This window comes from Aptenodytes patagonicus, chromosome 6, assembly GCF_965638725.1.
Source record: "Aptenodytes patagonicus chromosome 6, bAptPat1.pri.cur, whole genome shotgun sequence".
Classification (NCBI taxonomy): domain Eukaryota; kingdom Metazoa; phylum Chordata; class Aves; order Sphenisciformes; family Spheniscidae; genus Aptenodytes; species Aptenodytes patagonicus.
In genome coordinates, this window is record NC_134954.1 from 53,054,892 (window position 1) to 53,114,917 (window position 60,026).

Consider the following 60,026-nt stretch of genomic DNA (forward strand, 5'->3'; position numbering starts at 1 on the left):
ACAGTCCCAAGTAAAGGCCATTTGTTTGTTGAAGCTCTTTTAATTAATTGTTTTTGCTAAAAGATGAAAAGGGAAGAGGCATTCCTGTTGTAAATTCAAGTCATGTACATTTTTCTGAGTATCCAACCAAGTCTCTATGGTGTAATCCAGTGATTTCAGTTCCTTCTTTTGACCACTTTGGCAGCTTAATGGAAACAGCTCTGGACTAAGCTACAGAGTAAACGAAAGAGTCTCCAAATTCCCCAGAGACCCTCCATTCCACCTCTGGACTGCTTCCAGAACACCAGTAATTGTACAGTTATAGCAGCATTATATGTAGAAAATCAACATGAGTTCTGAAGTCATTCAACAATAGTAAGCATAATTATTTACGTTACAGTCACAGAATTTCTGGGAGAAAAAAAACCCACCACAACCTAAAATTAGGCTTTTGGGGAAGGCAAATTGTAGCAATTACTGGCCTAGTAGCTCTTTTTAAAGTAATGTTGATGTATTCAAAAGGAAGAAATTTTGTTGGGTTTTCTTTCAGCTGCAACGCTAGCTCTAATGGTGCAATCAGTCTGTGTGTACTCACTTAAGAAAGCAGAGGGAGCTGTCTGATGGCAATTACAATTCTCACTGCTAGGGAGCCAGGTCACAAATTAGCAATCTGTGACTTCTCATCATATCTTGCAAAAAGACAGGCCTCATATCCTTGGGAAGACAAGAGAATATGCATTGCATTATACTGTAAGATAGAGCTGGTAATTAATTTATACCTACAGAATAATTACGTTTCACTAGGACTGAGTAAAAACAATAAAAACTACTCACTGATATGGGGTATTTACAGCAAGGAAACTAAACCTGGTTCTTTTGTAGGGGGGAAAAAAACCCCTCTCCTTGAAAAATATGTAGAAAAATTGAAGAACCATGATGATGCAAAACAGTATGAAGAAATATAATAGCCCTGAAATGTAACATAATCAAGTACAAGTAATCCACTTAAAAAGTATGACTGAGATAAGTGAATGCACCAAATTACTGCAGCAGCATACCTACCGACAAATTAAAACAATGGGTTATTAAAAGTCGTAGTTACAATGAGTTAGTAAAAGTCATATTTTCCACAAATAGGAAATCCTGCTGTAATCAAAACCACTATGGTTCTTTGGTTTAGCACTGTCAAACCCAGCACGTAGAGATCTCACCCCATTGCCCAGTGAAGCTGTACTCTGTGGGATAACCAAGAGCCATGCTAGTGCGTTTAGTGATTGCCAATGCCTCGTGTGCGGCGGAAGAGTGAATTAGCCGAAAGAGACAGTCAGTAAGGGCCTTTTCTTCAAAGGATGCTCATAGCCAGACAATGCAACAAGGAACCATAAAAAACTCAAAGTAATGGAAATAAAGAGTTCATCATGTACAGTCTAGTGGTCAGTCTGCCCCTATGCCCACAAGCACAAATGTCAGTCTTACCCTGCAGGCGGCCCTCCCGAAAGTAAAGGAAGACGCTTAATTGAGATTAATGGCCTTTTTTGCTGGGGCCCAGAGAAAGTCCTAATTAATAAGGCAATACGTTGAATAGTGAACATAATTTATAATACGTGCAATCTTTAGAAGACATAAAAAAGCACTGATCAGCATGACACTGAGTGAGAAATGTCTTATGCCTTTCTCACCTTGCTTTTCAGAGACACTTTTACCTGTCCGGTTTAAAGTTAGCATTCAAGTTTTTAATTTTTTGAAGGCCAATGTGCTTGCTTTATACACCGGCATTATCCAAACTCTTGCTGATGTCACACCAAGCAGATACGACTTCAAATCAGCTTACATTGTGGTCACAGATGATAGGCTTCTGTAAATCTAAGTTAAAGTAATTGCATTTACATTTGTTGATTTTGCTCGTGGTGACATTTTTCTAGGCTTTCTTGAAACGTTAAACTTAGTTTTTCTCCATTTCCTATCACCTGCAATGATCTTACATATTTTTGCTCACACTGTTGTGGGACAACACCTTTCCACATAAAACAAGGCCAAAATTTTCACACAGTAATTCCTGCCTCAAACCAACTGTTCTCAGAGGAATTAGACTGGTATCCTGTTAAAAGGTATATAATTTAAGAATTTCACATGACAGAGATTTAATCATTCATATACATACACAACACACACACATACTTTCAAAGGTAAGAGAAAATAATTTACTATTTCCTTCATTACATACTTGTTTAATGTTATACTTCAAGAATCTTTGCAGATGTCCTGAAAAGTCCTACACAAAACAGTCAACATCATGCAAGACTTCATTTTTTCTGATACACACTGAGTATGTACATGCATGTGTCCTTGTGTCTTATATCAAGAAATATAAATACACTCACAAATACACATATAAAGTATACTTATCCAGTCTGAAATAATTATATTCAGATGCTGAACAGATTACCTAATAAATAGCAAAAATAAATCAAGGTATGTAATATTTTATCTTCAAATTTTTCTGTTATCATCATTACTAAACAATGTTCCAGATAAATAGATCCATGCTCAGTAGATAGATCTATTAAAACAAAGAACCAGATTTTTTTTCTTTCTTTACCAGGTCTACTTAAAAACTTCTCCTTGCATCTTATCTTTTATTCTAACCATAATTTTAATTCTGCTTTGTCCAGAAGTCTGATTCCTCCAAACGCTCTAATGAAACCCAAATCCTTCCATGTTGTGCAGCCATCCTTCCTTTTAACTTTTGCTTTCAGTCAACACTTGCGTCTTCTCATTTCCTCTTCACTAGCTTAGTTGCAGTTCTTGAGCGAGTAGTACTCCCGATTCATGTATCATCACCCTAAGCATACCTGCCACAACTTGCAAATTATAAAACACTAAAGAAGAAATTCAGGCAGATGTAATTCTGTTGACCGCAGCGAGCTGTACCTAACTACAAACAGTCTCATTGTGGTCCTAACATTTTTTTGAACAGTCTGTATGTAAGCTGAACATTCCTTAATACTCACACATGATACAATCATCTTCCATAATTTTTAGTGCTTTACATTATGGCATTTGCATGCTACACTAATGGACTTAAGTTTCTTTGCAGCACGTATTTTCCTCACGCCTAGTTTGCTGCATAAAATTCTTTAACTTGGAAAGAAATCTGTTCTTAAGAAAACCCATCCTACTTGAAGGATGCTCATCCTACCCTAAAGCAATCAAAATCAAATTTGTTACATACTGTTAAAATCAATGACAGTTCTATGGATAATGCATAAAGCAATAATTAATCAGAAATTGTCTATATCATGAAAAAATAATTTTGTACTTTTATGAATTCAAAATGTACTCTTATTTTTCAATATATTTGGTATACAAAAAAAAGAATTAAAAATATTCTAACTCCCATAATAGAATGGCAGGATGCCCCAAAATACGGTCTAGAATCCAAAATTTTTAATCACCTTTTTCATGTTATACAAGACATATATCAAGTATATATCATGCATAGATAGGTAAAGACATATCGTGTGCCAAAAACTGTGCCAGAAAAGCTTTAATTCATACTATATTTACAGAGGGAAGGACTTGTATTCTGTAATTATTATGCTTCACTCAAGTCCAATTAGGAAAAAAAAGAATTTTCCTGAAGTTATGGCATTCTTATAAATTTTACATTTCAACTATTTTATGCTCAAACTCAGTTTCTGGCTTATTTTAAAACATCTATGCTTCCATATGAAATACATTGAATTTGTTTGATGTTACTGCATTATGCATAGACTTTTTTTAGAGAATATAAGAATTTCAGTATTTTTTCCTACCTCAGACTTAGGGTCTCATTCTGTTGTTTTATTAGGAAATGGCCTGTCATTTCTGAGAATGGGAAAGATTGATTCGTGCAATCAGCAACAATTCTCCCGTTGACTTCTGTGGTGGCAAGACTAGGCTTCCCTTGTACACCTTTACAAAATTATTCTTACAAAACATATTTACTTTACTCACAAAATAGAGCTGCCAATCTCTCATTTATTTGTGTTTCAAGGAAACATTTTTACTGTAAAAGACTGTGCATTATACTGCTTAATACAAAGTGGCTGAACAAAGAAACCCGGTTCTAACTGACTTTGTTAAGAATACCCACAGAGTTTCTGCTATGCAAACTTTAAATGCTTTTGCAGTCAGGCACCCGGTACCCTGTAGTACTGATTCCACAGTGGCTCCTCTTGCCACCTCTGTATCATTTTTTGCCAGACAAGCACAGAAGTGCTGAAACATAACACTGTCCAAAACACCTTTAGGCCTGGTCCTGTCCTGCATTTTTCCTGCAACTTTACATACAGAAAAGTACTTTTTCAGTCAAGTAGATTTTTGACTGCATAAAAATATCCTAGTTCTGACTGCGTGCAGATTTAAATGTGCTTAATAAACAAACACTGAGATCAACCAGTGGCATTGCAAAGTGTGCAAAGTTAGGTATGTATTCAAGTCTCCCTGGGAGTAAGACCTGTGTTACAAGAAATAAGTTTCATAAATATATCCACAGATTAAATAGCAGGGCTTTTACCGCAAGGGCTTGATCTTACTCTTTTTACCTATTCCAAAGTTCCTGTTTACTTTCTTGGGTCCTCTGTGTAAGTTGGATGAGGATTTCAGAAACCACACAAAACACCACACAGAAAGATTTTTAGATTCTCTATTTTTTAGCATTTCTACACAGTACTAATGTCTCGCCAACCCTATTCAAACTGATCAAGGTTCAGAGCTTGGGGTTCTTCCTCAGTCTGTGCTGGTACAAGCTCACATTCAATTCACGATTAAAACTAAATAGTAGCCTTAGCATTTACCTTACTGTTTTTAATGTGAGGGATAATGTTGTATGGCTTTTGTCTCATATTCTTAAGGAAACAAAAGAGCTCACAAAAATTATATGAGACAAATTAGAGAGTTTTAAGATTGACTTTTATTGAAAAATTAAAACTGCATTGCATATCTTCTTTATAACTTTGACATTTCTTAAACCACAAAACAGAGATTCTGTTTAAAAAATCTCTTCATATTTATCACCATTCAAAAAACAGGTTATGAACTAAGTCAATAATGATTTTAAAATCCTGGGTTATTCCCAAGGCCCGGGTTCCGTCCGTCTGTCGTGAATGGTATAATCTATCTTCTCTAAAAGTACCTTTAATAATACAATCAGAATTTTTCTCATTCAAAATCAACAGCTGATGTTGATTTTTATCCAATGGTCAGTCTTTTCCAAATAAATTACCTCAGTTAATAAACACCGCAGCTACGTGTTCAGCTAAGATCTTGCCTATTGTTCATTTGATCTGATTTCACCCACACAAAATTACAGTGATTGTTCATATGATTTTAAAGGCAAAATTGCTACCTTAGACTATATTTTAAACCTCAGAAAAGCAAAGTTACTCACCTGGAATTGCAATGCTTTGAATTAGTCAACACTTCTGTATAGCCATACTTCCTGATCTCTCACAGTCAATAGTGTATGGATTAAAAAGCAGGAAAATTCCAGGTAAGCTTTTGTCTGAGAAGCTGTAACATATTACTCAGATGAAAATTACCTACTGAGAAGAAAACACAGATGAGTTTTCTCACTGATGACCATAACTGCTCTGTTAAAATCAGCTAACCAAGTCAGAAATTAATATGAGCCCTGTGCCTGTGGAAGCAGTACATGTAATAGGGAAACACTCCAGAGTCTGATATTAGAATTAAAAGCTTTGCAAAAATCTAATTGTGGGTATCATCTGTGTCAAGACACAACACTGCAGAAAGGCAAGATAAAATGCAGAGGGTAGGAAGATAAATTTAAACCCCCGGACTTTAAACACCTCTGTGATAACTGTCTCGCTTTGAAACAGGCAAGAGGAGCTCTGTTATTCCCACCTAGCTGCAAACCATCAATGGCAATAGGTAGAACCTCTGATGCTTTTGACCTCCAAAACACAAGACACTATTAAATGAAGAAGCAGAAATTTTAGTGAGCAAAACATTGTATATATGCTGAAGAGATCTAGATCTATTTCTGACTACACCACAGGACTGTCCAAGGTTTGCTGTATGAATGCCAGTAAGCCATATTATGGTCTTTCCTATAGTTTCATGATCAGTTACATCAGGATGATTCTCTGTAACTAGTTTATACGCTTCTAGGAGATATAACGTTTCAAATACAATAAATTATTATTAGAATATTGAGATGATGATCTGGATACAAGATCCATGAGGTTAAAATATTAAGGTTAGAGGATTAAGGGTAAAGTTGGGATCTTTAGTAATACTGTTGCTGAAATATCTCGACTAGGGAGGTGGAGGAAGTCAGTAATTCCCACCTAAGAACTGGTTGAAGAAATCACAAGGACCATGGTGCTGCTTGTGTGCAAGATATAAAATCCCCTAGTGAAGCTAGGTCAGCAGTTATATGACTTTGCACTGATTATACTAGTTCATATTGTTTCTCATAAACAAGAAGGACTGAGGGAAATCTTTCAATCTTCTGTAGCTGCCCTTTGAATAAAGTAAAACAGTGACAGAGACCAGATTTCAGGCAGAAGCCTGTAAATCGAAATGTGACATGTACTTCCTCTTCAAAACAAACTTCTTTCTGTACTCTAAAAAGAGCTCTCAATGAGATGCCCTCTAGTTTTGATGAATAGCTGATATCTACAAAGAATGGCATTTAATATTATGGAAGTTGGTACCGAAGTCAACGTTCACACTGACTACTTCTATTGCAGGCCACAGATCATACAGCATGGATGTTTACATCAAGAAATGTTAAGTATTGAAGACATGGTAAGATAACAGGGTTACAGTTAACGAAGATTGAGGTTTAAGACCAAGAAGGCAAGAAACCAACTACACTGTCTTGAGGAAAATAACCTAATGAAAGAAATACTGTGCTGGTGAGATTACTGGGGGGTTTCATGGCATAAAAGTAACGTCGTAGATAATCTTTTGAAAGTCATACTCATAAATCTAAGACACAGTGACAAATTTACAATAATTTTTAGATTCAACTCAAATAATTTCAAGAAAAAGTTTTACAGAAGGTTACAGAAGAGGGATAAGCAATAGTCCTACGAAAAGCTGGAAAGGCTGTGCTATATGATGTGGCATTTACCATGACAGCTTCTTCCTTCTCCCTGCTCTGACCCAGCCAAAGGTGTGAGACGGTATCCTCAGAAGACAACCAGTGGGACCTGCAGGATGGAAACCTCTCCTGGCTGTAGCTGTCCTTCCACAGGACTGGAGGGGGCCAGAGAGGCTGCGAAAACTGCATAGCATGACTGCATTTCACTGAATGTTTCTAAAATAATTTAATTTTATTACTGATTTGGGGGAAAAAAAAACCAAGAAGAAAAACCAATTAATTACTGACTTGCATAGAAGACAGCCATAGAAGCATGTATGAAAAGATTTGAAATTAGCATATTCCATTTATCACCATGACAGTAACTCAGCAGACAGAGGATTATTGAATCTTCATTTTGTTCCACTACTCTGCTGCCAGTATGGAGTTTTCCACTCGGTAGTATTGATTATCTAGTGATTAAAACTGAACAAGCTACAGATGACTCTGGTGTCTATACTCAGAAAAGTCTAGCCAGTTTAAACTGTTGTGACAAGCCAGCTGTATTTAAAGATTCTGAGTTTACTTTTGTTTTTGTTTATTTTATAAGCTCCAAACACATAGTGAATTCCATTTCACTAAAAGAATGATGCTGGTTAGAACTCCCACAGAAACGCTATACACCTTCAGGAATCTTCCCACAGAGTTTAGTTAAAATGGTCATAGAGATTAGTCCTGAAATACAACTCAAAAACAGGGGCCTTGGTTAGCAAACCAATATTCACTAGGAAAGCATTCAGAACACTGAACAGACAGTCTGACATTACAATAAATAAAACTGAAAATTCTAATAGATTAAAGGGATCTCATCATTTGCCAGTCTATACACAATGTTAGAATTCCTTATATTCAGTAAAATTATCTATAAGTTATTCTTTTAAGGGCACTAGAATTTAAATAAAAGTGTCAACTAATATTTTTGTATTTTTTTCTTTGGCTCACAAAGACACTAAAATACCATAAACATTATTTAGAACTTCAATAATATATAAATAGGATACATTACAAATGGAAGAAAATACAAGACAACTCTTCAGCATGGTAAATTTCTGCATATAAATAAGCAAATATTTCATATACCTACAATTCAACAGTTATCTTGCTGTAAAACTAGTACATTTAAATCCTCTTACACAAAGTCATTTAACAATAATATACACAATCTACACAAATTAACCTCTAAAAATACAGCAATAATATACCTGTTACAATGACTCTGCTACTATTATCCCCTGATGTGACACTAAAGGGGAAATACAACTATTTTACTCGAAGGTGCTGTTAGAGATTGCTGTTTTGTATGTGAGAGAAGCACCAACAATAAGATTTAATACTGTTACACATTTTCTTTAGCTCCTAAGAACCTACATTTTAGAAATGTTTCTATATGTCTATTTTTACCTGGCAGAAAAATCTGTAGCACATTATCCACATCATTAGTTGTTGAAGGAAAAGTTAATTCTCTTAAAGTGAAAAACATGCTGTGGCTTAGATCTAAGTTTATAACCACTTTATTTTTTTTTTATATATATATGTATGTATATATATATAATTATATATTTATTTATACTGTACATATATACTGTGCAGAGTTCTTAATTTGCTATTTTAGTACTTATTAATTTCCTGCTGACTACAATAAACAAGACCAATGTAAGAGTCAAGTACTTCAACTTCAAGATAATACATTTTCCCTCAGTAATATGATCTACCAATACATATATGTTTCAGTAGCCTATAGTTGTTTTGTTTAAGGATGTCTTAGGAGATTGGAACTTACAGAAGGAGAATTTCCTTAAAACATGTTCTGCAGAACTGGGTTAAAAAAATAGCCAGTGCTGGAAAACAGTGAATTAGAGAAATAAATAATTCAACCGCTGTACTACAGCTCCTGCCCCAATCTCTCTATTTCCTCAATGAGGAAGTCAATGTCAGACTTAGTTGCTGCTGGGTTTGAGATGACCATTCGGAAGAAGTTGACTTTATCACCCTGAGGCTGATATCCAACCATGGTAGTACCTGACTCCATCATCAGTGCTTTGATTTTCGGTGCCACCTTTATAATTTAAAAAAAAAAAAAAAAAAAAGAAAAGAGATGAGTAATTAAAAAATTTTATCCTTTCTTTGTATGTCACAACATTTCTTAATTTGGAAAAGTAAATGGACAGATCAGAAAGGCACTAGTTTTTCTAAAAAGATCTGTAAGTGAAAAAGCTTGAAAAACTAAATATGTAGGATTGGATATTTAAAGGAAAATTGACAACAATAATATCCACCTTTTTGATTAATAGACTAATAGCATCCTACAGTATTCATGATGTAATAATTTTATATATTAAATGTACATGTCACTTCTCTGTGCTGAAGATTTTGTTATGAAGAAATATTTTCAGTCTTTTTATGAAAACCTATTCCAGAACCACCTTTCTGAGGGTAACGGATGTTTTCCATGAGAATATTATGTATTCTCAAAGTCATTTTCCCGGGGGCGGGGGGGGGTGGGGGGTGGGACGGAGGCGGGACGGGGAACAATGATGGAAATTTTTCAACAAGATCTGTGTCAAAGAATATTTTCTGTTAGCATAAGCCATGGAAACCTTTCAGAAGTTTTGCAGTACTGTGCATTTACTGCAATCTCACTTCCTCACTTTAATTTACAAGGAATAATGTTCTGACAATCCTAATATCTGGTATTGACTGAGCCCAGTTTTGCCATTTCTTTCTCCTGCTCTACTCTCTGCCAGCCAAGGTCAGATGTCTGGCTCTTTTACTGTTTTCTAGGATGCTTTATAATGTCCTCTATCATTTAACAGGGTCAAGTCAAACATTTAATCCTTCTTCCTAGTCTTATCTATCTTCCTCTTTTCTCTCTTTTTTGGCAATTTCTTTACCTAACATGTCACTGGGTTGACCCAAGAATTCCTATCCTCTTTTGTTCTCTTTCCCCAGTGTGATGCAGACATAAAATCCTCTACAAAACCTCCCAAGTTTGCCCATTCTTCTCCCTTCCCAAACATAAAAAAATTGCAATTCATTTTGACAACTATAAAATCATTCTTTTGTCTCCTGAATGTATTTCATACCACTTCTGTCTGTCTAAAATGCTACTACAAAATTAATGTATTTCACTTCCCTCAAGTCCTAAGTAACACAGTACTTTTCCTGGTGGTGCCTCTATGATGCCTTCACTTTCCTCTATCATTTCTTCAAATAAGTTTATCCCAAAGTTCTCCAAAGGGTATTCATTTTCACTGAAATGCATTAATGCATGGCTAACCAAGCACATTTAAAATCAAAATAAAGACCTGAGAAGGACTTACAAGTTTCCATGTCCTTTACCTGTCCCAGCATTTTCAAATAATTACCCTTCCGTTTCTCTCGCTGATATGCTGTCCTACTCAAATAGGACTGGGACGTCTTTGTGCCTAGCTACCTTTTAAAGGTTCATAACACTTTTGGGAGCACAGAAGTGATACAAAACAAAGAACAACTGAGTATGTTCTGTTAACTAGTTCTACAGGGGAAACGTGACTTCAGCCCCAGTATAAATAGGAGACAAAGGTGAACAAATATCAAGGTCATAATAAGCAATTGGAGAACTGACATCCCAGATTTTGGAACATGTGTCAACACAGATATATTATTTTTAATAAACAGAATACTTCAGGTTGAAAGAGTCGACTATATTTTTGCATTCAACAAAAACCACATACCCTATGTAACTTTTCTCTTCTCTCATCACAGTCTGGCATGCCCCTGAGACTTGGCGGAATATACCAAAAACATACATTTGTATGCTCTGGCTGCAAAAAGAACCAAACACATACACCAATAAACAAAATAATACAGATCAATCACACACTAAAGGCTAGTCAGTAGCATATATTAGCACAGACACGGAAGACAAAATATAGTATCCTAGTTCTGCATGTTAAAACAAAATAAATGGATTACAGTACTGCTGGTTGCATCTGCTGTCTTAGATTCCCTATACGTTGTCCCATTTACAATGTTTTAGGGTGCTAATGAAGTGCAAATGCTTTTCACCCTCATGCAGTTTTATGAGGAACTGTTTTCCGGGATTGCAGCAAGGGCAACCCAATTTTCTTTTTCTTAGTAAATGGAGAGATGAAGTATATTTGTTATTCTATCAACCAAGAGCTTACGCAGTGGCACTAGCAACAGAAGATACAGAAAAAATAGCAGATTCTCAGTTACGTATGTTAAATGTGGAATCTCAGCATGAGTAGATTGTACTAAGGTAGTCTTCATGCCCTAAACTGAGAAGTCCTCTGCAGAAGAGAAGGAGAGGAGATAAATCTGACATTTATGATACAAAACCACATGCATTTGGCAAAAAACCTGCCCAGATGCCAATAGTCATGTAGTTCTTTAGAAAATAAGAGCAGTTTTGCATAGCTGGCTTGAAGAACTGTGAGAAGTGTGAAGACTGTTTTCGGAATTCCATACACATTTGGCTGCTACAGACAGGTTAAATGAAAGAAAACTTACCTCCCCTTCAAAAACCATCTCAAATTCTTCTCTGTTTTTGATTTTAGTGTAGAGATATTCTGCCAGCTCCAGGCATTTGTTGATCTGATTTTCAAATCCTACTGTACCCTGTTTTAAAAAGAAAGTAAGTATTAATTATATAGTCATTTTTCCTCCTCCGATGCAATCACCTTTTCAGATAGGCTTCGCTCTTAAATGTTTTCAGTCAGAAAACATTTAGCAGTACTATTTATTGTAATTTAAAAGTAAAGTTAATCAACACTATAAAACTGGCTAAATGTGGCCTAACTGTAATCACTATTTGGTTTTGGTCTCATTTTAAGAGAATTTATTATGATAATAACAAGGGCTTTTGATATTTTTAACAGATTATTGTTAGCTCTTTTTCTTTTTTTTTTCCCCAAAATATTATGAATATCAAGTCTTGGCTTCCCAGCTCTTGCTGAAAGACTGGGAACATGGAATGGGAACTCAGTTGAAAGGGTAAGAGTTAGGAAGTAATTTATTTCCTCTGAACAGTTTGCTAGAAATTTGCATTTTAAAAAGTCAGCAAACAAAAGCCTGCAAGATGTTTGCTAAAAGTCATTTGCCTACCTACTGATCTTTTGTCATATCTGATTTGCTTTGAAACATCATAATCCCAGAAAAAGTAGATGAAAGTCGAAAATAAATAAAAGAAGAAAAAAAAAGTAGGGGGGGTGTTTAAGTATACTTCTGTACATGAATGAAGACAGACAGACAAGTACGTTCTTAAAATACTGCATATTTAGGGTAAGTTCTTTGTACTGAATAAAATGACTGAAGGTAAAGTCACAAGAATACTTCGGGACCCAGGTTGTATATTTCTACTATGAGGACAAGAATATGATCACTCATGGTGGCTAATGCTGACGGAAAAATTTCCATAGCTCCTAACGTTTTGTTTTCTTAACATTTTAGTAACATAATCATGCAATCTGCTAGGAACAGGTTCTATCCAATACCTCAGAGAACTCAGGTCCAAGAAATCTGAATCTGTCTCAAGACCAAACAAATCCAAAGAAACTGATTTCTGGAGAAATTTAAATTCCAGATATACACATCAACTTAGCAATTTTAATGTATATTATTTTTAAAGAATCACATCCACAGATATCCTACTTCTGAATTTTAAATGTGACCCACATCCATTATTGTTTCCACTGTAATTTTTTTCTTTATTGTGAAGTCCTCTACTTCTTTAGTGAAGCCAGTTTAACAGGTGAATATAACAGCACAGATAGAATCAGCATGCTAGTTTTAACAAAATGTGTTTGGCTGGTATTTAGAAAAACGTTCAGTCCGTGCTTTGATGGTGTCTGTAGTCAGCACTTGGTAATTAGAACCATAAACACCACACTTCAAAGTTGCTAGTCACAGTCCACTTCTAATGTGTCATAAGCAGTTTCATGTTACTGGATTACAGTACCAAAATTATTTATTTTGGAGGAAGAATTGAGTCTGAACTGAAACGTACTTAGCTTGGTAATCAAACCTATGCAGATTACTAAAGTAATTGTTATAAGTATTTTGTGTTGAAGTGTTGTGTTTCTGTTTCTGAAGTACTTTTAAAAATAAACAATGACAACTCTACAGTCTGTTTAAAAGTAACTGTATATCTGAAGTTCTTTTACTTTCTTCCCTCAGTCTTCAATATTGAGGAAATCTGCATGAAAACACCTTTTACCATCACAGGTTATTTACTATTGCTGTCTAACTCTCACCCGAAGTGAAAACTGTTTTATGATTGTACGTTTTGCCATTAGATTTAATCTCAGCTTTATAAAAAAAGATTAGACTGTGGACAGGTTACCCAACTGAGTTCCCATTTTGTCAGCAGAAGAGCAAGAAGAATAGTAATAAGATGACTGCAGATAAAGAAATAAAAATGAAATGTGTTTTCCTGACTACATGGACGCTCATCTTGTAAACATGTAAGCCTGTACATAAATCTGTGCTTAAATTCAGCCATCCAGGCATACCACAGTAGTACCAGGGAATCAACTGTTAAAATCAATAGTTAGGCAAAGCTTCTTAAGAAAAAGGCTGTGTTTTCAAAGTTGCTTATAAAATCCATGCATAGAAATGTGATGCTCAAAGGACCTTGTAAGTCATCAAGTCTACTCTGCTGCTACTACAAGTAATCTGTAATAAAATACATACGTAAGTGTATAGAATCACAACAAAAGAGCATTTCAGTGTCCTGCCCTCAGTGGTTTTACTGTAGGACTCATCTAGTGACTTAAACCTTTCTTCTAATTTCCAGCTGAATTTCTTGATGGCTAACATTGTTCTACAATTTAAATGGCTCTTTTCTGACTTAATACTCGGATACCTGTGTATTTAGAGATTGTAATTACACAAACATTTATGTTAAAAAAAGTGTTCCATTACATGAGACATATATTAAATAAATACATTTCTGATTTTTTAGCTGAACTTTTATTATTTACCTTTGCCTTCCACATCAACCAGAATTTGAAAATGTCCACATGTCGACCACACTGTATTGCCTTATCTCCAGTGTCATAGGATACGTCATACTGTTTGTCTTGCTGGAAGAGATAGCCTGCACACATTTGATTGCAGCCTTGAAGTATACCCTGTCATGAAAAACATGTACTTATATGACTTATATGGCATATGTGCGTATGAAACTGTATGCATTAATAATATACTAAAAATGTATTTCAAATATATACAGAAGAATTGTTCTTTAACGGGCCAAATTATAAAATACTGACCTTGTTTTGTAAACCTGAGCCACAAAAATAATTTCATAACCTAAAGTGGTTCTCTTGGAAGTCACTGAGTAGTCATATGGTTTTACACACCCACACCCACACACACACCTGAAAAAACATTCTCAGATTAATTTGGATTCCTAGTTTTTGATACTAACTTTGTCCACTTCACTTTGTAAGGCTATGTTCTTAAGACTTAAATTTTTGATGTTACATTACACACTAGAATAAAGCTGAGGTCTCTCAGTGCAGCAGATAGCTACAGAAAATGAAGAAAAAAAGAGTAATTGAAGGCTTCGACTTTATATATTGTCCACCTTTATGACACTTAACGTTAGTGATAAGTACAAATGACGTAAGCCAGCCATTTTTTGTTTACAGATAAATATGGTCCACAGACCAATAGAAACCTAAACATTACTGGCAAACACCTCTGAAGGAAATATAGAGGAGCAAATTCCTGTATGTTACACAGAAGTCTTACACATGTGACATTACTAAAATGGTTAGCATCTCCTTTAGAGTTTATTAGTGTCTCTTTGAAGACGCTCAAAGACACTGGTGTATCTGATAAATACAAAAACACTATCAAAGTTCCCATATAGAGAATAAAAAATTTTGCCAAAATCCTGCAATAGTTAGCGTATTGCTAACTAAGCATGCATGCCACTAAATAATGGCTAGTGCTTCCCTCCAATAGATGTCAAAGTGTTTTATAAAGGGAAATAAATGCTGCAGTTTTCAGTTTAGAGATGGGTCACCTGGAAGAGCAATGGCAGACCTGGGGCTGGAACCCACAACTCCTTCATCCCAGTTCTACGCACAGGGACCACTTCTTCAACTAATCTCTTCTAGTAGCATTTGCCATGCCAGAAATTAGTAGACAACAGAATTAGTCCTATCCACAGATGATATGACTTTTTTTTTTTTTCAATCATCTAAGGAAAATACATATTGCTTAAAAGAATTAGGACACTGGTCTTGCTTTCATTGATGACAACGAAGAATCTAGAAGAAAGCCCTAAAAATACATATGGAGTCATAATAAAAGCAGCATGGTTTCTTTTCAACAGAATTGAGAAACTTTTAAACCACTGTGTAAGGTAAAAAAAGTTGCTTTTTATTTAAGCAGTTTAGACTGTGACCAATTACTCAGACCAAGGGTGTATGTTCAGTATATCATAGAAACAACAGGGCAGATGCTCAGATGAAGTATGTTAGCATGGCTCTAGTGTTGTTATTAGAATATGCAAAGATTCAGCAGCTAAAGATCTGACACATATTATCTACAGCTTTAACAAAAAAAAACCCAAAAATAAATAACCAGAAAAGATAAAACAACTTCCTAAACACAATGTAAATCCACACAATTATTCCTTCCAAACGGAATTTTGAAATTAAATGGATTTTGCACTACCCTCTTAAAAAGTAGGGCTTGATATTTACTTTTTTTTTTAACTGCTTAATTATTAAATATAAGGCAGACCTTCTCCCGGACAAGAATGGCAGAACACTGTAACAACACTCCCATCATCTTGTGTGGATTCCAAGTGACTGAGTTGGCTCTGCAAAAAAATTACACATTCAGACAGGTCTGGAAAACAGAAACTTAACCTGAAGCAGTCACCTTTGTTTTCTGCTTTCAGCTGGAAATGTATGGAGTTTTGACCATGATGATTTCACTATGGAGATTATTACTGTCTCAAGTGTCTTCTTTTCCAGCTATACTGTCCAGGAAAGGAATTTTTCGTGCGTTAACATTGCAATGTCAGACTTCTGATTAGTTTATATTATTACTAATACCAGGTAATTAGTGTCAGACTATGCTGATTAGCTGATATAATAACTTCATCCCCAGAAGACTCCAATTCTAGAAACAGCACTAATAAAACTAACAAAAACAGTTTGACAGGTTATATCAATTCGAGGTACTGATTGGGGGAGGGGAGTGTCAGAGAATTAAGGGAATAATATGAATTCTGAGAGAATACAGTTCTTTACTGAACAGCTGCTGGAAAAGTAGAAAGCAAAGGAAAAGACATTCCTCATGCTTACCTGTTTTTCCAGCGAAAGCCACAAGAGGCCTTTTCTGTACCAGCTTGTCAAGCCCGTGGACTGTTAAAAGGCTACAAAACTTTACATCACAATCCTACCATTCTGTATGTAAAGCTTAAAACTTTTTATGTGTAAACACAGGTGGATGCACAAGATCACCTGATTTACTAGCCAAACAGATTACATGTTCTGTATTTTTAACATGCTATCCTAGACAGTTTAATGATGATGCTAAAATAAATGTGCCAGCATTGCACATCCATTGACCTCTTCACCCTAAGTAATTTATTACCAAATGTCCCCTTGATTCACTGTATGTTCCAGAGAAGGAAAGTGTATAATCATATTTCACAGACTATGCATGTGTTCTTAAAATGTGGTTGGAAGAAAATTCAAAGATATTTCTGCCTCTTCTACACCCTGCTCTCAGAGGACACAGACACAACCACAGTTCCTCTGTTTTGAGCAACACAATGACTCCTTCACCCCAGTTTGAGGACCACTAATTCCATAAAGATTCCAGATACAATTCCAACCTCTGTCTGTGCTAGGCTAGACCATAGCACCCCTCAGCCAAAAGAACAGCGCAGCCTGTGCTGTACCTGGGGAGCTCACCCACCATCCCTCTAAAATCTCCTGCTTTAGCAGTGCAAACCAGCAGGTATATAGCTCAGACTTAGGAGGCAATTATCTTTTAAAAAGCTTCACTAATAGCTCAGATGGACTAGTCAAGAAACAGGAATTTACATAACAGCTCATTTCCTTTTGAGAGCACTGTGGTTTCAGTTTAGCACATTTATTCAACTTTCAGGGTTCCAAAGACAATTTCAAGTCGTTTTTGCAAGGAGCATCAGGTTTATTTTAACATGAAGAGGTGACTCTCCACCCTGCACAACCAGCCAGCTGGAGGCTATCCTACCACAGGCAATCCCAGCTCTGTACCGTGGCAGCATGCCAGTCCTCACACCCCCATGTCTCCGGGCAGGCCAAATCTGGCCTGAGTGTTAGCAATAGACCCCAGCTGGGGCCCATGACAGGCAATTACGCAGCACACGTGGGCCTCGTCCCATGTTTGAAGATCCATACAGCTGACTACAAAAGAAATAATATCACGCCTCGTGGCCTGCTGTTTTCTGTATTTGCTTAAGATTACGGTCTTAATTAGCACCTCTGGGCTGACCTCAGGTCAAGAGAGGTGTGCCAAACTACTGTGACCAAACCTGCGTAGCTTAAGGAAAGTACTTTACAATGCTGACCTCATATTAGACATGTTGCCATAACACGAGTGACTAGCAAATTGTATTGGGCAGAGGTTGATATGATTCTGCTACTTCAGAGTACTCCTGCCACGCCACACGCTGCTGTCCCTGCAACAGAAGGGTCCACATGGTTTTCCTACCAGTCTTTCTGTACATTATTCTTTATCTTGTACTTGTTCTTCACTTACTGTATGAGATGCCCACCACTAGGAAAGTTTGTCTTCCCTAAGGAAGAGCATTGCTCACTGCTCCCATTTTACACCTTTACACAGTGCCCACATTCAGCACGGTTGACTCAAGGAAGCAATTTGATGCTAATCTAAGAGTACGTGGGTAGAGCTTGTCTCAAATTTTTTTGCTTCTCTGGAAGCTGTAATCTGCAATGATGGCAAAGATCTTATGTTTCTGATTCTTCATTGTTTTTCTGATTTTTATTCAGACAGGCAGCCTTTTACGATAGAGCAGTTTCAGAGGAAATCTAGAGACAAACACACACATGGAGTTATAAACATAGCATCTCCTACAGACTACAGCCTTGTCATCGTTGGATATGGGAACAACTGCGCCAAAGACTACACATGGGACTCCTCCTGGCTCTGAATTGTAAGGGCTGGGGGCAGAGTCACACTCTCACTCTGCTATCACTTCCAACACAAATGCTTTGCCTTTTTAAATTTGGTTCAATTATTTGTTTAATAAAGGCTGGCTTCTGGTCTCAGCGGGCATCTTGGTAACCTGGGTTATGTGCTTGGGGGCACACATGCACTCTCTTTTCTGCAGACTGCACTCTGGCCTATACAAGGGCTTCCTGCTTGTTTCATGTAATCCCCCCATGGCACCAACTCATAGGCCCCTTTACCCTGAGACGTGGTGAGTATCTGTGACTCTTTCTGGCCTCCCTGTAAGTTCCCTCAGTCTTCTGTCTGGCACTGTAGAACTGTGCTAGCTCTGTGCTATCATAGCCCTTTCCAGCCTTAAAGGCACTGAAATTTGCCCCTAAAAATTGCTGCTAATTCAGTCTCTATCACGTGTTGTATACACATATATATTTATGTGTATATATACATAAAAGTAAGACAAAAGTAAGACAAAAGCAAGCATATATATATTATAAACTTTCATTTACAGAACACTCATTTTCAGGCAGAACATATGCTCTTTATTTTCTGGAAATAACTGCAAACACCTTTCAGGAGAGAATCTCTACAAATTCCCACCATGTCACGGCTTCCCATCATAGGTATTCATGCTCAAACACCTTCTCTGGATTCCTCATTCCTCACTGCTATTCTCAAAGCCCTACATTTCAGAGATTGTCTAGCCCTCACACTTCATTTTTTCCTCAAATCCTCCTTCACCCACTCCCAGACTTATGATCCCTTCAAAGCTATGCATAGAACAATCTCCCTTCCTTTTTGCCAAGCAATACCCTTGTCCTCCTTCAAATCTGCTGAAAACTTACCTTTCGCTCAGCTGTACATCACTGTTTTCTTCTGTAGTATTGTTTCAGTCTTCCTAGTGTGAACCTTTCCTGTCTTCCTTTTGTTTAATTTAGTGTTTAAACTCCTTATTGCAGAAAATTCATCTTTTCATGAATTTGTGAAGTGTCACATACCTTATGAAAGTATTTAAATAACAGTATTACAAATAAGCACCATGTAGTACCTTTCTATTCCATTCAGTTTATGACGATGCTTTCGGGACATTAAGAGTCCACCTCCCCAGGCAGCCTGGAAGAGATAGAAAAAAGAGAAGACTCATTGTTTTGGAAAAGCCTAACATATTTTAGTTTACTCAGGACCTCGTAATAAATATTTTAATTCAAGACAAAACACATGTAAACAAAACACTTTTGCCTGAATAATAGCACTTCATTTAGTTACTTACATCTACATGGAGCCAGAGGTTATATTTTTCACATATATCTGCAATCTCCTGTATTGGATCAAAGGCTCCATATACTGTTGTGCCTGCAGTTGCATTTACAAAAAGAGGAATGTATCCCTACAATAAAAATAAAAATATTAAATACAAAATCCAACCTCTTTCGGGGGAAAAAAAAAAGTGAAAATCATTTTAGAAATGTTGCTATCCCATTTTCCAGCCTAAAAATGTTTTTCTTCCCATGTGAAAGGTACATATAAGCAACAGTAGAAACTAACAAATTATATACGTGGTAGGAACAAACTCTGTTTTTATTGTACTGTAACTGCACAAAATTAACTAGTCAGAAGGTAAAGAATATTATTTTGTCTAATCTCTTTCAGTGAGGAGATTCAAACGTTCTAGTAGAAGACTAGCAATAGTCAAGTAAAGTTGAGACTTTTACAGCAGTGTAAAGGAAAATTAATTAATGTGATTTGTAAGTTGTGATTTGAAGGCTTGAAGTTGTTCCTTTAGTCTTTATCTACTAATAAACAGAACAAAGCAGAACAAAGCAATCCAAAACAAGAGCAATAAATGTGGAACTAGCAGATCAAAGTGAGACAGTTTTGAATTAGATGAAATAAATGTGAACTGTAATTTCATAGAGTGCCCAAATGTAAAGAAGTTAAGAAAGAAAAAAATAACGATCTTGATTGCTCTACCTTTGGTGGTTTTATACAAAATTAATGGATTTTTCATCACATTGATTCAAGAAACAACGATGAATGCCTCAAAAATTTAAACTTACTGGCTATACTTACTAACCCTGCAGCCTCACACTTGAAATCTATGGGAATTTTTAGGACTTCAATAGAATTTTTGATGGTTTTGGCTAAACTTTAAAGTCTGGATAAAAGCAGGTTTAGTTTCATGCTTTCATACTTTTTTCCATATATTTCCAAACAGAAAGTTATTTTTAAAAGTCATAAAATACAGATGTGGTTCAAGAGTTAAAAATACTTTGTTTTTAAACAGTAAATGGAAACCTTAGCAAGACATATAGATAATTCCCTAAACAATGCATGAATGTATAATTAAACAGCTGAAAATATTATTATAACATTTATATCATTATAATGTTCTCTTTTAATGTTAACCCTCAGCCTTCAAAGGAAAAGATAATTTTACTAAGCCGAGCATTTAAGCACTAATTTTTAAAAACACAAACCTTCTGTTTTGCTTCCAAAATTTTTGCCTCCAAATCAGCTGGTATTATTTTGCCTCTGTAATTATTGTAGAAACAGAAAGACAAAGAAAATTAAAGAATGCATATGGAAACACTAGCTACAGTTGAAACAATTTAATAGGATTTTCTCAACAGACCATTAGCAACTTGACACACTGTACTGAACCAGTCCTTAATCACAATACAACAAATTTAACAGATGAAGACATTTAACATATCAAAACCTTAGCATTCATCCTACCTTTCATTGCATTTTATCAAAATCACATTGTCTGTTCCAAATCCAAGTGCAGCTCCAGCTTTCTTTATTGAGTAGTGACTCTGCAGCAAAACATGCACATTTAATTGAGTGGTTGTTTAATGATGAAGCATCTTCACAACATACATCAATAAATTAAGAATTAGCAGCGTATCAAGCTCACATGTTCCGAGGTAAAGAGAACCAGTTTAGGGACTGCAGCCATGCCTTTGGTTTTGACTTCAGGGAAATACTTGTAGCGTGCAGCCATTATGCTGTACATGTTGGAGATAGCTCCTCCTGTGAATGAATAAGTGAATGAATAATAAAATAGTGATAATGAGAAAAAAATGCATATTGGACTAAAGACATACAAGTCTCATTTGAATTATGCAGTGAAAGTGGCAGTAAACTATGCAAAAATAAATCTCTGAAATGCATGGTCATCTGTCTAAACAGCACAGGGACAGACCCTCTAGAAAGTCATACTGATAGTTAGAATTTCCTATCCATCATCTCTTTCAATTGCTAACATTTTGTAACACGTTCCTAAAAATTCAACTTTCATCGTGCTGCTTTTGCATGACAACTTCTTGTTAGCAAGAATAACAGGAACTTATCAAATTGTCCGAGACTGAAGAAATGTCACATACTGGATGGATTTATCCCATCTCACTGTAGATATAGAAGTAGATGCCTAAAAGGTAGATTTCTACAGCTGAGCTAGTTATTCTAAGCTTCCTTATAGTCAGTTAAGGGAAAGAGGCACTTTGCAAACTATGATTTGACCGATTTATTTTGACACTTACTTTTGAAGAATGTGAATTGAGGGAAAACACCTATTTCTTTTGGTTTACTGCTAAAAACAGCCCAGGACAATTAGCTCAGTTCTACGATGCAAACCTCAAGATTTAGTAATTTGAATCTCATCCATAAAGTCTAGGATAACTTATTCCTCTCATATTTCTTCAATAGCAAGAACACTAAGAAAGATCTGTATTTTGCTAGCAGATGGGACTGGAGACCAAGCAAGTGTGCATTCCTGGATTTTATGCAGGCTGTTCCAAAAGGAGGTGGAATTGTCCTTCGTTCTCTAAAACAGGATGGTGTCTCCCTCACCCCAAACCCAGAAGTCTGGAGTTCTGCTGGGCACCACCATTGTCCACACATGGGCCCAGGACCTCCACATGGTTTACCAGTCTTTTCTGCCACTGCTGACTGTCTTCATATGACCTTCATGGGAAGATACTTTGTCTTAGTCTTCAGAGTCATACTTGTGAATCCAGACAGATTATGTCCCAGATAATAACTCCCAGAAAGTGACAGGCAGTCACAGTGTTTTTCTGACTATAAGCCCAAATCCTCACTGACCATCAAAGAAGTCAGTACATGATTCTCTAGGGCTATTGGGCAGTGGGAGTTATAGTTGCTCAGCACCTCCAGAAATGAAGCGCAAAAAAAGTGTGCCTAACTATGTACCAGAGCTTGCAGTCAAGTTTTAAAACGTTGGCCAGCCATGATATATAGCCATACTCAAAGATTCCCCCCCCCCCCCCAACTTTTCTGTGGGATGCTTAAACAAAGCACGTACTTCAGGTGGGAAATTCCTACTTCTAAATATCTGATGCATTGTTTTGTGTTGCAGATATTGTGGGCATTCAGACACGTCTTATGTTTATTTTAACTTCTGAAGCTTTAGTCAAACCACCAAAACAGAAAGGAAAAACTCACCAGGTGAGAATATTCCATCACCATCTTTATTTGACCATCCAATAATCTCTCTCATCTTTTGAAGTGTTATTTGTTCCATGAGGACAAAAACAGGGGCAATTTCATAAGTAAACCTGCATGGATAAAGCAAACAAAACCAAACAAGATCAAATACAGATTCTAAAAATACACAATAAATTCCGAGTCTATGATTCTTTGTGAAAATGCTTAAGATTCCTAAAAGTGATCCTATAAATTGAGGTTCCGATATTGCAACCTTTACCCAAGCAAAAATCCTCAGGAAGACAATACTGGAAATATTGGTCGATAAAAACTGCAGTATTAGCTCTTTTGCAACTTTCTATATAACCAACATAAGACCTAATGCTCACCATCATAGTGCTGCTGACTGCCGTACAAGATACTGCTGCACATGATTGTACTGTAAAACATTTGTTTCCCGAAGTGCCAATTCCACACTTGTGGAATAGCATATAGCCAAATCCTTACGAAAACAGTGAACTTCACTGAGCTAAACACGACCATAATTAGAAGTATTGAGCCAGGGCTTCAAAGTCTACGTACAATTAATTACGTGGATTTATTCTGTTGATGATCTCCAAGGACAACTTATTTCTACAACACCATGCGATCAATAACTGTCAAGAGTAATTATAAATGATGATTTTCTAATTACCAATTACAAAAAACAAGTCAGCAGTCAACTATTGTATCCACTTAATGAGGGCAAAAAACATTGCATAGTCTGGTATGCCCTGATGTCACAGACAGATATGTGGATGGAAAGAGACAGCCGTACAACCATTTTTGGTGATCAAGGTACATGGATAAATTACTACTGCTGTAAACAAACTCTGCTTGCTGTGTATGCCAAAAAAAAAAAAAGTAAAAAAGGAGGGGAAAAAAGGAAGCAGAAAGAAACTAAAAAAATCAACTTGTGATTTCCAAAGGAATCTATAAGAACATGACACCCTGACACTTTGGATCCGACTGATGTCTTCCACTTGAATAACTTCGCCAAAATGTATGTGTTGTCTCTCTAATACTAAAATGACATTTTGAGAATAGGTATGGCAAACTTTAAGGAGACATGCGGTGTGAAGAAGGGAACGTGTGTCTGAAAAGCTTGTCTTTTATTTACAGCTATACTGGTTAGTCAAAATATTAATTTTTTTCTACAATCCTTATGTGTCCTTAGTCCATCAGAGAAACACCACCAGTATTTTTAAAACATTCCTTTAAGATTAAAGAGCATTTGTAATTTAATTGTTGTAATTGCTATTTTCAGAAGCCAAAATACTGCTTATTTTGCACTTATTACATTAGAACTGTCAGAGACAGACAGCTGAACACTGATCTGAAGTTTGGGTGCTGCCAATATTTACAGAGAGACAAAATTAATAAACCAGTTGTTGTCTGCTAACAGTGTGGGGGGGGTTGTTTTGTTTTTAAGCACTGCAAGTCTAGGATATATTCCAATCTTTATTTAGGCAGAATGACCAACTGAAGTCAACAGGAACTCAGCAGTGTATAGATCACTGTAGCCTAATACAAGGTATGTTTAAGTCAATGTGATTTTTTCCATCAGTTTAAACACATTTTGAATTTTGTCCTGAGACCTTTTACATTGATCCCTACATAATTCCTGGAAGACTTAGAGGCTTGTACAAAAAATATATATTGTTAAGCAAGTTTTTTGTATATAAAATATCAAGTGTTCACAAGGGGAATTGTGAATATCCTTAAACCCAAGTAAAACAGGATTTATTTATTTTATTATGTAATTATTTTCTGAGTCTCCAAAGACTGACAAAGAAATAAAAGAAGACTGCAGATGATTATAAATGATAAGGCCAATGCAACTATATTAGACTTTAAAAATCACATCTTGCTAAAGTTCACTTATTTGTTTTAAACTTAAATGATTTTGAAAAATTCAGTTAAAACACGGAAAATGTGTTTGGCTTGGAAGGAACTGTCCGACCTTAGAACCAATCTTCTGACAAAAAACGCTGATTAGATTTTTCGTACAGTTACAACCTTTACAGGTATTTCTATGAATTAACTAAAACAGTCATGAGTCTCAGACTCTTTACTGAACAGAATAAATGAATGGGGTTTTTGGTAGTGGCCAGTGCTGGTTTAATTCTGCTCTCACCTAAAGGCCAAATCATTTTATCAGGCCAAATCATTCTAACTACCTGTTCTCCTGTTTGCCAGTATGTAAAAAGCATTCTGAGAATAAACATAAAGCATTTTACATCATTTTTCTATGTTACATTTTCATAAGCATAAATGCATAATGCTGAAAATACCAATATAATTCTCTCGTCTCAGCTAATAGTGGGCATAAAAAGCATTTCTGGATAATATTATTGCTTCCTAACCTCAGCTGGCTGCTGCATAGCGAGCGAACGCCCTGCACTACAGATCCCTAGCGCTGGATGAATAATGGCAACTTCTGAAATTTCCACCTTGACGGTCTTACAATTAGTGATTGAACTATGAATAGCACATTGATACATTATTTCCAAGTCAATGTGGGAAGCTTATTATGTTTAATTTAATATATTATCTTCACAGTGACATTTAAGTAACATTTCCTAATGACAAGTCAAAATTTTAAGAGTACAGACGTTTTGATTACTCAAAACTCATTTGTGAAAGAAAACACATTTTTTAATTGTTCACAAATATTTTAAGTATTGTTTATAGATGGAAAAGAAAAAATGGCAAATGGAAAACATTCCCTACCATAATCCAGTGTTACTGTTGCTTGTGTGTTACATGCTTGCGTAGCTGAAATAGGTTAGAACAGTTTCTAGGTAAAGGTCAGAACCTGCTCTTCTGTGCTGGAACACTGCTCAAAACAAGTATGTTCCCCAGAGCTCACAGAGACGATTTGGCTATTTTTAATAACCTTCTCTGTCAGCTCTTTGAATCATATTTTACAAACATCTTGCTTTAACCTTACTTGCAATTACTGTGTTATTTGAAAGCATATCATGTTGACCTTGGTTTGCTGAAAAAAAAGAGAGCAATGTATTATTTTGCATTTGCTAAACCTCATACAAGCAAACATACTCAATTTTCATGCTCGCAGACAAGTATTTTCAAGGTATGTTCTCATTTAAAGTATAAATGGATCAGAAACTAGCTTTACAGAACTAGCTATTTAATAATTTACTTTTAAAACCAGACAAAGGCAAAAGCAACCTCATTAAAAAAAAAGAGTTACTCTTTCAGAACTGAGTGAGTGCGATGTTCTTAATAACGATGGCAATATTTCATAATACTATCACAGTCTGCCACAGAGCTGAATTCTATTATGGCCTATCAGATTTGTGCAATTTCACTGATTACAAAAGGATAACTAAGCTAGGGTAACTAAGTTAGTTAAAGGAAAAGGGGCTTGCAAAAAGTAACACGCTCTGAAGTATGTTTTTGTCACAGAGGAACAATAAGCAAAATTTTCTTTTAGGAATGTCATCAGATTTGTTTTCACTTTTAATTGTGGTATAAAAAAAAAAAAAAGGCACTTTGCAATACTTGTTTTACAATTAAAATATATGTTGCTGGGTTTTCTTCCCAATCAGCTTTTAAATCTGAATGTCTCATACCAACTTTTAGCAAACAGAGAACTAATTGAGAAGATGATTATTACAAAGAGCAGGATGGTTTTGGCTGGAGCACCTTATATATTTTTCTTTATTGTTAATTTCACAAAACAGGCACAGCTCATAGTCTACGTAGAGCTACCAGTAATCAGCTATACTTAATGAACCCTTTACTTATGGATAGGCCAGTGAAAATATTGTTCATTTTCCAAGCTGCAGACACATTTCCTGTGTTCTGCCAATTAGCAACAAACTACCCAAAACAGAGGTAGCTTTAGAGTTAAAACACATCCAATACAGGACTAAAACAGAAGGCAGTCTGTTACCTGCCAAGTATTTGGACTCCAATCACATTTTTGAGCACAGACAAATCAATCAATAAATAAAAACTGGCTAGAAAGTTTTTTGGTTTGGTGGGGGTTTTTTTCATTAAATTACACTCTTTATTGCAAAAATGCAACATAATATCTTACATTTAGCTTTCATTAATTTTGAGGTCAAGAGAAATTAGGAAAAGTTTCCTCACTGATATGTTCTATATGTAAAATTTTACTTTTTTTATACTTCCATTTATTTATTTACACAAAACTTTAATAAATCTTAGACTAATTCCTTCATTAGCATCAAATTAATTTTCAGTGTTACATTTTTAATCATTTTGAAGACACCCAGAAGCCACTTCTTCACCAGCACATGAAAAGGAGAAAGTGGTGCCCCGAGCCTGCTACCTCTGAAGTCCACAGGAGAAAAGACAATAAAGTTTTACACATTTTGTGTTAATATATTACACATTTTGTGTTAATATATTACACATAGTGTTAATATATGGATAGCTGGAGAATTACTCAGTCTGGAGACAAAGCTTAAAAAAAACCTCGGGAAAAGATAAAGAAGAAAAATAATTTCGTATGATATTAGAATCAGCATGTTTTACTTACCATGTGCTCTGAGACATTTGCATTTCTATTTATCACAAGTGTAAAACTGTTCAGCTTTATAAAACTATTTTCACTGTATTACTGCCACATTAAGAAAAATACGAGACGATTTTATTGAAGACGCAACTATCGGCATTGAAAGAAGAAAATTATACACGTCTATGACAATACATGTCTACCATGATAGATGGCAGCCCCTCTAAGCACCAGTCACACACGCTGACGACGAGACACTGCTTACATGTTTGTATTAGCAGTTGACGTCAGCCACTCCCCAGCCAAGCCAATGATGTCCAGCCCTGTGGACAGCTGATTGAAAAAGCGAGGATGACCTGGAAAGAGAATTGAGAGCAACTTAGAATAACTCCACCGGTACCTCTCAGGTTTCAATTCTAAACCGTCCAACCACTCTGGCACAAACGACAGTTCCGCACCCGTAACACGCTTGCAGCGAAGTTTTCAAAGCAAGTCCTGCTTACCGGGAGACCGACGTTCACGGACGTCTTGTTACAAACTTGAAAAACCGCTTTGGAGGGAGCTCCTCTATGGAATCATTGGGGTTTAAATTAAAAGAAAGAACCTCAGAGCCGACTGAGCCCGTAAAACACCTCCGGAACCCGCGCAAGGGCTCGGGCCAGCCCGTCTCCAGAGGCTCCCCCCGACCTCCGCCGTGCTGTGAACTCGGCGGGGGGGAGGAGGGGGGCGGGTGGTACTTAGCAGCAACAACCGGCAGGTGCTGGGGCCATTTGCATTTGAACGGAGAAAGAGAGGAAGGCTCATCCGCTTGTAATTAGGCTGTAGGGATAAGGGAGGGGTGCGGAGGAGCCAGTCGCTTGCTGAGCTGCGCGGCCACGGGAGCGGAGCTTCGCGGGGTCTCGGCGGGAAATGCCCCCGTGCGGCGGGACCCGCTGCCGCGGGTCGCTGAGAGCCCCCCAAGAGCCCCTCGGCACGGGCGGTTCCCCCACGTGGTTTAAAAGCTAGGGTTCACCTCATAAACAAAGGCTTTGCTATCAAACCGAAGTCAATCATATTCCTGTATTTCAGCCAAGGTTGCTTTAACAACTTTTATACGCAATAAGCCCGGCTATTGGGGGTCTACTTTTCCAGCATGAAGAGATTAAATTCCTAACAAATGATGACGGGCTTTGAGGGGAGGGGGAAGGTGTCACGATTTAGCCCTTAACTCCGCTCTCTTGGGAAAGGACACGCCGATAACACACTGGGGACAGCCCAGCCCGAGAGGAGGGTTCAGCGCTCGACGCCCGGAGGGACCCTGTCACGTCGCATTTGGCTCAACACTGGGAACATCAGCATCTTTTGACATAAAGAAATAAACGCGATTCTGCTCCGAGCGATGTCATTGGGAACATTTTGGAGGCGTGAGCCTGCCGGCGCTGCCACGTCTCGGCACATCCTGAAGAGGAGGCTGCCGCGGAAATTGGGGGAACACGGAGGCGAAGTGACCGGGCTGCTCCCGCCGCGGGGAACCAAGCGGTTCAGGGCTAAAGTCCAGAAATATCACCATGGCTTAGATATTTGCTTTGCAAATCAGCACTTCTCTCCCTTGCCATGACACAGAGTTTGGGAAGTTATTTTAAGAGACATTTCGCTGACCTCCCAAAGCTGTCAGCGAGCCGGCGGTCTCCTGAGGCTGGGCTGCAGATTCAGCCCCGCTGGCTTTAAAGGGAGCTTCGCCTGGAGAGAGAACGTGAGCCCTTGGGGCCCGGGAAGCCAGGGCGTGTGTTCTGGGTCGTCACACGGTCCGAGCAGCTCTTCTTTAAAGCTGCACCAGGTACTGCTTTGAACAGAGCTCGTGTCTGATCGGATACCTGCATCTCAGCTCCCGGGGAGAGGTCCTGTCGGTCCCGCAAAAGCTCCAGGGGAGGTCGGGGTGAGGGGGAGAGATTGCTCGACGTCCCGGCGCGATCGATAGTGAAATAACGATGCAAGCACGCAGACCGCAGTGACTGGCTTTGCTGCTGGCCACCCGTTCAACAACCCACGGGGTTGGGAGCGAAATACGCTCCCCTTCGATTAAGGGCACAAAATCAAAATATGCCCCTGACGCTCTTGAGTAAATCAAACTACCATGTAAATGGGAAAAGACAGGAAGCTAACCGCCACAGTTGTCAAGATGTTGTTCCCTGAACGCACCGCGTTGGTTTTTCACAGCCGCACAACTGAAGAGTGGAGAAAGCAGCGCCCCGTCCTTCAGGAGCCATTGCTCGCAGCTGCCTACCCAGAGGCTGTCAGACAAAAGCCTCCCTCTACGAGCTCCCCCCCGCCCCGCCACTTCAGCCCCGCGGGGAGACCGCCGCCCGCCATGGCAGCAGAGCTCGCCGAGCCGAGCCGAGCCGAGCGGGCTGCTCGCCGGGCAGAGCCCAGCGGTCCTGAAACGCTGGAGCAGGACTGGGGAGGCGAGACACGGCCCCCGCTCCGTTATCGCTCCAGTTCCTGACCTGCTTGGGTACGTACAGCAGTCAAGGCTTGTTGCCGGCCGAGCTTTCTGCTGATACAAATGTAAAACATTTCGGGCCAAACAGCCTGAAAGAGCACAGACTTCGGTCTAGAGCCTGGCTACAGCTCACCCAGTAAAAGAAGTGATTATAAACGGGCATTTCCATCTGATTCAGAAGGACCTGAACAGGCGGGGCTCCTGGGTAACGGGCTGAAATCCACAGGGTTCCTTTATTGATGATTCCTAGGATTTCAGTCTCTTTTTCATTAAACGTCTGGTGAACATAAAGAAGAAAAACTGCAAATTCAGTGTCATTTATGCCCTCATTTACCTAATGATATTGCTCCCCGGAGATACAGACAGCTCGCATTTCATCAAGTGAAAGAGATTACGTCTTAAAAACTTGTTTCTGGGCCCTGCAAACAGCACCGCGCCCTGCCCGCCGGGGACGGATGGAGCGTCAACTACGGACGTTTCTGAGCAGAGACATTTCCAGCGCCTGCAGACGGCCCTGCAGCGGAACCTCCAGGGAGGCAGAGTCGAGGGCGTGGAGAGGGTGCGGGCTTACCTCAGTGGGATCAAGCCCGCTCCCTTCACCGTGGGCCAGAGAAAAGCCCCAGGAGGGCTTTTCTCCAGAGTAGTGTGCGAGAACCTACCTGTCCTCACTCCGTATTTCAGTGTGTCCCGGCAGTCCACCAGGATCTGCTCCAGGGACTCGGGGTTGTCCGAGAGCTCCAGGTTGAAGCCCTCCATGCCCTCCAGGAGCTGGTGCGGGTGGTGGAAGTCCAGCACCTTGGTTGATCTGTCAAACGTCTTCCTCACGTAGTTGAGGAGGATGTCCACCACCTCCAGAAGGAACTGCATGGTCTGCTCCTCGCCGTTCTTGGCGGGCAGCAAATCTGCGGGGCAAAACAGCTGTCAGCGCCTGCTTTGGGAGCGAGAGGCGGAGATGAACCAGCCCCGGCCGCCCGCAGCGCGCCCAGGACCTGGAAGCCGCGGCCCCGGCGCAGCCTGGCTGTAGCGGGGCGGGCTCCCGGCCCCGGGCCACCCCGCTCGCTCCCTGGCGACTGAAACCCGCCGCTACCCCCGGGGCTCCCGGCCCCTCTCCCTCGGCGGAGAAGGGCGAGCCCAGGTCGCCCACGGGAACAGCGGGGGCACCTCCGAGGCACCCCGGCCAAAAGCACGCCCTGCAGCGCTAACGCTGTGCAGTGCGGTGCACTCACCTGCCGGGGGCCAAGAGCACCCCAAACCCGCACCTGCCCTTCTCCTGCAACGCTTCCCCTCCCCCCCCGCCCCGCAAAGGGATTGATTTCCCTTCCCCACCCTCCTCATCAATGGCCCCGTAGCAGCAATCACAGAGGGTTTCATTGCTATTTTACTGGGGAGGAAATAAAATATAAAATTACTCTCTTCCCGGAGGCTGGATCTGGAGTGACCCCGGAGGAACCGCTGGAGCTGAGCTGCAGAGGATCAGCCCAAAGTATGTAAAATTGCATTTCAGGAAACTTGTACACATCGCCAGTGCGGCTCTCAGCAAACAAACAACACACACACCCCCCACAGCTTCCTTCAAAAACAACCAAGCAAAAGCAGGGTCTGAACGTGGCTGCACTTCTAAGGGAGGTGAGAGCAGACTGCTAAAGGACGTGCCCGAGCTGGAGCAAGCAGAAGCTGTAAAGAGCGTTTACCTCTGGCATACAAATTGGAGAAGTCTGTCTCGGTGCGTCGGAACCTGGATTCCTTCTCGCTGTTCTCGCACGCCAGCAGGCTCTTGGAGGACTGCCTCTCCTTCAGGGAGCTGACGATCCGGCCCTTGTCTTCCAGGCTGTTGGTCCTTTGCAGGAACCCTACATTGTTATTGCAAGGTGCACAGGTCAGTTTTTTCTCACTTCCCAACATGTTTAGAAATACCTAAAACAGCTTTCTAGACACCAGTTCAAAATGGTGTTGGCTCTGGATCTGACTAATGAGGTCAGGAATAAGAGTATTTATGAGGATTATTTGCCTCCAGGAGGGAGAGCTCAAAATGCTATCAACTGCAAAAACCCAGCCATGCAAAAAACAAGTTTTCGTCATTTAGTGCAGTGGTAAATTCTTATTAAGTCGATCAGACAGATTCCACTTCAGTAATCAGCCACTGGAAGAGAGTTCAGGATGAGTCAATGCTATTTCAGCCTGCAGGCGAAGTTTATGGACCTAGCAGACAGGGGCAATGATGTATGGTTAAAATCAGGGCCACTTTCAGTTCTCCTCGTGGTGCTCTCACGCACAAAAGGCATGAGAACAAGCAGCCATTCTGGAGCAGCCGTCCTGAGTGCGCCAGAGCTCTAAGGACACCGGTAGCACTCATCAACCCCACCTTCCTGTTATCAGTACGTACCAGCACGTGCCCAGGAGATGCGGATTTTCCACCTGGAAAGATGCTTTGATACTAATACTAATCATCCCCGGGCTCCCCAGGAGCTCCGCTCTCACCGGAGACGCAGCCCTGGCGCCCAGGGCCCGATCTCAACTGCTGTTGTTATGTGCAACGGCAACAATAAATCCCCTCGCACCAAGAATTACGGCGGTGGGCGCCACGCCGGGCCCGTGGCAAGTAACGAGACCTGTCTACTTTAACAAGACAGAGAGAACAACTGATTTTCACGATTTGATCCACTAAATCCATGCCCGCTAAAACACGCAGAGTGTTGGGCTTTTCGTTATTAACGAAGGCAACGGATTTTGACCTCCCAGGCTGCAGCGAGCGTGCCTGTATGTTTGGAGAAGACAGTACGGCAGCGTCGGCCTCCTTTTTTCTTCCTTTTCTTTTAAAAAAACTAACAATTGAAACCAACACTCGTCGCGGCTGGGGATGTCCGCCAGAGAGGAGGACTTTGCAGGAAAGAAAACCAACGCCGTAACTTCGCTCATCCACGTCCCCCGACGCCGCTTCTCTCCAACGCCCTCCGCTTTCCGGCCATGTGCCCCCGCTCTCCGGAGCCCCGACGAACCGGGACTGCGGGCTCCTCCCGCCGGTCGCCCACCCGGGCCCCTGCAGCTTGGGCAGGCCCCGGGGCCTGCATCTCCATGCGGAGAAGAGGGAGCGACACTGAGCCGCTGGGCGAATGGCTCCCGGCGTGGTACCTGTGCCTCGGACCCTGCTGCCAGCCTGACAGTCCCGCAAGAGCTATCAAAAGCGTAGCCCCCGGCCGGCAGCCCCTTCTGCATCAGTCGGGCACCCAAACGAGTCTCCAAGAGGGTCGTTCGCAGCCACGTTTGTCTAGCCCATCCTTTCAGTGAACACTTCACCTTTTAATATTGATCTTCTACTTATTAGTTTCTTTCTATGATACGAGTTATACGAGAAAAAACTATTTAAGGGAATCTCTCTTCGTGCATAAGTTAAGAGGAGCCGTCCAGGATCGATGACTTTTTTTTTTTTTTTTTTTTTTTTTTAGTTTTATTGTTACTGCTTTTAAGGGTCCTTGCAGCGATCACTAGCTCCTGCAACAGCTAGTGCTGTTCGCCTGCTCATTAGGTGGAGCAGCTGATACCGAAGCAGGTGCAGTCTAGACTGAATTCCGGAGCGATCCGCTTTCCCCAGGTCCTGTGGCTTCATTTTGTTTTATTTTTCCACTTGTCTTTCTTCAGGGCTCTCGGTGGCGATGCTCAGCGGGAAGAGTTACATGAGAAGAGACGCCTGCAAGAAGAGCAGCCCTCCCCCCGAGAGCCGTGCTCCCCGCCGCACAACTGGCGCCCTTCTCGGCGTGCAGACACACGTCCCTCGGAGGCTCCGGTGGGAGAGGAGGGGGCAGCGCTTCGGTAACCGGGAAAGGCTGCGGTTGCCTCCGGTTCGGCTCCCATCGGGCTCAGAGCGGCCGGGGCTTCGCTGAAGGGTCCGGCCTACCTCGAGCTGCGCCAGGGAGGCGGCGGTGACAGCACGCCGGGGGCACGGAGCTCACCTCTTGCCCAAACGACTTCGCGGCGGTGCTTCCCCACGGGGGCTCCCCGGCCCCGTTATTATCTACCGAAGCCGGCGGCAGCGAGCTCAGGCGGCGGGGATCAGCGGGGCTCGGAGCGGCTTCGCAGGGGCCTGTCAGCGCGGGGCCGCGCGTGGGGCGGAGGCCGGAAAAAAAAAGCCTGGGGAGGAACTTGCTGCCGCCCGGCATCAGCTCATTCGGCTGTAGATAACGTGTCGTTCGCCCGGGTCCCTCTGCCACGGCAGTGTCTGACGGACCCGGAGGGTCCGGTACATGGAGGAACCCAGCGGGGCAGGGGCAGCCCCCCGCTTTGGGGCCGCCGGACCCTCTTGTTGCCCGAGCTCCTCCCCGGGAGGGTGGGGGACGCTCCCCAGCGCCGACCCGTGTCCCGGGCTACAGGGAAGCGCGGCAGCCTGCCCTCGAGGGCTTCTTCCACGCCCGGGGGGAAGCGCATGACTGTAGCAAACCTTTCATCTGTATCCTATGTGAAAAATAAGATCGGTGTAGGAGACACCCAGCAAGTAGCAGCGCATGAAATAGTGTCCGCGCTGCTTCTCCTGTAGCAGCGGAGAGCGCAGCCCTTCCCAGCAGCAGCAGCTACCTCCCGCAGGTGCTCCACTGACAGGTATTTTCATCGATGCGCTTTAAGAGACCGAGTTTTTAAAAGCCGAGTGAGACCGGACTGGCGAGGGAGTCCCTCGGTCCCCAGCGTGACCACAAATCCGGCGTGACTTCACATCAGGCCTCGCACAAGGCAGGCGTCTGAACCGCCCTCGGCCTCGCCGCCCTGCGGGGACCTCAGCTTCCGAGGCAGGGACAGACCTGCCCGTGCCGTGGCCGCCGGTCGATGCACGTCGGAGGCGGCTGCAGGAGATCCTGGTTGCCTCCGCGGCCGGGGGGTTCAGCGCCGCCTACGTGACCGGGCAGCATAAATCCCACTGACTCCGGAGAGGAGCCGAGTTTCTAACTCACACGGCTGCTCTTGAAATCCCACTCTTCTGTGTTGCTCGCTGGGCTGGGAATCATCAGCTGGCGGGGGCCAAACCGCTGAAGACGCACCTGAGCAATTTTACTACGTCGAGTATTTCCACTGATGCCAAGCAAATGTTAGCAGGATCGGTCCCAGCAGCAATAATGATTGCCGAGGTGGGAGTGAAAGGTGTAGTATGCAACTCCAGACACGGGAAAATCTGCCCGTGCTTTGCCCGCCGTGACAGTTCATTAAACCGCTTTAAAATATGTTCTCTCTTTTTTTTTTTTTTTTTTTTTTAAGTGAATATGGGCAGAGACGAAGAGCGTGGGGGTGTGGCAGCGGCAGGGCTCTTTTCAGGCGGTGGCTTTCAACCAGAAAGGAAAGGAGCTAATCCTTAAATCGGCCAGTTGTATGAGAAGAAATGACATACCTCTTGATACGTAATTACTGAAAATGTCAAACACATAATATACAACACAGGTGGAAGAACCGACTCGTTGTTCAAGACCTGCCTTTTCTCTGAGCTCAACCCTTATTTAAAGTTTGAATTCAAAATGAATCGATTTCTGTGTGATACACACAGAAAGAACAATTCCGAGGCGCCTGGTTTACTATAGCTTTGTGACTGCGCAATATTTAGGGTTCGGGTTGATGTCTCGTGAAAGGTAAGGACGAGGGGATATCATCTGTAATAGTCAAACGTCAACTTGTTTAGCGTGTTTAATTAGGATTCTTGGCAACCTTAATACTTCGTTCTGTATATTTACCAAAGGCAACCTTCCCTCTCTGCCTTTGTGAAGGTGTTACATTCAAGTCGGAGGGCTCATACGAGCAAAACCTGTGGTCGCAATCGAATCTGATTATTCCGAATTACCGTCACTATTCAGGGTGTATTTTTTCGTGTAAAACAGAAAAGAGCCAGAAAAGGAAAACCGAGCACCGAATCCGAGCCAAAAATACAGCAGCCCTGCTTGTTTTGAACTCCCCTCACAAAGCCTCTACTACACTCTCTTTTGCCTTTCTCAAATCCAAAATGGTGGGGTATTTCAGTGTATTTGATCTCATTGAGAGAAGCGGCGATGTCCCTCTGTCACCCCGGTAGTCTAGCAACACGGAACAAGCCTAACGGTGCGTTACTTTATCAGTTCTGCTTGCCGGGCTAAATTAAAATGATGATGAAAAAGCCCATCGCTCCAGCCACTGAAGGGACTGGCAGGGAAACGGTCCATTAAACCCAGATCAGGAGCTATTTATAGAACTAAGCGACTACTCGTTAATGTCGCCTGCGGGTACCGGTGAAATCTCTAATAGACACAGGGCTAAACATTCGCACCCTGATTCTTTTCCAGTCCAAATTTCCATGTAACAAAAGGTTTCGTGAATGAGCTTCGACTCGGGCGAATAGGGCAAGAGGTTTAAAATTATCTTTGCTTTGAAAAAAGGCCCGTTTCTCCCACGAAATAATCCCCCACCCCCAAAAAAGAGGTAGCTGGGGAAAATGGGAAACAATTTCTATTCATAAGGGGCACGGGCTAAGTGGAACGATTCTCCCCACCAGAAAATGAAAATTTGACTGTTTGTCTGCGAAAGCGAAGGCGCTACTGAGAAATCCGGAGAAGGAAGACAGCTTGTTATCTGCAAATGAATCTCTTGCTATAACGTTGCGATCTGACTGTGCATTTGTTTCCCTTCCTGCTTTTCATGTGCCTGCGCGCTGACTGGCTGCCAGCGCTATCTTACCAGCACAGCAAGCTGACGAATTGCTATTTAATAAGGCTCTCGTTAATCTTTTTCCCCCAGGAGATCCGTATTTTCTGGTCAGATAAGGTTGAAAAATTTCAGACGGCGAGAAGCGGCCAAACCCCCCGCTCGTTCCTCGCCGCCGGCCTCCCCGGCGGGCCCTGCGTCCCCCCCCCGCCGGGGGCGGCCGGCGCTTGCACACCCCCGTTTATCTCGGGAGGGCGTCGGGGGCCGCAGCCGTCCCTCCCGCGGCGGGCAACGCCTCGGCCAACGCAAATCCGAGGGAGGGCACGGCGGCCGGCGTCGGCGGCGGGGCCGGGGCGCGGAGCTGCTGTGCGGCCGGCAGGGGGCGCCCGAGGCCGCCGCCCGGGGACGGGCGGCCGCTGCTGCCCCCGGCGCGGGGGGCGACCCGCCGCGGGAGGGCCCCGGGCCCCGGCGGAGGCAGGGCGCGCCGCGAACCGCGGGTGTGGGGGGTGTCGCACGGCGAGGCACGGGCTCACTTACCGCATATCTTCAGCCCGATCTTCCTGGTGCACCCGTGAGCCACGCCGCACCACGAGTCGTAAGCTGGAAGAGAGGGCAGAGACGTTCCGCTGGGGCGGCGGGCCTCCCCGGCCGCCCTGCCGCCCTTCCGGCCCCCTGCACAGCCCCCCGCGGCACCCTCGGGCAGGTCTGGGAGAAACGGCTGCTTCCCGAGCCCGGCGGCGCCGGAGAGTGCCGGGCGCGGGGCAGCTGGGGCTCGGGTGACAGCGAGGTGACACGGTGGTGACGAGGAGGCACTCGGGACCCCAACATCTAATAATTTACTGGCGGGGCTCCAGGGAAGTGGCAGCTTAAAATAAAGTGGCGTGAAATGGGGTCACAAAAGAGTTCAGGAATTAATTGGGTGAAAAATGGTATTTGACTAGATGATTGGACTTGCATGACTACGCCTCGGCCCGACTGACGAGCCGCCGACGGCCGCACTGGGGACGCTCCCGGCTCGGCTCCTGCCCCGGGGCACGCCTGTGCCCCGCGGCTCGGCCGGCCCGGCCCGGCCCGGCCCACTATATGGCGGCTCCGGGGCCGGTAGCCCTTCGCCCGCCGGCCGTGCACGCCCGAGGAAACGCCGCCGAGAGGCTCCTGAGCGGGGGCAGTTCCGGGGGCGCGACCGCACCGACGGGAGGGGACAGGCTCCTTCCCAGCCCCTGTGAGCCGCCGCCCGGCCACGCCCCGGTCGGCCCCAGCTGAGCCCGGGGCTGAGGTGGAGGGGGCGCTGGCCTCGGCCCGGGGCACAGCCGAGCCTCTCCGGCCCCTCGCCCGCGGCCCCGGGGCAGCCGCAGGGCCGGCAGCGGCCGCGGCGGACTCTAGGGGGCGACCGGGGGGGGGGGGCGCTGACGGGGCCGCGGCGCCGAGGGGGGGTTTGGGGCGTGAGGGGAGAAGGCGGCAGAGGGGCTGGAACATGGGGCGGCTCACCCGGGCGGGGAGGGCAGCGGCCGGGCCCTCGGGGAGGGAGAAGCGGGGGAAGCGCCTCAGCGGTGCCGGGCGGGCGGAGGAGCCCTCTCGGCGGGGGCGCTGCCCGTGCCGGCAGGCGAGGAGCTCCGGGCGGGCAGGGCGGGGTGCTGCTGTCAGAGGTTATCTCATTTTCAGCCGCGTTGCCAGTTAATTCGATTTCTGCGTGCGATACCTCAGCCGAAGGCAGCAGAGCCTGTCACCCCCGCCTGGAACAAGGCCCGGTGCTGCCGTTCGCCCCCTCCCCCGTTCCTTCCAGTTGCAGAATAATGACAATAATGACTCCGATGCTCGTGCCTCGTAGCCCTTTCAGGGTAAAAGCTATTCCCCGCTTTGCTGTGCCTGACAACCTTTCGTTTCTTGCTGTTGCCCGCTCTTTGTCTCTGATGCTTTATAGCATCGAGCCTCTTTTTTATTTGTTTTCGGTAGGCGACGGTCTGAATTGCCTGGCAGGGCTGTAAACTGATTCTCTATCCACCTGCAGCAGCCTCTGCTTCCCTCTCACACCTCAATAACTCAAGGCGAATTCAGAGCAATTAGGAATACAAGGCTTTGAAAAGCTACAATTAGCATCCAAATTTCGCTTGATTACAGGCTTCAGCGTAGGCTGAAAGGAAGCTGCAGCATTAGCATTTATAAAATGTAGCGGGAGGACACACCCGCTTTAAGCCACTGGTGTAACTTCGCCCTTTAACTGATTCATTTTCTCCACACCCCTTAAAACATCCCGATTTTTTGGCCATCTGGGGGTTCAGTTTATTGTCTAAATCCCTCAAATGTGGCTGTAAGATAAAGGCAGCGCTGGTCGCTGAAGTGGGCTTTTCCTCCCAGCGTTTTATTCGCCACGGACCAACCTCTCCCGCTCCCAACAAGAAGATGGTTTCTTTGTGTAGAGCACTTTCCGCACCTTGCTTAACGGCGCGGAACGGGGCTTCACGGATTTATCGTTTCGTTTCGAAATGGGTCTTTCCAAGCCTAGGTGGGGAAAGCCTCCAAAATACCTTAAACGAGGAAAATATCGAAACCTACTTGTGGGTCGTAAATTAGTTGGGGTGGGGTCCGGAGCGTCGTTGGAGGACGAGGGAGCGGAGGAAGCCATCCCTTCAGAAAAGCCCCAGTCCCCGGAGCCCGGGTTTCCTCCGGTATTCCTCTGAGGGGTGGGCAGCAAGGAATTTGCTGGAAGGAAGAAAAGGCGGTTTTAGTGGTCTGGTCTCCTGGAGAACCGCACCGGAGTCCCGTCCGGACGCCGGCGGGCGGCAGCCTGCAGCCCGGCGTGAGCCGCGCAGGTCCCGGGGCGGCGCAGGACGGGCAGGGGCCGGGCGGGCAGGAGCCGGCCGCGCCGGGGCCGCGGGGCCAGGCGCAAGCGGCGCGCCGGGAAAACGCCTCGACAGGCTGAAGAGCGAAATCGTCCTTTCGCTGGATGCCGAGGCGCTACCCCCCGCGCCTGAATGACGGATTTAGCAGAGCATGAAGTCTATCGCAATTATGTCGGCGGCCGCTGAGCAGGGCGATTACGTGGCTCGCGTCAAATGGAAACCAACGTGCAAAGCGGGCTTCGAAATTACCAGCCCAAATGACCTAGAATCCCAAACGGAGCCCGTTTCTGTGCGTTATCATCCGAGCCCCAAACACACGCCAGGCTAAGCATTCAGGAAAGACTGACAGACAAACCCCCGCCATCACAAAGGCGCGTTTTGCCCGGGTCCAATGTCAGGCGTCACACACGTGTGTATTTGCACACACATGTTTCAGCACATCGGGACCAGTACGTGCTCCAGCACTAACCAGCGCTCTCCCGTGCCCGCGCTCGCTTTAGCGGCACAAATGGCAGGAGAAGGCACGTCTGTCTGGGGGAAGGAAGGAGCTGGACCAGCCCTCGCTCCTCGCCAGATGTTCAGCTCTTTCCTGGCGGACGCGGCGCTCCGATAACCAATACAGGGTTGCTGATCGAGAATTGCCGGGTCAGTGCCCCGCTCGTCTCTTTGTCCCCACGGCTACCTGCGAGTTATTTTACTCCCCTGGTAAAGCAAATGAAGGTCGCGGTAACGAACGAGCGCTTTCTTTGTTAGCCGCTTTTTTCGAGTCGGTAGCTACCGATTCATTTCCACTGCCGGGCGGATTTACGCCCGCGTGTAAACGCAACGGATCAATGATTTCAATGGAAAACAGGCATTTCGCTTTTTTAAGAGGAAAAAAAAAAACAACTATAAAGCAGAAGAGATTCTTTAGACAATGCCTGGAAGTGAAGTAACAGGTTAACACAACGTCTAAGGCGCTGGCTGTCTCAAAATACCCGTTATCCCTCTATAGGTACAACAGCGACCAAACCCGATTTTGGGGGGGGGGAGCTCCAGACCCTGAAAGAGGTTCCCAAAGGTTTGAAAAAATAGGATGCTGTTTAGAGGAGACTTACCGAGGGGGCGAGCGGACCACTCTTACTGCCGGAGTCCAGGCAGGCAGGGCGACTCCAGCCTGGGAGCGACCCGCCGCTTATAAACTCCGCCAGAAACGACGTCGGAATACCAATCGCGCCGCGGAATTTAATGCGAGATGACCTTTTTTTCCAGAAGTGCTCGGATTTGCTTTTTTAAAAGCGTGAATCGCCGGTTGATCTGCTTCGACGCAGGCATGAGTCACAGGGCTGCCGCCACCCCCTCCGCGCCGCTCCGCACGGGGGCTGGGGACCGCCGGGGCGGCCGGCTGGGGCGGGGAGGGGCGGCCCACCCGGCCCCGGCTGCCGCCGCCGGTCTGCCTCGCCCCGGGGCGGCGGGGCTGGCTCCCGCGGCGGGTGGGGCTGCCCAGCGGCGGCGGGGGCGGCACCCCCGGCCGGGGTTTCTGCCTTGCGAGTCCCCTGTCGAGTCCCTCGTGCGGGCGGCGCCGGAGGCTTTCCCTAGACAGCACTGGCTCGACCCGAGGTCGCGGGCTGTGCTAACAGGCGGCAGGGCACCGCACACCTCAGCGTACCGGCAGAGGCGACGGGGCCGAGCTCCCGCTCGGACCGTCCCCGCGGCCCCGGCAGTCCCCTGCGCACGGTGCGGGCCACGAGTGAGCCAGGCGGGGTCCGTGTGAACCGTAGCTTACCAAAACCAGCCCCCCCTGTGCCGAGGGTTCGATGTGCCCCGCTGGCTCGCTCCGCGGTCCCCGCGGCCGGCTGCCAGGACGGCCTCCGCCCCGCTCTCCGCCAGAGGGTGGCAGAGGCACAGGCACCGCCGCGCTTTTTGTCTTCCCGGCCACAGGGGAACACCTGGATTTCTGTGACTTGCCCTCAGTGCTGCCATCAGATTACGATTTCATACCAGACATCCTTTTGCTGAAACGAGAAACATCAGGACAACATCTTTTTTTGTACCCCCGACAACCCCAAATCTGTGTTTCTCCACCCCACACCCCGAACATGCTTCGCCAACATTTTGCCGTGGTGACCGCGGTGCTACGTTCCAGCATGTCGCGGTAGCTACGCAGATGCCTAAACCAAACCCTTCTCACAAAGACGGCACGTAAGGGGCTGGGAGGAATCTGCAACGAGACGGGGGGAGGGGAAACAGCCCGATGGAGCCAGAGAATTTCATCCCGTGCGGGTCGTGCTGGGCAGCGCGACGAGCAGCAGGGACGTGTCCTTCTTGAAGGACTCGAGGGAAGAGCGAAAACTTGCAAGCCCTTTTTGGAAAGGACACCGACCGGTTGACAGCATGAAGTAGCCAAGACGATTGCTTTGCCGAGCACATCTACTGTCTAGGAACTGGACACGTAACGAAAACACCGACAGCACAAAAGCCAGCTTTTAAACATAGCTTTAAAGGCATTAACAGCCCAAGCTGACATGACCTTTTTCCATCTATTCCCGGCTATCGTTTTAAAGGTGGTTTCGGCCAATCGGGCAAAATGTTTGCTCTGTGCAGAGCGTGAGAAATAATAATGTAACTGTAGCTAATTGTCTTTATAAACGTAAACAAACATTCATAGGAAATCGCGGCAGGATTGCAGTGCAAAGAGTCAACGAAAGATCGCGCAAAGAGCTCCTAAGCCCCCAGTCACTGCAAGGCACGACCCGGCTGGCTCTGTGCCCGGCGGGCACACAGCGTGTGCGCTCAGTCCTTCCCCTCCGGCCTTCCAGAAGTGCGTGTGTCTGGAGTAAATAGACATGTTTTAACATAGGTATCTACATCCTCGGAGAAGCCGAGGCCCGTCAGGGGAAGGGGCCAGACGACGACGGCTTTCCGCGGCACGCGGGAAGGAAGAGTCGTCCCGGCACCTCGATCCCCCCGCGGCGCGGCGCCTCCCGCCCCTCCGCGCCCCGCTCGGGCCCGGGCCCCGCCGCTCCGCTCAGCACCGCGGACAGCGCCCGCCCCGCCCCGCCCCGCCCCGCCCCGCCCCGCCCCGCGAGCGGCGGCCCGGCCCGGCCCGGCGCACTGCCCCGGCAAGGTCAGCGGCACGGCCCAGGCCGACGCGGCGAGGGCAGCAGCCCCGCGCGGCCCCAGGCGGGTATGCAACCCCCCTCGCTCCCGGGCGGACGGGAAAATGTCGAAACCGAACCCCGCCGAGCGCGGCACCGCCCCCCCGCCCCACGTCCCCTCTAGGTGGTGCTGTATCTCAAGCCCAGACCCTCAGCAAAGCCGGCCTGCACGGAGCGCGCCCGGGAGCGGCAGCGGCTGCGGCTGCTCGGAGCCTGCGCTGGCGAGGGTCTCTTAGTCCTGGCCCCGGCGGCGACGGGAGGAGCGGGAGGCAGCGAACCCTGGGGCTCCGCGGGTCCCCCCCTCGCTCATCTACAGCGCGGCTGTACACCACGCAAGGAGACGCTCGGTAACTCTCATTTGCAACGGACCCCCTTAAAAATCCGACCTCAAACCAAACCACCCCAGCTCTGGAGGCTTCATTCAGTACCCGCCGCGCTAACCGAGACCTTTGAAACACCCTTGCCACACCAACCAACCACCACACCAACATCCGTACGCGCCCAGGCGGGGCCACTCAGAGAGGTACCGGTTTCAGCGAGAGAGTTCAAAGCCTCCCCCCCAGCTGTGCTGCCCGAGCTTTCTGCTCAGCCCCTCTTTCCACGTGTCAGTCCCTTCCCTGTGGCTATTGCTCGAGCGCACTGCAGGCACAGATTACAGAGAATCTCTTTGCAGGTTGGAGCCTCAGAAGACTTGGGTTTTGCTTTGAACCCAGACATTTGCTGAGGATGTGAAATACACAGGAAAACCCACTGACCCCCAGCGTCAGCGAGGCAGCAGGACGCAGATGTATAATTCCCTTAGTTGAAGCTTGTAACCAGCGCATGGGTTAGAACTCGCTTAAAAAAGCCAGACCACGGGGTGTCTTTTAAGTTCACCTCCACCCACTAACTGGACATGCTAAAACATGAATTTGAGTACCCTGGGCGGGCACAGAAATGAAAGTGATGCAATAAATATCTTTAGCAACAAAGACCAGTCACTGATTATACGGTGTTTATAACTGTGGGCGTATAAAAATGACTGTTGAGCAGAGGAAAATTGTTTATTATTTGTATTGCAGCCTGTGGGTTTGAAGAGTCGTTGTGTTAGGAGCTGCATACAGTATTTTAAGAGACGGGAGCGCCTCCTGCCTACACTGTAGGGAGCTCACAATGTAACTACATGCCAATGGAAAAGCAAACAGGGGAAAGGCACTGTGCCATAATGTTTCTTGTTTCTTCATATTCTGAACTACAGTCACGTTATATATGCATTTATCTGCGGGCAGGGCAGTAAATTGCCCTTCTGGTGATTATGATGATTGTGGTTTTTCCCTCCATGAGTGTTCTCTCTCTCTTGCCTTTTAATTGCCATTTTGTTTGGATTGTGAATATTTTAGCTGGTTGGGATCAGGCATGCTCTTTCCTTAAAAATGTATACAACAGTATGTACACTGAACATCTGTGATGTTCCTGAAATTGTGTTTTTGTATTTTTATCTGTGCAGCCCGTGATTCTTTTTTTTTAATCACACAGTTATAATCCTTCATAATCCACTACATTTTTACAAGATATATTCATTGCATCAGGTATCTGTTTCTTTCCCCACCATTTCTGGTACACAATTATTCTCATTTACCTGTACCTTTGACAGAATGGAATAATTTAAATGATAAATTTCCTTAACTCTTGACAAAGAAAAATTGGAAAATTGTTCAAAACTAAGTATTTCAGAACTTTCCTGGCTACCACTTGCAGTGCTAAAAAATACAGATATAAATTACTGTATATCTGTAACCAAAAAAATGAACATGCCAAGACAAAATAACAAACTATTGCTCTAACTATGTGGCCCTGTCCAGAAAATTCTACAAATGGAAATTTGGTGAAGACTACGGATTTATACTCCTATTCTACAGATAACTTTTGCTGTTTTATGGCGCTTGATAAAAATGTATTGAAGGCGAGCGGTATGTTTGCTTTGGGTTTTATGATCAGTCAGTCACTGATGTACCCAACTGACCCATATTTAAGGATCATGTCCATCACTCACATTTCAAAGACAGCTGAAGATGAGCTGCCAGCCAGAACATTCAGCACTGCTGTGATGAAGGGCATTTAGAAAAGTCTAATCTGAAGCACATTGTTTTACATACTTTGTGGCTTCTTATTTCAGGGTGTCCCCTTCCTGATGCGTGCTGGCACGTGTTGCTGTCCATTTTGATCTGCTTCATCTGAACAACATCCCAAAGAACAACCCACATCCTGAAACAATAGCAGCAGTTCTCAATACCCCCAAGCAAACATGGAAGTAAGCAAAGAACCCCCTTACTTCCAAACCGTAACAAAATAAAACCCAGCAGAAAACCTTATTTATCTAGATGGATCAAACAAAATTACTTAAGTTGGGGAACTGCGATTGTAGCATGAAAAAATAACAAAAGTGATAGTACACCCAGTAAGTCTGCTCTCTGCCAGTTTTAGGGAATTGCAACTGTTTACCCTGTGTTTGAAATAAAATGTATTTCCCACCTCCCCCAATAACCCTGTAGCGCTAAGAGAGCTAATGCCTGGATCTTCCCCTTGTGATTATGTTGTTGTAATTGTTACATGTCTCACTGAATTATATCTTTTTACCCCATACGAGGGCATCAGTTTACAATGAGAACGTTCAGTAATTTCAGTAACGCTGCTGCAGGAGATAATGCAGTCTGGCCCTCCAATCTCGGAATGAATTTGGAGAGCTGGACTCTGGGATTTTTTAATACATGATTCATTTAAATTAAGCATATTTCATAAATAATCCTCAGGAAACAAGAAACATGGGCTTTTCTGCTACTTTTAAAAAACACTTCTCGAATCATAATTCAGTCTCAGGTATGGGCTTTCCTAAGTCTCAAAAGTTTTCAGCATTATTACAATTGTGAGCTTAACTAGGCTTTTTTTCTCTTTTTTTTCTTTTTTCTTTTCCCTCTTTTCTCTGTGGTGGATAAGTCAGGTTTTGCCTTGATGAGTTTGTCAGTTCACCCTGAATAGTCATCAGTACAGTAGGCCTTCTGCAGCACCATGCTTGAAACCCTTCACCCTTCTGGTTTCTTTTCAGCTACAATATTACAGAAATTGAAATAAAAAACTTTTCCAAAAAGGAAGGTTAAGTGCCCCTGATTGAAATGGAAGTGGTTTAAGCAGAAAACCAATACCCAAATTTTATAACAAGGTGCAAACATAGCACAGAAACACAAACAGGACGATACGAACAGCTACAAAAATGGACAATTAGCACACTGTACTCTGAGAAGTTAGATACCAAGTTTGTCCACCAGAGAAAACAGACGGGCAACTGCTGCAACAGACTGCAGTCTGCAGTAAGCAAGACTGGTATGACTGCATTCTGGTTACTGTTTTTTAACTCGTTAAAAAAATTACTGTATTTATTTGCAAGTGAATAGGCTCTTCCTCAAGACACATACAGCATGGAATCTAGGTGAGTGAAGGATAACTGCCAAGACTTTTAAGAAATTCTTGTTCAAGTAAAGGCATTATAGATTGATCTGCTACTTTAAAATGTTTGTTGATCAACAGCCAGTTTGAAAATGCAAATTTTAAACCAAAAAAACCCACAAAAGATGCAAAGTTCTTTCAGAAACTATTTGACCAACTTCAACCACTCAAAAGATCAAGAAACAAGTGTTTACTTATGAGGTTTTAAAAAACCCACATTCAGCAGAGTGAAAATTAGTTTTATGTTTTACAGTTATAAATACAACTTGTGTCATTAGACATAAGAAATGAGATCCAAGATATTTAATGAAATACTTAACTTTGTTAAAAATGTAGGTAAAGGCAAACTGGTTTTAAAAAAAGTCTACTTATCAGGCAGCCCTGAGAAGCCCTGAACAGCACCATTAAAAGCCTTCAATGCTTCCAGCCGAAGAGGTAAAAATCCCTTTACTATGCTTTGCATATTCAGTTACTCAAAATAATCTCTATCATTAGCGGAGTCCCTAGGTTGATCCTCCCTACAGGTTCCCAATTTTGATTAACCAGACAGAATTAGTTTCAGTAAAACTTCGGAGCCCTTCAGAGACCCCCCATATTAGTCCATTTGTCTTTGCTGATGCTTTTCTATCAAATTCCTCAGTAACAGTACGTGAGCTTCTCCTAGTCTCATTTATGGACACTGTATGAAGATAACAACAAAATAGCTATGGCAAGCATTCGAACTTCAGAGCACCTTAAGCACTCCCCATTCCCAGAGGGCCACTTTCTGAGTACTATGACATGTACCTCGTTTTTTTCATGAGCATGGGACTGTGAAAGCAGATGACATGCCCACTTTAAAAGTAATTAACCCCCCCCCCCCAATTATAATTCTCTTTCACTTTGCTGTAATTCTCTACAAGAAACATGAAGAACAAGAATATGCTGGTAATAACAGGGACCCCAGGAATGACCTTAGATGCCACCGAGATACAGAGACATTGTACCTTGTACCAAGATGAAGTACCGGAGAACTGCAAAGGCGCCTCTGCAACACAGGAAGATCTCTTCAAGTAAAATAAATTATCTCAAAATCTGTGGTTTCATGTCCTTCATGCTGCTGGGGTTAAACAAAGAAACAGACACTGCAAAGCTAAGCCCTGTTAAGAGTCACAAGTATTTGATAAGCATCTTCTCTGTCATATTTACCCAAACAGATCTGCATCAGGAATTACTGAAAGAAAAAGAACACAACACAGAGATACCACAGCAGCTAAAGGCAGTAAGAAACCAGTAGAAGTTTTCTTATATAGGCACATCTATCTAAGCATGAGAATATTAAACAATTATTTCTCCAAGACTTATAAACTTAGTCTCATTATTAGTTGAGCATTTATTTTTCATATGAAAAAAGAACATGCAAAGCATTTATTCAATAACATTTAGACACATCATTGGTAAACAGAGTTTTTTCTTACACTGAGGTGAAAGGAATATATACCCTTAATATTAAAGCATGAAATGCCTACTGTATAGTCTTAAACATTAATATCAGGCCTTAGAAATTCTGTAGTGAAAAGCAATACTAAACTTTAGTGTACTCATGTGTTTAATAAAATATGTTTATTGTATCTTTTCTTCTGCTTACCCCAGAACAGCATGTTAGCTATGTTTGGTTTTCATTAGTTGACTTTACTGAACGTGATTACACTCAGTCCAATTCTCCATTCCCATATAACTTAAGGTTTTGTACAATAAAATTCTTACTATTTTTAAAAATAAACCGTAAATACAGTAAGAGTTGGGCACAAGCCTTACCTGCAGTAGCACCGCTTAATCAAAGTATTTTTTCATCATTTTAAAGCAAGAGGGTTGCACTACCTGTTGAGTTAGATGCATACCTTTTTACAGGCATGCCATCCAATTTATATCCAAACTTTTAAAAACATTTAACTTATTATCTATTTCTTTCAGCATTGTAACATGGTTCACTCAGTCCTCACCATGTGGACACCAACTGATTTGAGGTAACACATATGGCAGACATCCCACATAGAAGTCTGCATTAAAAATGGCAGAAGATACTAGCACAAAATGTAAACCATCTTGAGTTTATATATCCGATCTATTCTTGAGATACTCTACTAAAAGGGAATTTGACTCTCAAGAGCGTATCTGAATCATTTTAAACTTTTAATGCCAGTCCAGAAAAATCAGCATATTTATAAAGTAGGCAGAATGACTCCCAGTCTATGATTTTTCCCTATCATTTTTCAAAGCATGAATGAGAATTCATTTAGGTCTTGAGCAAATTGTTCTCTCTTAGAAAAATCTCCACATTAAAAAACAAGCAATAGGAGCTGAATGATGTGGACACTAAAGTGAATATTAGTAGTTCAGGAATCACAACCTCAAAGAGGTTGATAATTTTCATGCCTTTCAATTTAAGTGAGAAGGGAGGTGCTTCACTTCTCTCTGGAAAGCAGCTGGCTTACTTATCTTTTATCCATTTCTGGAAACTAAACTTTTGTTCTGTCTACAGCCTAGCTGTGGCCAGAGAAACAGCTGAATATCTGCAGTAAGTTTACTCAAGAGTCTCAGTCCTGTAATCTCTTTATGCAGACCAAACTCACCAGGAGTGTGAATGCAAACTTCCCCAGTTGAGTATGAATATTTCACACGACAGTGAGAGCTACCATAGTTACTGTAGTTCATGCCATCTCAGTCTGTAACTTTTAAAAATGTTAACAATAAATTAATACTAAATTGGTACAAGTCACAATCTTATCAGTTATGTAGATTTTCTGATCAATTTTACAACTGGCACTTATTCAACAGTGCTATATGGTTTATCTCCAAATCTGAACAAGAGACTTTCACAGAAGCTATACATTTTTACAAAGACCTCAGTAAGGCTTTTCAGTTGAAATATTCTTAACAGCTATTTCATTAATGTCAAGGCTATAAAAATCACAACAATTTTCAGCAGTGTTTTTATTTTAAGGCAGCATTTCTGTCACTCAAAACTACATCATCATTTTGCAGAATAGGGAGTTTCATATAATCATGCCGGAAGATTCATTTTCCCCTGTTCAAGTGGTGCAAAGGAACACAGCAAGCCTAATACTCCTAAAATACTATGTTTTGCTCAACTGACAATCTGTATCACAGTTTCCATGTGACTTGCTGCTCCAGTAGGAAAATACTTTATCAATTACTTCTGCATACATCAAGTTCGCATGTGTCATCAAGTTACAGAACAAGGTAATTTTTGCAGGTATAAGTTTGAAAATATTACAAGGACTACAAAAATTCTAAGACCTGATATTAATGTTAGTAAAGACTACTGAAATTTCTAAGAAAAATTATGATTAAACAACATACTTCAACATGCCTGTTGGAGAATCAAAATCATCAACTGAAATGCTGTAGAATCTCCAAACTAATTTTCCTCAGAATCATCAGAACTTTCTTCATTTTCTTCATCACTGCTATTTGAACAGCTAGCAGTCTTTGTGTTGCTATCGCTGCTTTCATCACTTGTTTCTTCATCATCTTTACTCTCCCCACTGGCAATTTTCTGTACTGCTTCTGCTGTAAAAATACACAAGATCATTCATTGCTGCACTGCGTTTTATATTAAAAAGAAGTTAAAAAGAAGCAAGTAGAGCAATTAGTTTCACCTATTTTCAATTAAATCATTAAATACTGATTAATCCTTTCTAGCAAGTGAAGAAAGCCCGGTAACGATTGTGTGGCAGATTGCAGAGTCAAAACTATGAAGTCAGCTTGTATCCTGAAATGTGCTGTGACCACTTTGCACTTGGAATTGGCTCAACATAGCTCTAAAACCAGCACAGCTGGTCACCAGAAAAATCACTCGTTTATGGGAGAATGCTCAGATGAATTAAGCCACTGTTTAAGCTTCTTTGTTGTTCCTGTTTCCTGTAGCTACACAGCGGCAAGAGAATGGAAGATTCCCCCTCTCTCTAACCCCTGCCCCAGGTATCTTTATATCCTAACTGATACAGGACTAGGAAGTCTTGATCAGGAATAAGTAGTGTAAGCTAAAGTTAATACGTGGAGAGAAGAAAACGTCCATCTAAACCAGGCTTGGGAGTATCCAAAGACGGATTCAACTAGTCTTTGTAATTCTTTCCTTCTCATGTTACAGAATTCAGAGGGACTTCTTGAGGTTAACATCCTTCAGCCATTTCACGACAAACACGGCTTACGTTTTGGCACAACTCAATTGCCTTGATCACAGGCAACATCAAGAGCATCATCAGATGTCTTTTTGTGAATCTATCTGGGGTAGTTTAAAAACTGATTTCCTTTACTAACTTTTACATATTCTCTACTGGAAGTTTCCTGCCTAAGTGCTGAAAGTTTTCTTGAGCGTTCCTCTTCCACTTCAGTGCAGGGTGAGCCAGATTAGTTTAAGGTCTATTGATGCTTTGGACTAAGCTAGTTGATATTATATTGAGACAGATGATGGGAGCTCACCTGGTCCATTCTACTTGTTCTGAGTTTAGAAGACTATTTTTAAATTTGTAAGAAGATTTCTGACTCTTTTCTTCCTCCCTTAATATACTGTAAAATGAATACTTGCAACTGAATGTTAACAATTAGAGAATGTTTACTCTGACATTTTATAGACCAAGGCAGCCTATTTAAGGTGTAGAAAATCCAGATGCAATATACGTATTTTCTCAATTACTGGCTTTTTAAACACAAAGTCAGGTTCCTATTGGTACAATAATTCCCAGCGTTTATCTGTGAAGGGCAAGAATCCCTCTGCGATAAATATTGTAGTTGCGATTCTCAAACTTACCCATCAACACCTTTTCTTCAAGAAGTGGAAAAAACTGCTTGGCCTCGGTACTTTCCGGTTCATAGATCAGAACTGCAATCTGACAACATAATATATTACAAACATGTGTATGATGACAAAATAAACAGAAAAAAAGCCAGAAATAAGTCTGCCACTTATGATTCACAAAAGTGCAGTTATACCAATGAAAAGCTTTACATATACACATGTCAGAAATGGATATTCATAACCTGAAGAATATCAAGCTTACTGTTACAACCTGTGCTCTTGGGTAGTATCATCATTCTGAGTAAGTGTCTGCAATGCAAAAAAAAAAAAAGATTTCTCAGCTAATGGCATTAATAATTTCAGGTAAAACTTTAATTCTAGAATTAGGACAGCAAGGAGACAAATGACATTTAAGAGCAGTAAGATCATAAAGATTATATAATTGATATAATCGATATAATCATTACATCATAGATAAGAGTAACAAACACGGAAAATTCAGACACCAGGTTAAACCTGAAAGAAACCCAAAAATAGTAAGACATGAAAAAGCTGTAATATTATTTTGCATACCACATGCACACACGCACCATAAAGTGAGCAAAAACAATCAAATTAAAAAATTTCACATGGAAGAATAATTTTGAGGTGAAAACTGCCCTAATTAAATCCCTCAACATTCAGTTAGACAGTGGCTGTGCAATTGTAATTTTTCACAAGATAGTACAAAATTCACTGTTCTTGTTACAGCAAAGTGCCCAGTATTTTGGGTTTTGCCATCCTGCCTCCCTGTATCAACCTTCCTTCTCTATTGCATTTTCTACAAAAAAACAATTAAATGAGTTGAAATGAAGGTTCTCTTCCCCATCCTAAAGAACAGTGCGTGCAGGAGCTTGTGACCAACTAATGAACAGGGAGCCAGGAGAAATCAGCCGAGGTCACTTGGAGACAACAACGGCAACAGAGATCCCAGAATAGAATTCTAAAGCCAGCTACTCAATTAACTGATGGCAAACAGGCAGGCAAGAGAGAAACAATTGTAACCCAAACCACCATGTGTCTGAGGCCTCCAAAGCTGTGCTGCTTGGCAAACATAGCAAAATATATAAATATATTTATCATCAGGAGTTGTTGCTGAGAAATCGTGGTAATAACTGACACAACGTATCATTGTCATCAATGAGTATTTTTCACTATAACCCAAAATCACATGTAAACCTAGGTCTGGGAATGAAAGGCTGGCTAACTAGGTAATTAATACTGCTGACAAATCTTGACAAGAATTAAGAAGTATTCACTGCAGAATTGGTGCCCCAGCTTACCTGAGTCCATAATACTTAGTCATGCTGTTAATTTGTTATTTTAATAAGGAAAATTTACCTTTCCCAACAATTCTATTGGTGCAGTAAGTTTTCCCTCTTCATTTTCACTTTGTTCATTGCTACTTTCTTAATCATCATCTGGTATTTCTCGCAGTGGCTCATCATTATTTTGATTTTCAATAGTATTTGGCTCAATTTCAGCATCAAGTTCATCACTGAGTGCTTTCTTAATGTTTCTAGATTCTTTTTCATCTGAATTAAAAAAGCAGAATAATCTATTAATGACAACAATAGCAAACAATAGCACTTGCAGAGCATTTTATACGTTCAGACTAACTCCCAAACATTTATTCATTAATGGTGGTCCCTGATAAGGTCTCTTTGTATATAGTTTAAAATATTTTCTATTTAATGATTACATCAAAAAGGTTCCTTTTAAAAATTTACTTAAAAGAGTTTATGAACTTTAAAGATACTAATATCATACCTGAAGAAAAAAATAATAATCTCTTACTGCAAGAATGCAATGGGACTGAGATGGTATCTTCCACTAGTAAGAACTCAAAATGCTAGCTGTCTAAACCTCTCTTGTCTGTACACCCATCTGATTTTAAATGCAATCCTCCTGTTGACACACAGGACAAAAAGCTGAATGGATGTTTTCATCAATGATTAAGTTTTTGAGTTTAAAAATCACTCTTAGGCTACAAACAGAATCATATTACTGGGCTTGGCTTAGTCTTCGTGATATTAATTTTACGTAATCCCGTAAGATTCAGTTGCAAAGAAATTTTTGTAAAAGTAGGCATCAAAGAATATAGTAGCAAGGAAAAAAAGTAAATAAAATTTAAAATTTTATATTATATGAAAAAGTCAAAGAGCTGATGCAGACCAGAACATCTTTAGGGAAACATCAGTTGCAGTTCCAGTGTAACAATGAGTGACACAGATTAAAGGAGAGAATTGACATCTTTACTTTAGATGAAAAATTGTTCACAAATAACTTCTTTTTTCAATCAGACAATTCATTTTCAGAATGTGTAAAAATATATTGACCAGTTCAGAAGATAATGCTAAGTTGAAAATGGATCGCAAGAAACTAAATATGTACTTAAGACTTTCTTTGTTCCTAACTTAACAATGTATGTTGTTTCAGACTTCTAGGATAGCTTGAATTCAATGCAATCTTGTGGGAAAGCTCATATTTGTTTCTTTTCTTTTTAAGAATTAAATTTGCTTGTTATTTTTCACAATGAAGAGTTTTGTCTTTAGTAGAATGGATACAGCCAAATTCCTTTCTTTGAAATTGGCTGTTCTCTAGCCTTGTTCTCAATGGAAAGACATAGGCTAAATTCTGCCATTTTCCCAAGGGACTTGTTTTCAAGAAAGTTTGGCCCTTCATTCCTTGGAAACTATAGTGAAAGGGAGTGTCTGCTGTCAATTTTTAAAGAAAGTAATTTCTCAAAAATTTCTCTGAATATTTTGAGGACAAACGCTTCATGCAAGATGGTGTTTCAGGTAAGAAAAACAAAGCAAAGTCAAGCCAATGAGTCAGTACTATGCATTTTAGGTCTTCCCAACTGGGAAGGCAGTAGGAAAGAAAGAACTAAAATATGTGATTTTGTACAAGCCTGCACAAGTGCGTAGAGGTCCATACCAATAAGAGAAGGCATACAGGAATGAAGAAAATCAGAAGAGGGTGCCTATGCTCAGAGGGGAGTATGCAAGAACAAGATTGGATGGAATAGGAGGGAGAAATCTGATGCATTTTCCTTAAGAAATAATCACTTTACTCCTCCCATCCATTCCCTTAATTAATATCCCTTCTATTTCGAAAGCACCAACTATCTTTCCTCTTGCAGTCTAACTATAGATATCAATTTAAACTCAGACCACCTTAGTCTTAAGTTACACTTAGCTTTGAAGTCTTCTGCTTCAATATTAGACCTGAAGAAGTGCTTCTGTGTCCAGTATTTATCTACTTTTCCTCAGTTATGCAAATTGGTCCAACAAAAGACATCACCTCTGTCCTCACACCTTGCCTATGTCTTTAGCTCATTACAAATATCAAAATGCTGTCACAGGAGTCATTCTCACACTTGTTCTTTCCTTGCTGGCATGACGAATATTTAATAATATAATGGGAAAAGGAATAATTTCAGCAAAAATGTCCAACACAGCCCCTATCCATAATGGCCTACAATTTGGTAATTTTTTTTTTCCCCTGGGGAGTAGGAATTGAGAAGCGAAAGGAACTGAGTTTCAAAAAACCTCAGAATGAGAACAGCATTCTCACTCCATCTTGTCCTCTGTACTAGGAGAAAGGAGGGGTGCCTACCTCTTCGAAAAGGCTCAGGGTGGAAGCTCTTCTGAGGAGACTTAAAGTCCTTATTTCCAATTTACTCGCTTAAGAGCCTTCTCTGCTCTGCATGTTGAGCAGCATGTTGAATTACAGGCATCCCTCCTTGGGCATCTAACCCTTCCCCATAGTGGCTATTTATTTATCATTAATGCCAAAAAAGAAAAATTTGAAAAAAAATGGAAAAGAGAACTCTACAAAAGATATTTGCACGGAGAATTAACAATAATTGAGAGTATACTTCACTTCAAACATTCATGTCCAACTTCCTTGATTTTTTTATTTCTAGATACAAGTAATATAAATAAAGGTTTTAATAACTGATCATTGTATTATTTAAAAAAAAATAATCTATTTCTATAGTCTGTTGAAATATAAAATAAAATTTTCACTGAACTCCTCTCTAGAATTTCTTTGCACTGAGCAAATCTTCTTGTCTGCCACACAAAGTTATTGATGCAATCAGAATTTCAGACTCTCCAGCTTCAGAAAGTACAAACTTTATTTTGGAGCAACCATTCTGCAGCGTGTCTGTCATCAGGTGTTAGTTCCACGTCAATCTAGCTAGAGGGCATCCACTATGTATTTACTGAATTCTGTAACACACTGGTAAAGGCCAATGTTTTCTTTTTGTTACTACATAAAAGACTATTCTCTACAGAGCTATATTCAGGAGATAACAGAAGTAAAAAACATGGTTCCCATAGCCTGAAGTATGGTTACAGGCAAGTGCTTTACCAAGATAAGCACTCATCCAACAGGTGAAACTTTCTCCGTAAAGCCAGATAAGAACAGGTGCCAAGGCAGCATATTCAGACCTGAGGGGGAAAAAAATTCTTTTGCACAACCGAGATGCACAACTACAAGTTGCTTATAACATCTACTATAAATCAACCCATCGTAAGTGTCTCAGCTGAACAGTCACACCCACAAACCATAGGTAACTTTAAGTAAATACAAATCGTACCTGTATTTTCTCATATCATCTGGGGAAGAATGCTGGATGAATTCTTATTTTTCACACTTTTGGATGAAACATCCCATATATATTGCAAGAAATTTTCCAGTAGTGGGGGGAAAAAAAAAGAAAAGAGAGAAAAACAAGCATATAAATATGAGAAATACTAAAAATGGCACCATTATTCACCAAACTGATCTCTAATGAGGTTTTACAGTCACAACAAAATAATACACTCTGTGATAACCCTATACTAAATATTAATTCTCTACAGAAAAATGGGTTGGTTGAAAAATGAACATACGTGAAAATGAAGGACAAAATAGTTCTAGACATAATATGATGCATTAGTAACTCACTCTTGAAGCTGAAAATTCCTCATTTATAAAGTATCAGAAAGGAAGAGTCATTTAGTTTGCTACCTTTCTCCTTTCCTGCTTTCCACAAAGAAAAAGAAATTTTATGTCACATTTTAACAAGCCTTCTATTATCCAAGCTTTTCAAGGAGTATGATGAATAATGAATTTTTTCTTTGCAGTTAATTACAAGGCAACCCAGATCAAAGTTGGGTTCACTGACAAAAAATAAGGTTTTACAATAGCTCCAAATTTTAGAGTATGTTTATTTTTAAGTCATGTCCAGCAGACAAAACCATGCAGCTCAAACCTTGTTTTCTCTGGCTGCCTGAGATGCTGTTTTTCTCCCCTCTGTTTGTGTTCACCCTAGGCAATGGCAGATCATGCTGACTGCAGCTGCCTCATCTGTGCCACCAGTCTCTTCGGGACATCTGCTGTGTATCAGAAAGACAAGCTGGGACAGAAAATATATAGTTCCCGGCACATCCTGCTAAGCTGCAGTTCAAGACTGTGGTCATGAACAGGTGAAGGGAGGAGCCACACAGGTCAGCGTGGCAAGACTTCTTGCTGAGCATTTCTTCCCAGTGGCCATCAGCCACCTCCTGTTGACAGACCTCCCACTGGCCCACCGTTAAAAGAACTGGATACTACCTAAATTGCTCAGAGGATTTAACACTTATTAAAAAACCTTCCTGGTAATATTTACATAGCACTTATTAATCACAGGTACATAAAGGGGTGAAATCAGACCTGTTTTTCAACAGGTATTTGAGAGATTTGTTTTACAGGGGAGACACCACTGCTTACCACTTGTGGTCCAAATCCTAAACTGCCTTTACCAAAAATCAGTGATTTTCCACACAGAGAAAACAAAATACACTCTCCTCCAAAATTTTAATAATATTCCAATAAAAATACAGTATTTTTCAGCTTTTGCTGAACAAAGCTAGTGAGCTTCCAGCCTGTACCATGGAAAAAAAAGGTTGTGATCTGAACATGAGTCTCAAGAAAAGGTTCTTTTGCATGTTTATTTTTCACTTAAATATAATTTGTGACACAGAAAGCTCCCACACAGTAAGTTCCCATCTGGGGTCGACAGCATCATTCTGTTCTTTGACACATATTAAATGATGGCAACAGTGGAAATCATATTTATTGACTCTGCATCTCTCAGCAGTTCCATTCACTTCCTTGAACTTTTTTGTTTACAACTCACAGATATTTGCCTCCCCTTTTTAATGGTTCTTTGCGAATGACACTGAAAACACATTTAAGCAACTGAAAGTGCTCCAAAGAGTGAGTGTATGAAGTAACTATGTTAAAGCATACGGAAAGCTTATTTCTGCTTATTGAATCTTCAAATCCCCTCAATTATTTGTCATTGGAAGTCTTATAAATAGATCAGTATTATCAGTAGCTTCCACAAACACCAAATCACCATCAGCATGATCAAATCACACAGTATTGATGTTGTTGGTTATAAGGGTGGTGAAAATAGTACTCCAAGAAATAAACCCAGACAGAAGATTCAAATGTGAAAGTTCATGCTACAGCTACAAAATTCAGAGAGTATTTATCTAGTGTTCTACAAAGTTTCCCTTCATCTTTCAAATCCAAACCAACAATTTTAAAAGTCCAATTATAATAGTATAGGGACATGACACAAACAAGTTTCTTTAAATAGAGTTTAATAACCACCCTCAGAGTTTCTGCATAATGGTGCCCACTCCAGAAGCGTATACTACTTACAAATGCCACATACAAACATTTGAATCGTCGTTTATGTCCAGAAGAGGTATTGCCTGAGTAATTATCAGTCTCTTTCAGTGCCACATGCAGCCCCAAGCAGAGCTGGGAGCTGCTGCTACTTCTGCCTCCATATGGGAGAAAGCAGCAGGACTGGAGGTACGCCTTCTCCTGGACACATTCCTGGTGCTGCTTTGTTACATGTTTAATGTGGTACCCGAGCAAACTTAAACTGGGGAACCCTTGAGCAGTGCAAGGTAGCAGGGCTCACGAATAGAAAAGCAGTAGTCATTATGTGTCACAACTTTAGTAAACTGCACATATTGTTTCACATTACACTACAGGCAAACTCTTATTTTTTTAGTCCAGAACATGCTTGTCCAGAGCGAGTATTCTTTTCAAGATAACCCACCTGGAAAGCCATACAAATGTAATAAGCAACGCTAGGTCTATAGTCTTAAGGGATACAGAAGTTTCTTGACTGAGTAAACAATTTTAAACTTCAGCAAAAATACAGAGGTAATGAAATAACCTCTTAATACTGGAATGTGTTAACCTAGTATACACGTTACAGTCAAATAATCTTCCTGTACCAGAGCTGAATGCTAAAGAATAACTTCTTTTTGTTCTACCTTTCCAATGTTCCTACTTTTTAATTATGCATGTACATACACAGAATTATGCAACTCACTCTCTTTGCAGAAAGAAAAGGCTTCCCTGTAAGATGTGGCAGAAAATCACATTTCTGATTAGCATTATATCAGAATAAATCTAGATGTACACCCCTGAAGTCCTCAGCATTATCCCCAGTTTACATTAGCACAAGTAAGTTGCCAGTCTGGCAACTCAGGATGAGTTTACGAATACAACCTATAAATGCAAAATACAATTTTTAAGGGAGTCACAGACCAAGGAGGTGAAAAATACCAAGCTTTCAGATTATCTGAAGCAAGAAGACACATATTTCAGTTGATTAGATATTTAGGTTAGATACCAGGAAAAAAACCCACACAGCTTCATTATGAGGGTTGTCAAACACTGTAATAGGCTGCTCAGTGAGGCTGTGAAATCTCCATCCTCGGAGATAGTTATTTCTTCACTGGATGAAGCCCTGAGCAACATAAGTTGGCCTTGCTTTGAGTAGGGCATTGGACCACATGACCTCCAAAAGTCTCTTGCAACTTGTATTATTCCACAGTTCATACACCTCTCTTCAAGAATACAAAAATCTGAGTCAGCATTTGCTATGTGTACAAGTTCAGCACAGAAATTCTAGAAATTAGGTCTCAGTACTCTTTCCATATTGAAATTACCTTTACACTGCCTCTCCCAGGGAGGAGCAGAATCTTGTCATGAAGCATCATTGTGATGCACTGAAATAACAGGATATTATGACTTCAAGATTACAAGTATAAAAAAAGCATAGGATCTGGTTTATTTCGGCATGCCCATAGCTTTCTCTTAGCTTTATAAGAACTTTAGTTTCAGTGCTTAAGGTTTTCAAAGCTGTGAAGATAATATAGGGCAAAGCCTGCACACATTAATGCCCTTGATAAAGTTTCTGTTGATGTCGGGGCACAGAATCAGCCCTGCAGAAACATTGTCACAATAATTTTTTCAATTATTGTTTCTAATTGTAATGAATGTACATATTATATACAAAACAAAAACATGTTACATTTATTTATCCATATGTTTATCTGTAGTAATAAAAATATTTTAAAAATTAAATGACAAGTCACAGAACATGAAGATGTTGAGTTTCTACAATGTAGCTTACCCAATACTAATAATATTTTTTATTTGATCTAAATAACAATGGCGTCAAGTGAACCACAAGTTAAAGAGTTCATCCATGTATTTCCAGTCTTTCAAAATTAATTGGGTGACAAATGATTGCATTATCAAGCTCTAATTGCTTAAAAAAGCACGTAATAGATCAGCTGCAAAACCAAAGACATCTTCTTACCGTGGTACTGCTTGAATTGATTCAATAGCCACTTCAGAAAAGCAAATACGAGACAGCTGTTTCACATTTTGGTTCACCTGATGCAAATTTTGTCCTCAACTCTAAGATTTCTTTAACCTGAAGCTGTATAGTGATCTTTTCAAAAGTTCCACCTCAAATATGCACTACCGAATTGCTCAACCCCATGCTTACTTAGATTTCCCTGATTTAGTAACAAGTATTTTAAAGCAAGTATTGTTTTAAAAGTTAGCAATTGTTAAATAATTTACCTTTTGGCCCCAAAATACATAATTTTTCACTTTGTCTATCTGTTTGCTCCCAAAATAGAAACAGTAACTTTAAAAAGCATTAATTTTCTATTAATGGTATTACTAAATTGCTGAGGCACTGAAAATTTTCAGCAATTTCAACGCAAATCCACACAAAGATACAAACTGAAACTTTGGCATCATTTCACCTACTGCATGAATATTCACAGCAATGGAATTTAAAACATCATTCAACAGAATATTTAAATAAGAAATGAAACTAATCTATTGCCACAAAGGAGGTGTATATTTAAGTTCTGGAGTAAGCTGATGCTTACCTTCTTGGTCTCTGTC

At 41.9% G+C, this 60,026-nt stretch overlaps 1 protein-coding gene across 1 annotated transcript; it reads right to left on the reverse strand.

The window, feature by feature from the left end:
* Positions 1-4,910: 4,910 nt before the first annotated feature.
* On the reverse strand, positions 4,911-40,678 carry GAD1 (glutamate decarboxylase 1). The gene is made up of 17 exons (XM_076342636.1): positions 40,394-40,678; positions 39,010-39,156; positions 36,994-37,056; positions 31,503-31,661; positions 30,471-30,713; positions 27,598-27,688; positions 22,802-22,914; positions 21,255-21,370; positions 21,074-21,153; positions 20,815-20,869; positions 19,608-19,724; positions 19,386-19,450; positions 15,893-15,971; positions 14,116-14,265; positions 11,645-11,752; positions 10,846-10,935; positions 4,911-9,188 (listed from the first exon to the last, which is right to left on the reverse strand). The coding sequence occupies exons 2-17, from the start codon at positions 39,077-39,079 to the stop codon at positions 9,015-9,017; spliced, it is 1,773 nt and encodes a 590-aa protein (XP_076198751.1). The 5' UTR covers positions 39,080-39,156; positions 40,394-40,678; the 3' UTR covers positions 4,911-9,014.
* Between the last annotated feature and the right edge of the window lie 19,348 nt (positions 40,679-60,026).

Bases quoted from the DNA above. Each gene is read 5' to 3' on its own strand.
- GAD1 (XM_076342636.1), bottom strand. From the start codon at position 39,079: ATGGCTTCCTCCGCTCCCTCGTCCTCCAACGACGCTCCGGACCCCACC. The intron at 19,451-19,607 runs GTAAGTAACTAA...TATCTCTTCCAG, and splicing joins ACCTCTGGCTCCATGTAGAT to GCTGCCTGGGGAGGTGGACT. The intron at 10,936-11,644 runs GTAAGTTTTCTT...TTCTTTTTGCAG, and splicing joins AGATGGTTTTTGAAGGGGAG to CCAGAGCATACAAATGTATG.